Consider the following 71,552-nt stretch of genomic DNA (forward strand, 5'->3'; position numbering starts at 1 on the left):
CCGGGTGGAAACCCATCTCTAGTTACAACATTACAAAGACAAAATAGGACTAAGTCCACTGTTGCTTGTGTGTGGTCCGAATCAATTATTTGATGCTATAAAAAACAACAGTATTTTTAATGAAAAATAACGTTTTTGACTTAATTAACCATTGCATTTGCAATTCGCAGTCGAAGATTCTAATCTCTCATTACTTGATTTACTAGCTTTTGCCAGCGGCTTCACCCGCGTGGTATTTAGTTTGTCACAGATCGTCATAAATTATAGCCTATGTTATTCTGGGTTATAAACAATGATACTGTAGTTTCATCGAAATCCGTTCAGTAGTTTTTGCGTGAAAGAGTAACAAACATGTTGACATCCAGACATCCATACAAACTTTCGCAATTTTATAATATTAGTAAGAAGTAAGATATACAGTAATGTAATACAGCCAAGTCACAAAAACAACACTTATTGAATATCCCTTTTATTCAATGCATATTATAAGATTTGACTATTCAAAATACTTCAACTACCTATCTTAAAAATTACAAAAGTCCTTGACGTTTTAAATCTTCGTACGTCTTCCGATTCACTACATTTCCTTGAGAATCCTCAAACTCTTCATCATTCTCGGCGACAAACCGCTCATTTTCTTTTTGGTGCTTGATTTTCTCCCATACTGAAAACAAAAAAAAAGTTTGGATCATCTTCATAAAAATGGAAAAAGTTTACTTGTTTTTTTCATTTTTTTTATACTTACAAGCAAGGGCATCCTCAATTTGAGTAACATTCGCAAAATGTGCGGTGTTGGGTATGCCGAGGCATCGCATGCCGTGGGCGTGTCTCCATTCGGCGAAGTGGCGCTGGAAAGCTTTAGGGCCCTTGTACGTGTAGTTACCGCAAATCTCACAGGTGTAGCTGATGTTCAGGCCGTGGAGTTTGTACAGCCAGTACGGTATAGGCTGGAAAAAGAAATAAATTGTAAGGATTTCCCGAAAATTATCATTTAACTTATTCTGCTAGGTAAGGTGCGATTATTGAATTGAAATATGTATTATTATCATTCGTTTCGGTCGCCAATGTCTATGTGTCTTTATTATCATCATTTTATCCAATGGCAATCTACTTTTGACCGCAAGTATTAAATTGGAGCGCCATAAATAGATCTTCCGATTGTTTCATTAGGCCAGTGCCAGCTATAACCTTAGTGAGTCGATCAACCGAGCAGGGAATCATCTAAAACTAAGTTTGACGTTTACTATGGTCACTGACCTTGCCGTCCCAGCCCAGCGGCAGGTTCTTAGGGTTATAGGGGACCTCGTCGTCGTCAGAGTCTATATCGGGAGCAGCAGACGCGTCGCTCTCGTCGCCGCTGTCGTCACGCCTCTCGCCCGCCGCACGCGCAGCCCGACGGGTTACGTTCTCTATGGTCGATGAGCGCGTGCCGCTTACTACTCCCGCGAATCTGAATAGAGACTTAATTTTATTATAGGTACTGTTTCTCATTGCTTTCCAGTTTTGAGCAATGTATTCTGATACAGACCGGACTCTGAGATCGTCAGAAACAATATTAAAGTCATCTCACTTAACACCATAAAAAGTAACCGAAAAATAAAACAGTTTTTAATGATATTTTTTTTTGTAACAAGTTCATAAATTAAAATTCTTCTGTAAATATAATGTTGCAGTGAAATTGTAGCTTAAACTTACCTATACACTTGAGCTTCAATAGCAGCAATATCTTTGTGCCTCTGCTGAGTTGAAGCCTTAGCTTTGTTCCCTCCCTTCTTAGCAACCAATGACTTATCCAGGGCAGTTTGTCCCTTTGTACTGAATAACCTTAAATGAAGAAAATGCAGCACTTGAAATATTTGTAAAAATAAAATTCAGTCAGTTTAATATTTAAAGTTAGTTAGTTACCTTTGCGCTCTTTCTTCCAAAGTGCCTCCACATTTAAGCCCAAGGGCCATCAAGGCAGATTTCAATCTGTCCAACCCCAAGGAAGCCAATTCCTCCCACGAAGAAAAGGCTGAGAGGTCCAAATGGGCACCAACATTGGTCAAAGCACCGCCAGTTTCTTTCTGAAAAATAATAATATTACATAAGATTCACCAGATCTTTAAAAAATCAAGGGTTTTAAGGGAATATAATATCTATAGCATCTACCAAGATACATATTCGTCTATACTTACTGGCCAGCCGGGGAATGAGCCAGCCTCCCATTGCTTGACAAACTCCTGATGAGCAGTCGCCATCTCTTGAGCTTGATCCAACAAAGGCTTCACTCGACTGACAAAATCCTTCAGATATGTCAATAATGCTCGAATGTAGTTTCTATATTCACTGTTTTTGCGTTCACGGGGAATGTCAAAGAGGTGGTCAAATATACTCAGGTATGTGATGTAATCCACTTTCTGAAAATAATAAAATCAAATCAAATCAAATCAAAAAATATTTATTCAGTTTAGACCACAAGTGGCACTTATGAACGTCAATAGAAAATAATAAAAAAAGAAAAGGTAGCCCTTATGGGGCACTTTACATGTCTCCTTATCTTTTGGGCCCTACCAGCGCTTCGAGACAAACATATGGCAAGTGCTGAGAAGAAACGCCGGAACAAACTCAGTCACCACTTATTGCCAGGAATTATCTAACGGTAAGAATAGTCAAATTTAAGTACATCAAATATGTGCAGACTGAACTGACCACGCATCCTTGTCATCAATATAGTCTCGAACCTTGTAGTACCCTTTGGACATAAGGGTATTTTTTATATGTATCTTAAATTTGTTTATTGGCAATTCGACAAGGTTGTGTGGTATTTTGTTAAATATGGTAATACATTTCCCCAAGAATGAATTACCTATCTTATGCAACCTAAATGATGGAACAGCAAGTTTATTCTTATGTCTCGTGTTAAATGAGTGGACGTCACTTTTCTTAGTAAATAAATGTATATGTTTACGGACATACATAATGTTATCAAATATGTATTGCGAAGCCACAGTCAATAATAAATATGTATAGATAAACCTAGATTATTTTAAAATATGACTATTAAAAAAGGATCTTACCTCAATGCCTTTCAAGTTTATGTATTTTTCATAGCACTCATGTAAATCAAGGTATTTACCATACCCTTCTTCATCTGTAAACTCTACAGGAGCTGAAAGCAGAATTGCAATTTGTTTAAATTTCTCTATTGTAGGAAAACAAGATAAGTAATCAAGAATCTGTAATAAGTAATGGCTTAAAATGACTATTATGATTTAATTATAGCAACTAATTGAAGAAAAACATTATTTGGTAATGAAATTAATTGAATAAAAGCACTATAACTGAACTAGTAAGACTATTAAATCAGAATTACACATACTTGTGAAATCTTCAGCAGGATTCTCCCTGATCTTTGCCAACTCTTCAAACTCTACAGACATTGGCACACAAATCTGAAATGCACACAAATTATTTAATAAAGTTTAAAAACATCAGTAAAGATTTTAAATAAATAAAAGTTCTCACCTCGTTGGGGTGTTTCCTATGAAATTCTTTGATTTGCTTGAGTCTGGCATAGAATTCTTGAAACTCATTAGGCCCAGATAATGCAGCAATTTCCTCTTTCCGTAAGCCATCCTTATCTTCGTACAGCTCTTTAAGCCTGATAGTTGATTCAATGTAACGCTGAAACATGAAGTTATAAGGACTTATTAAATAAAAAGTTAAACAGGAGTTTGCTAATCGTCAGGCTATGTCAGCGACTTAAGTTCGTTTACGATTTCCGTAATAATCCAATGTAATGCTACTAAGGATCAAAAGTACTCACATCATGCAAATTTTTCAGACGATGATCAGCATTAATTGTTTCTCGGTGCTGTAAACACAAGACACAAATTAAGACAAGCCCAACACATTGCACATGAGAATTATATACGGTTAACCAAATTATACTTTATTGTGACTTAACCTAAAAATACTGCAAAATATTTTAGCACTAAAAATATTGTTGAAACAAAGAATGAAGTGCTCGACTGTTTTCTACTTACTCCAGTTTTTTTATGCAGTATTTCCTTGACCATAGCATCCATAGTACGTTCTCTTTCTTCATGATAACTTCTTTGCTGCTCCAAAATTGTCTCCATTATGGAAGTTTTTGAGACCAAGCACTATCAAATTCACAAATAGGAAATAAGATTATTGTGCCTGTGAGCAAAGTATGTCTTATGAATCGAAAGGCATGGAATAAGTACCTAATAATATTGCAAATCAATCTTAACAAAGCAAAGCGTCGACGCAAAAAACAATACTGTTATTTTACCGTTTGTCTGTCATTGTCAAATTCGAATGTGTCAAATTGGAAAATTATCCCAAGATAATGTAATTTCGGTAAATTACACTAATCCATATCTGTGGGTCTAGACAAAACGCACTTTTTGATCGAATCGAAAATCGAATCCGTCAAAACTCCATACAAAAAAGGGGCTATTCGACCACTTTTCGACTGGTTTGCGATTATAATTTGCACTTTGTCTAGACCCACTGTGGTAAATTATATAAATCGAAACAATACGGAAGCTTCATGCATTGCAAATGTTCGTAATGACACACGCACACAGACAGACGCACGTTTTTTTTTTAAAAAGCGAACAGCTTGCATTGCAGTCATTCATGACTAGCTTCAGCTAAAGATAAAAATGGAGGGCAAAGTTGGAACAAAAACTTGAGTCAAATACCTACTTATATCTATCTCGCTCTCTGCGGCCCTACCTCTCTTTTTAGTGTGAACTGTAGTATTGCTATCTTCTGATTTAAATCTTCTTGTAAATTCTTCGAAATAGCCAATTCACTAACCAAATCAGAAGTTAAACAAATAAATAATTAATATTTGAAACTAAGATTACCTAGTTAAATAAAAAATCACAAAATTGTCGGCCATTTAGGCTTAATGTGTTGGCGAATCAGGGAATTACAATCCCAATTCCTGGGTAATCGGTACCATGTGGCAACATCGGCCCAATCCGGCCCATCATGGCGGTTGTTTACTATTTTGTTTATTAAGCAGTTAATTTCGTTTGAGATTGTTTATAGGAAATAATCATTGTTTTATCACAAGAATTGGTGCAAAATTTTGTAGTGCGTGGTTGCGGTAGTACGTGGTGTCCTGGAAGTGACATAAGATTCCACGCGTAAGTGTTTATTTCGTGATTTCCGACATTGGATCATTGTAAACATTTTTCACATTTTTTACAGTAATTTCTTCCTAAAACGTTTTACCAGTAATTACACTTATCATTTTTAATGATACCTATGTCAAGAAATAAAGATTTTACATTGGTTTCATTGAATTTGAGCAATTTTATATTTTTTGTTTGTTTAGAAAGAGCGAGTCTGCCCACAGAGAGCGAGATAGTGATACTTAGTTTGTGCTTCAAGTAGGTATTCGGAGTGTGGCCTCCATTTTTATCTGTAGCTTCATGATTGCAGTCAATAATTTTTTTTTTAATATTTATTAGTAGATTATTTATTATCTGTGATTGCAGTGCTGTCAGCTGTCAGCGTGTGAAAAAAATTGTATAGTTCCAAAATATAGATGACCCACGCTGAACTGTCCCACCAAACTCAATGACAGGGGGGCGCTACCATCGTTCAACTATATGATTTCCAACATGGCAAAAATCGAAACCAGCGATCCGGTATTGACGGTGGCGCCCCACTGTCAATGTCATGCATAGGACAGTTCAGTATTTTGGAACTATACTGGACTAACGGCCGAATACTGAAACACTACTCAAATCTGTCACTCAGCTGACGGGCTCCTAAATTTAAGTATCCTTCAATTTTAAATGGTATTCTCAAACGCTACTCAACGGATTTGAAGCCGTGATCACCTAAGCAGCTCTCAAATGTTTACATAATGGCAACATTTACCAAAAAAAGTATGTTTTCATTTACACAAATGATAACTTTACGTCTTTTATCCATTACACGCAGCATCGTTTGGTTATGTATTGTCTTTTATGGAAATATACTCAATCAACTTAACATAGAACAGTTTATTTTTAGTTTCTATTATATACAAATCTCGTTTTATCATATAAAAATAATAATGCTTGCATTTTTATTTAATTAAAAAAATAATTTTAAATATGATACTTTTTATTGTTGAAATCTATTATGTGGCGATCGTGGACCGAAACGTAACCACAATTGACATTTATCATCGTTGACTGACAGAGCATCAAATTGACAAATCAACAACTCTTGGAAATGCTGCTATGCGATGTCCCCTTAATCCTCAGAAATAGGCATGTTTATGTAAAGCGATTTCATAGCAGCTATTTTGGTTGTTACTTCGTGCACTATACGATGCACAGTTGGCTGTTAGATGTGGAAGATATCACCTAGTACACGTTCATAACTTCCCGTTGCGTAGAACAGTAGGGTTATAATAAGTATTTGGTCCATTGGTTGTATGGCATTTGGTGAGGGGTTTCAAAGAGCTTCCAAATTATGAATCCAGAAACAACACCGTTTCTTTAGAGACGCTGAACCTCGCTCGGAATTGCTTGTCATTATAATAATATTTTTCAATAGCGTTCAGCCTTATTGCGTTCCTGCGATTAGATCTAGGTATTTCCTCGAGGCTCGAAAGAAATGATAACGATGACACACATTATTTACCACTATTTAGGTCGATTTAGGTATAAGAATAGGATTTAAGATACCGCGCAAGCACTCTCAAATTTAACAGCTGCTTATGACGATTTGACAGTTGTTTGAGTAATGCTTAGCGTTGAATGGCGTTTCAGTATGCGAAAATTCATTTAAGTGGCGTTTGAGTGCAACTTAATTTGAGAGGTGCTTAAAAATTGAGAACTGCTCAGATATTGTTTTGAGTATGCGAAATGTAAGTTTAGGAGCTGCTTAACTATTTGAGAAGCCGTCAAATATTTAAATGGCGTTTCAGTATTCGGCCGTGAGCCCCGATTACGGTAACTTTTAACGTCTACAATCCAGACGCGTTTCTGATTCTGCAATACGATTGGTCAAAACAGCTGACGTACGCTGTTGAACGACCAATCGTATCGCAGAATCGAGAAGCGTGTCTGGATTGTTGACGTTAAAAAATACCGTAATCGGGGCTCTGTCCTGTCGATGACATTGACAGTGGGGCGCCACCGTCAATACCGGATCGCTGGTTCAGATTTTTGCCATGTTGGAAACCATATAGTTGAACGATGGTAGCGCCCCCCTGTCATTGAGTTTGGTGGGACAGTTCAGCGTGGTTCATCTATATATATGACCATGAAGCTAAAGGATTCCGTGGAGGGTAGTTGAACGGGAAGCATGGTCGATCTGTTTTAATGGTTTCAATTTATTATATAATGGACTTTAGTGTACAAATTTGGTGTTATTTTGTGTTCTAAAGTGCAGTGAAGTGATAAATTATAAAAAACATTGAAATACTTCGAATTTGAGCGCGCATCGAGTGTCGAGTGGGTTGTCGTATGAACAACCCGCTTTGGACCCGGTGGCGTCTCGAAACCTGCTTACGGGCATACTTAACTCCACGGAATCCATGAAAAATCAATAGAACTGAAACACCCACGTTCTATTGATAACTATGTCAATATTTTTCACTCGACATTGGCAGAAATAAACCTCCCAGAGAGGTTTGGTTGCCACAAATAAAAAAAAAAAAATGAAGCTAAAGATAAAAATGGAGGCTGGCAAGAAAGTATTCAAACTAAAGGAAAATGGTACCACCAGATTAACCATGGAATAGGAAAGCCCTGGTTTACAAAAGGAACCTATAAGAACAGAAAGTTTTATTCTTACATATCAAGATTAAGAATTGGACATGGCCGTTTTAATGAACATCTCCACCGGATGAACATGATCACCTCCCCATCATGCTCATTCTGCAATCAAGCTAATCAATCCCTCCATCACATATTCTTCGAGTGTTCTATATTTTCACTCCAAAGACTCATTTTGATAGAAGACTTATTACAAGTTTATAAAGAACCAGAAGTCATCCCGCGCTCTCTACCTGATCTTCTCAAAAATGAAAACTGTTTCGTAGCATTATACAAGTTCTTAGTTACCACTAAAGAAGAAATTTGAAGAAATTCAAAGCCGAAGTTGAAGGGAAAAAAATAATATTGAAGGGAAATTACTCAGTCGGCTTCAAAATGAAAATGTTTCCTCTCTCTCGCGCCGTCTCCGTGAATACAACTGAAGACTTGGCTGTATGGCGAATGCCTTTGCCTTTTCCTGCAAGAGGAAAGAACGAAACCAAAAAAAAAAAAAAAATGGAGGGCAGAGTTGGAACAAAAACTTGAGTCAAATACCTACTTATATAGCTATCTCGCTCTCTCTCTGCGGCCCTACCTCTCTTTTTAGTGTGAACTGTAGTATTGCTATCTTCTGATTTAAATCTCCTTGTAAATTCTTCGAAATAGCCAATTCACTAACCAAATCAGAAGTTAAACAAATAAATAATTAATATTTGAAACTAAGATTACCTAGTTAAATAAAAAATCACAAAATTGTCGGCCATTTAGGCTTAATGTGTTGGCGAATCAGGGAATTACAATCCCAATTCCTGGGTAATCGGTACCATGTGGCAACATCGGCCCAATCCGGCCCATCATGGCGGTTGTTTACTATTTTGTTTATTAAGCAGTTAATTTCGTTTGAGATTGTTTATAGGAAATAATCATTGTTTTATCACAAGAATTGGTGCAAAATTTTGTAGTGCGTGGTTGCGGTAGTACGTGGTGTCCTGGAAGTGACATAAGATTCCACGCGTAAGTGTTTATTTCGTGATTTCCGACATTGGATCATTGTAAACATTTTTCACATTTTTTACAGTAATTTCTTCCTAAAACGTTTTACCAGTAATTACACTTATCATTTTTAATGATACCTATGTCAAGAAATAAAGATTTTACATTGGTTTCATTGAATTTGAGCAATTTTATATTTTTTGTTTATTTAGAAAGAGCGAGTCTGCCCACAGAGAGCGAGATAGTGATACTTAGTTTGTGCTTCAAGTAGGTATTCGGAGTGTGGCCTCCATTTTTATCTGTAGCTTCATGTATATGACCCACGCTGAACTGTCCCACCAAACTCAATGACAGAGGGGCGCTACCATCGTTCAACTATATGGTTTCCAACATGGCAAAAATCGGAACCAGCGATCCGGTATGGACGGTGGCGCCCCACTGTCAATGTCATGCATAGGACAGTTCAGTATTTTGGAACCGAGCCGAATTATATGAAGCCGAGCGTGCCACTTTTTAAACGTCATTAGTGTCATTTTAGCGAATTTTAGTGATTTCCGCAACGTAAAAATAATCGTATCATCGTACTGCATTCGCAAAGTCATCGAAAGATATCGTGTGACTCGATTCGAAAATTAATTAATTCCGATAAAACTGATAATTTGTTAAATACAAAACCAAAAACATCTTTATTTACCTTTTTAAATAAAATAATTCTTACAAATCGTCAAATCTCGTTATTTTTTTTTACCCTACCAGCGTTTCAAGATAAAAATTTGTCAAGTGCATGAATACAGGGTGTTAGGTAAATGGGTATATGAGCCGACACTAGCCCATGTTAACATGGGCATATAAATGGTATGGTGAAGTCAGAAATTTGATATCATCATTTTAATTTTTTAAATTTTCATACAAAATAAATTTTATAAAATCTGATTTGTATGAAAATTAAAATAATTAAAATGGGGATAAATATCAATTTTCTGACTTCACCATACCATTTATATGCCCATGTTAACATGGGCTAGTGTCGGCTCATATTATTATACCCATTTACCTAACGCCCTGTATATGGATCAGTGTGTGTCTTATTGTTATGAGTAAGTACGGTTCCTTGGGATCGGTATGAGTGAGTGCACCACATACAGGGACCATGGTTTTAACTCTTAAGAGTACATCGCAGGATATGTATTAAAAACAATGCTACTTTATACTTCTTCTACTGCTACTTTATTCTAATTAATTATTTGTTACTTGTGCTGTTATTTACAATTCTCAATCCGTAAATAATTTCTTCTTTCTACCGTGTTCGTACTACTGTCCTCGTAAAATCATCGTAACCGATTGTTGTAATCGGATTACATGAACATCACTCGACCATGTATGTCCATTTGGACATATCGGAATGGCACGGAACATCACTCGACCATGTATGTCCATTTGGACATATCGGAATGGCACGCTTTGACGATCAACTTGCTGTTTCTACTCTAATCCATATCTGTGGAGTAAATAATTATATTCTTTGGCTGGCTGTCAGTCACAGGCTGTCAGTTGCGGTAGTCACGCATGGGTCTTGCATTGTCTCTTTGTTTTTAATTCTAATATTCAATGTTGTATTACTTGTATTGCAAGCGCTGTCCACTATCATAATAAACATGCCACGAATGTATTGCGTAGTATACGGCTGCTTGAACTCGTCAAATTCAAAACCAGAACTTTCATTTTTTAAACTTCCAGCTGATGCTGAAAGGTAAGAATGATTTATTATATCAAGGTTGAGTTGCACCACCAAACTTTAACAGTAACTTTATCGTTAACCAGTGTTTTTTGTATGGAGTTTGAGAGATTTTTGACGTTTGTTAAAGATAAAGTAAGGTGGTGCAACCCAGCCTTGTATTGTCGATGATAATTTTTGATACAGGTTGTCCTAAAACTAGCACCTCATACTGACACCGGAGCTGGAGGTAGCTAGGCCTCACATGCATCAAACAAACCTTGTCAAGCCATGTTCTTAAAAAGTTTGACGAGTTTTGCGATATTACCAATTTTAGTTATTTTGTAAAAATCACAGATTTGGGATAATGTATTATCACAGGTTTTTAGAGCTCATTATTTTCTTTTTTGCTTCTACCTTATCGAAAATAGTTACCATTTTAGGCCTTATGGTGCATTTTTAGGACATCCTCATCCGGTATAAATAAATCATTTCGCACCTTCGGTAGAACAAGGGCACAATTGTCAAAAATTGCAAAAATGAGTTAAGTATGCAGAAATACTTTAAAAATGTGTTTTCAACTGGAGAGACAAAGAAACCCGTTTAATTCCTTCAAAAAACTGCCAGGGGCAAAAAGCGGCTTTGTTTTATTGGCGCTTTTATTTTACTGTTCTGACGCGACAAAGTCTCATTGGTCAGTTGCGCCGTCGGCGGGGAATGAAGTACTTGTCATTTGGAGCGCTAACGCCGTAAATAAACCCTTTAATGTTTTTGGTTTCTGGAGTGACAAGGCCACATCTATCACACTTATGCCTAGTAAGTAATTCAAAAATTGGAGGGAAAAAGTCGTTCAGACAGTTATGCCCTTGTCTGTCCAATTTTTTTTATTCTTTGGTCTTAAAGTCGAGTGCAATTCCAAAAAATGTGCTTAGAAATTTAACAATTTAACTAAAACTCCATTATGAAAGGATTAAGTTATAATTAAAAACAGTGTAGGTACTGAATAAAACATAAAGAGACTATTTTTTTGTTAAGTTCAAGTTATTTTTATTAAAATTCTGTTATTTTATAAGTAATTACGAGCATATTTCCAGAGTTTTGCTAAGTAAATTTGTTTTGGAACAGTAGTTACAAAAGAGTGAAGGCTGATTAAAGAACTAACGGCCGCCCACGACTTCGTACGCGTGTACCCCGTCTAACCCCCTCAGGGTTGGAGTTTCGTAAAATCCTTTCTTAGCGGATGTCTACACCCTATAAGGAACCTACCTGCCAAATTTCAAGTTTGTAGGTGTTATAGTTTCTGACATTTTGTGATGAGTGAGTCAATCAGTGACCTTTCGCTTTTCTATAGATAGATACTAAAAAGTCATGTTATCTCTAAGTTTTATTCACTTTTTTGTGTGAAGTTACTACACACTTTTAAATTAATAAAAAAATACATTATTTATGCAAAAACACTGCTTATTTTTATTCTAACATCATCCTAAATTAAAGCTCAAATTGGTCATAACTACAAAATAATTTAGATATTGGTGGAACAAGGGCATAAATGAATCCCCTCCTTGAAATAAAAATTAATATAAAAAAAACTAAAGCTTTTTATTCTTGCAAGCAATGCGCGTAATAAGTATATAGTATATAGTTTATGTCATGCAAAGGTGGACCACTTTACAGGAATATTATCAGAGCTAGACCATATTAAATCCAATAAAAATCTTAAAATAGCTCTCCTGTAAAATTGCAAAAAGTGCAATTGTGCCCTTGTTCTACCGAAGGTGCGATTTGGTTAAGTGACATGACATTTGAGGAGTTTGTTGAGTTTGTCAAACCTAGCTGTCATCGAAAGCTCTTTATTATTTTACCGAAACAATCGATATCTGTGGTTTTCGACAACGAAACCAAAATTTAATGAAAAAAAAACTACTTTAAAAAAATGCATTTAAAAGTTGTCTGGAGTCGGTTTAGTTATTGAAGTCGGTTAAAAAGTAGTCTTGGACCGATTTTTAAAATCAATACCTGAGGGTACATTAACTAGTTTCATTACCTAGGTATTCTTGAATTAATAACAACTTAATAATCAAAACTTTGATTGGTTGTACTTACATTCTTCTTCTTTCTTAGAAAGATTGCTTGTACGTACATTTACACATATCTGCGCCCCAATTGCACTAAGTATTTTTAACTGTAAATAACGCGACAGGACGACGAACGAAAATCAGCTGTTTGGACAAATTCGTATCACGGTTCGCGGTGTTGTTGCTACAAATGAATTTGTAACGTAAACGGAACGCAACTGCAGTTTAGTGTAGAAGCTGACAGAAAGCTACTTTTTATCAATCGCTAGTCAAACGCTTCACGAACATTTTCTGTATTAGTGAATAAATAAGGTGTTCGGACTTTTAATAGAAAGTGCTTATATTCGTTGTTTCGTCTTTGTTTGCTTACTTTACCGCGATACCGAATTGCGCATCAGCTGGAATGAAAATGAAGTGTGTTTGGAGTGTGGACTAGTGATGAAATGCAATTTCATCTATCATCGTCTACAATTCATTGGCGCTTCTACTCCAGTTGCGCTCCGTTTTTCATTCCAGCTGAGGTGCAAATTCGGTATTACGGTAATGGACGTACCTTCCTAGTATTTTCATTGTCACATGAGATATTTAGCTAAAATCGACGGTCGATTTCGAAGTTCAAGTATTGGTTGCACTACTTTTGACAGAAAATAATGACGTTTACTTTATTTTGAAGAATTTTCTAATTTTACTGGAAGGCGCAGCTGCTCTCTGTTTACGTCTATGCTTCGTTTTAACTAGCTGTCAAAAAGACATCGCGTACGGATTTGTCAAAACAGCTGATATTCGTTCGTCGTCCGGGCACGTTGAAGATAAAAAAAATTTAGCGCAATCGGGGCACTGCTCTTGAAAATGAAAGTAAATAAATATTTTGTTTTCTTTTTTAGACGTTCCAAATGGCTATCTTTAATAGCTAGAGAAGATTTGATGAACAAGCCGCCACAAAATTATACAGTGTGTGAAGACCATTTTGATGCTGCAGATATTTTAAAAGGAACGCATCGGAAAAAACTAAAATCTTGTTCATTGCCATCTAACCAACTACCAAATATACAAAAAAAAGATGTAAAAATGACAAGCGAAACTCCGACGTTGGTCGAAATATGTACACAGACAGAAAATGTGACTGTGACACATTTAGCGAATGCCAGTATTCAAACTTCCAGATCTCTTTTATCGGACTCACCCCGGAAGAGAAAACTAAAATGCGATCTTTTAGAAGCAAGAAAAAAAAATAAGTTACATAAAATTGACAATAAAATGGGACTATGTCAAAGTAATGTTTTACATAAATTGTGTGACAGTTTTCTAACAAAACAGTTAGCAGAGTTGGTAAAAGCCCAGACTCTTATACAACTTCATTTTCCTGGAAATAGATATCACCAAAGTTACAAAATGTTTTGTTTGAATTTATATTACACCAGTCCGCAAGCTTATAGGTTATTACAATGTGCGATATGTCTTCCAAATCCCAGAGAATTAAGTAAACACGGAATACCAATAACATCTGAAATAAATGAGAGAGTTATGTCAATTCTAAAAACTAAAATTGATGCCATGACTGATATGGAAAAGAACTGCTCAGTTGTTATTAAAGCCATGACTTTAAAATCTAATTTGTTTTATAACTTAAGGCAAGATAATATTATTGGCTTTCATGAGATCGATGGAATACAGTCACCAGAACCTGCAAAAAATGCTTTGGTTGTAATGGTTCGTGGAATATTTATCAACTGGAAGCAACCTATTGGATTTGCACTGCTCTCCGAATGTAAAAATTCCGACGAAATAGCTAAATGGATTGACAAACTTTTGAAAAAGCTTTTTGAGATAGGACTTTATATTAGAACTTTTGTCTCCGACATGGGATCTGATCTATTCAACGCAGCAAAAAAGAGATCTGTTACTCTAGAACGGCCTTATTTTTTTGTCAATGACAAAAAAATTTACTATATTTTTGATGCACCCCATCTCATAAAACTGGTTCACAAAAATTTGATTTCTTACGACTTTCATTTCCATGATCGTGTAGCTAAATATGAGCACATCGTTAAATTTTACGATAATGATAAACAAAAGAGCATTAAACTTGCAAACAAATTAACGAACAGCCACATTCATCCGACAACTTTTGAAAGAACGAAAGTTCGCTATACTACACAACTCTTAAGTAATTCTGTTGCCGCTGGTATATCAACTTACGTAGACTTTAACATCATTCAAGAATCCGGAAGGGACACTGCTGAACTTGTAAAACTTATGAACAATTTATTCGATGCATTAAACTCATCAAATCTAAAGGATAATAACGAATACAGTAGAGCGTTTTGTGGAAAAGAATCGCAAATATATTTTTTTAATGAATTGTTAATTTTTTTTCAAAATCTGAAATTAATCAATCCGAAAACTGGAAAAGATGTTACGTCAAATGTTAAGTTTATACATGGTTTCCAAATAACAATTACCTCAATTTTGCTACTTTTTGAAGACTTAAAATCTGAAGGATGCACATTTTTACTTACAAGAAGGCTCAACCAGGATGTGCTTGAACATTTTTTTGGAGAAATAAGAACTAAAAATGGTCAGGCTACAGAACCCACAAGCAGGCAGTTTATATCAGCTTTTCAAGAAATTTTTTTTTCCAGCGTCATTAAACCTCCAAAAGCAGGTAATTGTGAAGATGATTTGGGAAAACTTCTTGTGAAGATCAGCACGTTAAGTCAACGAAATGACGAAACATTAGGAAAAGAGGAAAAAGAAAACCCCGTTACAAGCGATAATGAACCATATAGTAACGTTAAAATTATATGTTCTGAATATAATGAACTGGATATTCCCGAAAAAAATTCGCTTTTTTATGTTTGTGGGTATCTTCTAAAAAAATGCGCCGAACGCCATAACGATTGTCAAGTTACGAAATCATATTATATCAAACAAAATCAAGATATCCACAACTTTAGTGCAGAGAGTCACTACATGAGATACAAAGAATACAGCAAAAATACTAACCGAAGTTTACTAATTGTACCACCTGATGATTTTGTTCAATATGTCGAGAAAATGGATGAATGTTTTTGCTGTTGTTTTCAAAGAGAACACATACATTGTAAAGTTGCTAAATTAATTTACAAAGAAATAGACAAAATCAGTTTTATAGCACCGTGTCCGTGTTTTCCTATAATTTATTTAAAAAAGTTATTCATTAGAATGCGAATTTTTCACACCATAAAATTTAATAATAAAGCTTTTAGAACGTCTCGTAGCAGGCGAAAGTATTTTTCAGTGTGTAATCTACAATAACCACAGTATTTACAGCAGCAGCTTACCGCACCACAGTATTTTTCGCAGCTTACCGCTTTTTTTTTTATACGTGTCGAAAAACACGGATAAGGCGCTATAAAACTGAATGTTCTATAATTATTTCTAAATTAATACGCTTCTTAACAATTTTATGTGTTCTATTAAAAAAAAACAAAAGCGACGTAGCACAGTCTATATATTACTTTACTCTATGGTCTACTGCTTCGGTCACAGTACAGAAAATACTTACAGCCCTTTTATATGTGCGTTTGTATACGACGCCGTGACGTGCGTGTTTTAGAAATAAATACCTACTTACTTCTTAAAATGTTGTTTGTTTTATTACCTTTATTATTTACACACCTTTTTTTTTGTAAGCTATTTAAGTTTGCTATGGCCTGGTACCAGTCACCCTATACTTATAATACTTCATTAATACTGTTCCTTTGATCTGCACATAATTTTAAATTATAATGATAAAGACATCTTCTTCTTTTGTTGATGGCGATTGAACTAAAGACATAATAATATTCAATACTAGCTGACCCGCCGAACTCTGTTCCGCCTTAAAGGCAGTAAATAAGCAAATTTTGACCGTTTAGACCTACCCTGGACTACAACAAACATTTTAAAACCAAAATCAGCTCAATCGGCCCAGCCGTTCTCGAGTTTTAATCAGACTAACGAACAGCAATTCATTTTTATTTATACAGTGTGAGTCACGTTAAAGTGTACATATGAAAATAGATGAAACTAGACCTATTTTTATCGACAAAAAAGAGGTCAAAAATTTTCTGAGATTTTTTTTTAATTTTTTATAGAATTTTTATTCTTCCAATTACTTATTGTAAAGAAAACGTAATAAATTTTAAACTAAGCGGTATATTCTAATAAAATAAAAACAGTAATAATGCTAAATAACAGGCAATACTAAAAAAATACATAAAATACACAAAAAAGGCCAACAAATAATAAAAAATGATACTTTTTGAAAAAAATCTGCTTTTAAATTCGTGTTTTTTTTGGTTATTTGATAAATTTCTCCAAAAAATGCCCCTATAACCGGTGGTTTTTATTACTTTGTATTATTTTCTATCGTATTACCTTCGTAAAACCAAAAATCGCATGTCTCTATCCCTATCACAACGTTTGCAATGATCGTTTGAACAAAGGCCTGCCACAACATTATTCTCCGCTACAGGTAGAGACAATTTTAATTTTAACTAAAATGCTTATTTTACTTCGAAATCTTTTGTGTTTATTTGAAATCTAACTTGTCTTTATCAAAATTACAAATCTAGAGCCATTTTCAGTTTCGTTGTTAACGAAGCGTTGAATGGCGCGCCCGGAGAGGCTTAGTTCAAACGATCATAGCAAATGTTGTGATAGGGATAGAGACATGCGATTTTTGGTTTTACAAAGGCAATACGATAGAGAATAATACAAAGTAATAAAAACCACCTGTTATGGGGGCCTTTTTTGGAGAAATTTATCAAATAACCAAAAAAACACGAAATTAAAAGCAGATTTTTTTCAAAAAATATCATTTTTTATTATTTGTTGGCATTTTTTGTGTATTTTATGTATTTTTTTAGTATTGCCTGTTATTTAGCATTATTACTGTTTTTATTTTATCAGGATATACCGCTTAGTTTAAAAGTTATTACGTTTTCTTTACAATAAGTAATTGGAAGAAAAAAAATTCTATAAAAAATTAAAAAAAAATCTCAAAAAAATTTTGACCTCTTTTTTGTCGATAAAAATAGGTCTGGTTTCATCTATTTTCATATGTACACTTTAACGTGACTCACACTGTATAGATAGATAGATTAATAGATTAATATCAAATAAAAAAAAATCAGTTGAAGATACGCAAGAAAAAATTGAAGCAGTTGAAATTTCAAAAAAAGTACCTCACTTTGGGTCAAATGAACGAATTCGTATTCTTAATGACCTTAACTCACGAATGAAAAAACTTAATGACACGAAGTTTGTCTAGCCTTCCACCAAACACCCTGTATATAGATGACTCATGGACAAGGGGGCGCCACGATCGTTCAACTATAAAGTTTTCAACATGGCAAAAATCGGAACCAGCGATCCGGTATTGACGGTGGCGCCCCTCTGTCAATGTCACGGGTGGGGCAGTTCAGTATTTTGGAACTATATTAAGCAGGGGGGTGCCACTGGTAAAACGAAAATAGAAGTGGAAGTCAACATGTTAACATATTAATTCTCTATCTATAAATAATTACTATCTTTGGCATTAGCAGTGAGTGACATGCGGTAAAATAGTTAGAAACATCATTTAATCTGTGGTTCAAGGGTATTGGTAAACGTCAGCGCTGTCAAATAATTTGTCAAGTTGTCACTTTTATCTTCTACGACTACTACACGTTCTGTATTTTATCATTGCTCTAGTTTTGCCAGTGACCGGTGTTTAGAATAACGTTGTAAATCATGGTATATTCATCATGGATCATGAAGCTTCAATCGTTTACGTTAATACTTAGTTCCTTTGTTATAATAGCACAGTCTGATGTGCCGAGACCTCGAGGAGTTTCTTTATCTAAAGCGTCGCTATATTCACCGACAAAAGATTTCACTTGTTTCGATGGTACAGTTAAGATACCTTTCAGTTATGTTAACGATGATTACTGTGACTGTTTTGACGGCAGTGATGAACCGGGTACATCGGCGTGTCTAAACGGATTTTTCCATTGTACAAACGCCGGGTATATGTCCCAGAACATTCCAAGTTCTCGGGTCAACGATGGAGTCTGCGACTGTTGCGACGGCACCGACGAGTACGCCGAACCAGGCGCCTGCTCCAATACGTGCGAAGAACTTGGCAAAGAAGCCAGAGCAGAAGCCCAAAGGCTGGCAGAACTACATAAAGCAGGCAGCCAACTAAAAGTAGATCTAATAGAAAAAGGGAACCAAAAACGAAGTGAAATGGCAGAGCAATTGTCACAACTAGAAAAAGATAAAGCTGAAGCCGAGAAAATTAAAGCTGAGAAAGAGGCTCTCAAGAATGAGCTAGAAGCCAAAGAAAATGAGGCCCTCAAAGTATACAGAGAGGCAGATGAACAAGAGAGGCAAAAGAAAGCAGAACAAGAAAGAGTGGAAGTGATGAAAGAATCATCTGAATACTTTGATAGGTATGATTCTGACAGTGATGGTATGTTGACTGTGGATGAAATTAAAGTTGTTAATGCTTTTGATAAGAATAAGGATGGGGAAGTCGATGAAGATGAGGTGCAATACTTCTTTGGGGAAAATGAGAGTGTGGACAAGGATATATTTGTTGCCACTACATGGCCTTTACTTAAACCTTTGCTGATGATGGAACAAGGCATGTTCAAACCTGGTCAAGATGAGGATGATGCAGACCATGAATCAGATGCTGAAGATCTGACCAGGGAAGATGGTGAAGATTTAGGAACTGATGATGAAAACCTTGATTTAGACTTGCCTGAGGCAACCAATGACCAAGAATTGGCACAAGAACCCACTAGGATGTATGATGATGATACTCAAAAGTTAGTTGATGAGGCTACTGAAGCTCGTCGGCAGCTAACTGATGCTGAACGTACTGTTAGAGAAATAGAGTCAAATATCAGGAGCATCAAGGAGAATCTGGAGAAGGATTATGGTTTGCACCAGGAGTTTGCCACACTTGATGGTCAGTGCTTTGAGTATGATGACAAAGAATATGTCTACAGGCTTTGTATGTTCCAGAAAGTAACCCAGAAATCAAAGAATGGCGGTGGAGAAGTTGGTCTTGGCAACTGGGGAGAATGGGCCGGAGATGACAATAAATACTCAGTCATGAAGTACATAAACGGTGTGGGTTGCTGGAATGGTCCTAACAGAATGACTACAGTTAACGTACACTGTGGACTGGAGACCAAATTGTTATCAGTAACTGAACCCTACCGTTGTGAATATAAAATTGACCTTAGCACACCTGCTGCATGTGATGAATCAAATTCGGGACAGCACGATTCTCACGATGAACTATAATAATTCTGTGTCAAACAGTCACATGTCTATGTGATGAATTAACATGTAAGTTACAAGTAAATCAGTCACGAAAAACATTTGTCTCTATACACCCATTATTTAGAATAATGTATGTGAATTGAAAGTTTTATACTATCAGTTTTGTTGTAATGAAATTTTCACATAATAATAGAGTAAGTAGATGCTACTGTAGTGAAACAATTTTTGTCTGGTCTACAAGTTACTAAAAGTGGCAGTTTATTTTCCTATGTTTTTTTTTTAATTTAAAAGCAATATTTTGTATCTTATAATCACCAGTGTTTTTGGAGTTAAGAAGACTGAAGTATAAGCATTGTAATTTTAATTTTCACACATTCCTCAAACTATCGCAAGGCTGTTTATGTTCTGGTAGACAAGATATTAATTAATAGAAGTGAACAAAACATTGTGTGATAAATAAATAAAATGGTTTTGATTTCTGTTTTTTATTATTTAGAGAATCCCTTTATGAAAAAATCCAATAAGTTGGTAAGAATTTAAAAATGTTAACATCTCCGATAATGAAAGAAAGTCTAATTAAATTGTTTAGTTTTGAATTAATAGGAATTAATTAAACTGCTTCGCTTTGAGTTCATAATTTTATTTTGGTCGGGTCTCCTTCTCCTCTCAATCAAGAACCGGTCATTGACTTTTCGAAAAAAAATTTAAGATAGGTCATTGAACTTGTCCTCGTCCCAAAAATCGGCCGAAGAAGGAAACACCAACTTCCCGTGAAGTCAATTGTCATGCGTGAAGACTGAGGAGACTACATCAATAAAATCTAGAAAGCAAAAAAAGATGGTCTGAATTAATTTCAGTCATGATTTTTTTCGCTAAAACCACATTGGATAAAAAAAATTGCACCTAACGCCATGAATAACGTGGCCATGACAAGAAAAACTTGAAATGTCAAACCAAACGTCAAAAACACGTGTTTTTGTTTTGGTCACAGAGCACGGTTTTTGGTCGTGATTTCGACTGAAATTCTAAGTTTAAACAATGAATGTTGAAGAAATATTAACGAAATCCAGCTTTTCGATGCTGAAAAATAAAATTGATAATCGAATTTTGAGTGCATTAAAAAATATGGGTCTAGAAAAACCAACGCGAATTCAAGCCGAAACTCTGCCACATTTACTATCGAACGAAGATATCATTGGTGCTGCTAAAACTGGAAGTGGAAAAACTCTTGCTTTTCTTATCCCAGTCATCGATAAACTCGTAAAACTGGGATTTTCCAGGAAACACGGTAATAACCTTTCCCTGTTAAAATTCGTAAATTGTTAATGCTATTCCTATCAATCACTCTTGTAAACATTTATTGCTTACCTCATAGCATACTGCTTTTCATAGTTTGTATACCTACAGATACGCAACTTAAACATTCAAAGTCCAACCAAAAATACATCAGCAAGAAAAACAATGTTATTATCAACTGACTACTTAATAATTTGTTTGTAATTTTAGGTGTGGGATGTATAATTTTATCTCCGACAAGAGAGTTAGCGTTACAGACTCACCAAGTTCTGAAAAAAGTACTCACAAACATTGATTTGTCTTGTTGTTTGATTGTTGGTGGAGAGAAGAAAGCCAAAGATATCCTGTCTTTAAAGAAAGGTAAGAATTTATTTATTTATTTATTTATTTTATTGGGCTATCAACATGAGATACAGTATTATACACAATTAAAAAAATTAAGCCAAAGGTCTCTAGCTATTTGACACACATTCATTGACCGTCTGCATAAACAAAGAAAATAAAACACGCAACTACCCATCTTTGGTATGGATTAAGGCCGGGTAACAGAGAAAATGGCGAAAATGAGGTTTTCATTTTTGATTTTTGAGGTACTAAACAGTAAAATAAAAGGCTAAGATTTTTTTTGGGCATAGTTGAGGATATTTTCTAGGGCTATTAACGGATGGAAACACGATTTGATGAAGTTGACTCGATAGAATAAATTCCCAAAGTTACCTCTATTCGTTTTCTAATAATGGTTTTATTTTTAAAATAAGCGATTTGAGATTCTGAATCTTTCACTAAACTAAAGTTCAGAAATAACTTGAGGGCTTTTAACGGATGAAATTTTTATATTGCGTCTTATTTAGTTACTATGTTAAAAAATGTGGAAAAAATCGCCCATGACGGCTTGGACAATCTCAATCAGTCGCGCGGTGGCGCTTACGGAGGACGGACGCGTGCCAGTTTTTTGGCCGTGACAGTTCTCGATATGTCAATATTTTTGACAATGATGACTTTGATGAGTCACAGTATAATAATACCAGTGTTACTGGAGAAAGTTAAAATTTTTGATAATTAAGAATTCTGAATTTTGTCTACCTATTGAAATTTAAATCGTTGGCATCCTTTTAAACTAAGACTCTACTCATGATACATTCCTCAAATATGAGACAAAACCAATGACTTAAAATTACATTTTAATAGTACCTACATACAATCGTCTTCACTCTTTAGAAGAGCACACTGACACAAATAAATAATAAAAAATTAGGTCAGTGGGTCAAATATAGGGGCAGCTGCACGTCACTGAAAGACGATTCTGTTTACTCGGCATCTGGGCTGGAGAACATATCCTTGCTTACAGATGCAGATGTAAATAGAGTTATAATTGGACAAATTTTACATGAAATGTTTAACAGAACTCAGTTAAAAGGCACATACATGGAATACCAATAAGGTTGCGGAGGGAAAGCTACCTATTATAAACTAGCGGCCGCCTGCGACTTCGTTCGCGTGGACCTCGTTTTACCCCCGTTAGATATGATGTTTTACCTCATTTTACCCATGTTGATAGATGGCGTTTCACGGTTTCCCCCGAATGAATATTTACGAACGTCATACCGTAGTTTGTCCAGTGCTGTAGATTTTAACCAATGACGATAGATGGCGCTTTTAGACACGTCTTATTTATTTATTGAAATTTATTTGCCACATATCGTCATAATGTTAATCTGGGTTATAAACAATAATACTGTAAAGTTTCAACAAAATCCGTTCAGTAGTTTTTGCGTGAAAGAGTAACAAACATCCAGACATCATGACATCCAGACATCCAAACTTTCGCCTTTATAATATTAGTAGGATATTTCACAATCCAAACTAATATTTAGCATTTACTTACAGTAAATATTAGTTTGGATCGTGAAATATTTAAAATAAAAAAAAGAATAAAACAAAATAGGGTTTCAAATTACCTATCTATAATCTAATATTATAAAGAGGTAAAGTTTGTGTGTTTGTATATTTGTTAAATTGTAAGGGGTAATCTCGGGATCTACTGAACTGATTTTAAAAAATCTTTCACCAATAGAAAGCCACATTATATCTGAGTGTAATAAGTTATTTATAAAAACCAAAAAATTCCACGCGGGCGAAGCGGCGGGCGGAAAGCTAGTTTATTTATAATTATGTAAGAGCATAATTATTAAAGTCGAAGTCAAACATTCTTTATTTGTGTGGACCTATATTAACGAGAGATTACAAGGCGTCAAATATTTCAAGAAAAAAATTAAAAACTATTATAAAGCTAAATTTTGCTCTCATGGAGCCTTTACCTACTCTGACAAATTAAGACTTAGAGAAGAAACTAATAATAAAACTATTTAACTGTCCTGCAATGAAAAGCTTGATCGGGTACAACACCTCAAGTTATTTCAGAACTTGATTTCATTAAAAGACTCCGAATATCAAATCGCTTAGGTATCTAAAGTCAAACGATTCTGAAATGTCAAGTGGACTAATGAATAACCCATTAAGATAGTAGCGCCCTCCTGTCAATGACATACCTGGAACGATAGAGTTTTGAACAACTAATAAAAATGCTTTGTCCTAAATGACTGACGGATATCGTAGAGACCTGAAAGTTGGAAGGTTTGTTCTTTTTATGACGTAGGCATCTCATAAGAAAAGATTTTCCGAAATGGGGTCATGAAATGAAGGGGGTGAAAAAAGGGGGCAAAGTTTGTATGGGACAAAGTGATTCCTTGGTTCAATCTACTTGAAATTTAGTTTAACAATACCTTAATATAATTCATGAAAGACGTGTGGAACGGGTAGAAATTAATTTTGGCAGTCATTTTCTTCGAAGTTGATACTACTTAGTGCCTTTGATTTGGGTCATTCTACGATGAGGCCGTTTTTTTGTTCAGCTGAAATTACTCATAAAATAAGTGGTCTTTGTTTAGTTTAGAACTTCTATAAGCAAAAGTGTACTTAGTAGCTTCAAAAAATATGTGAAGAAACATAAAATACATTTATTTTATTAGATTTTTTCAGCCGACAGTATGTGACATATCACGCTCTGTCGACTGTTATGAACACGGTTTTTCATGTTTGCGTACCTGCAAAAAAAAACCCGTTCATTAAAATGGGATAACAAGTCGTGATTAATAACTCAGACATACTCAAGACTATATCTATTCAATATCAATAAATTTCGATCTGAATATAAGAAATAACCGACGATTCTACAACTGTTATAAGATTTTTGACACACCTGTCGACTGTTGAAGTTTCTACTAAAAAATGAAGAAAATGTAATGGTGGGAACATTAATTTATATTTTGTGACAACATCTCAACCCACTTGTTATTGTACAGAAACATTTTTTTCTGAAAAGAGAATATTGCACCAGTTAATTATATTTTAAGAGTGGTTCTACATCATCTCAAAGTTGGAGTGTCACTTCTAAAAGACATAATAATTAAGGTATGTTACTTATTAGAGATGTTTTTATCACATGCCCTTGTTCAAATGTGGAATTATTTACTGTGCCTAGATTATTTACAATCTAACTGCAAAATTAAAACCACAATTTACAAATTACTTCAAATTGTCATTTCTGTCTATGTCACACTTGTCTATAGTTTTGTCGACAGAAATGATATATTCATGCTTTTAATATTGTTTTCAATTCCTGACTCAAACAGAAGGGTGTTTTATTGTGTGTGTGATATGTACGTATCTGTCTGTGACATCGTGGCACTACAATTTATCAATACTTCCGTCTAAATTATTAAAGAATTTTAAAATAGCGCTGTCAGACAGAAACATGATTGTTTAACTTTTTTCTGCCAGTTATGCATATTAATTACGACTTTAGGGCTCGATATTTGGTCAATTCTATCAAGAGCGTTTCGTTCTTTGAAAATTATTCAATAAAAATATGATTGTTAGCAATGAGGAATTGCAAATGCAATTACTTTTATGATATTTACAATTACATGAAACATTAGTGATTTCAAAATAAAAAACAGTAGTTTGTGATTTTTTTGTGCTATATTTTTACATTTTTATAAATTTTATCACAAAATTGGTAGAACGAAACGTATTTGTTGTGATCGCTCTGTTAATATTGCCATGTATGAAGTATTGCATGCAATATTTTTTTTTATTTATACAAAACATTTCTGAGACTCAGTTAGAAGAATTTGACGATCTTCCTAATTCCCCAAAACGAAAACGCATTCATTTAATGTCATCGTCTAGTGATGAGGCTATTTTTTGATACGTCGACAGAAATGATTTATTTTCTGACGACATCTTTTCTAATTTTTTTAATTCTAAACTTTTGATTACCTTGAATTATTTGAAACTGAGAATTAGTTTTTAACGTTAAAGGCTATAATATTACGGTTTGATTTTGTTTTAATTTTTATAATTCTTAGGACCTACAACACAAAGTGTCACATTTGTCGATTTTAAGGTCACTTCTGTCTATCGCATTATTTAAAAAAAGTTCATTTTAAAATTGAATAATTAAGTTTGATCTCTGTCGTTATTTTTTATAAGATTCTTTACGTTAGACAAATATTTTTGATACCATAAATAATTAAAAAAGTGGATTTTACTTTTTTTTTCTTTTCACCTACCCTATCGTAGAATGACCCATTTAATAACTTTTTATTTTTACAAGTGTTTGAAAACTCCATTTCAGATTGTGTTCAATGTCAAGTGAAATCTCAAATTGAAATGTCTCAATCTCAACGAGGAGACTCTGTATTTATTCCTAGAATTCCCCAAACACCGTCAAATTACCCTTTCGAATTCAAGACAGTGCAGTTTCCCATCAGTCTGCTTCGTAATGACTATAAACAAAGCTCAAAGTCAAACTCTAGGGACCTCTGCTTAAACTCCCATGAGTGCACAGAGGTACGCAGGTAACCACGTGTGATGATTATAGCAATTTTCGATAGGTACAGAACCCCGTACATACGTCATACATATTATAGAAAGAAAACACCCAGACCAATACAAACAAATATGTTTCTGCAATTTTAGTATGATATTTTTATTTATTAATAAACAAAGAGACTGAACAAAATTGATGCGTACCTATACTGATTAATGTTATTAACCACATGCAAAGCTTCGTGAATTGCAACAACTATAATTAAATTTATTATCCAAGCTCTAAATAATCGCTACTAAGAGTAACTTATCATAAAAAAAAATTCCAATCGCTCAAGCTCCCAAGGGCCTACCGATAGGTCGGGTGACGTAATCTTGAAATTCTTTAAGCCGGCGCAGAACTTCCAGAAGGTCGGGCGACGCCACGGCCACTTTGAAAAGTGTTTACTTCTGCAGTTATATTTTATATTTATTCGATTCTAGAATATATTCCCAAAAAGTCTGAAAGGTGTTTTAATTTGTATAACTTGGATATGATTTCTATTAGAAAGTGTTGTGAGTGTGACGCTTGAAGGGAAGGAAGTCAACCTAACCTAACCAACTGCGTATTTCTATACTGTGTAGCTGGAAATTGTGGCGGGAGCTCTTTGACGCGCTGTTTTCGGCGAAGAATTGCGCGCGCAGATTTTGACAGCGCGAAATACCTACTTTAGAAGAAATACCAAGCCTTAATGCGTATTCCCCAATACATAATTGGTATGTCCAATCACATGAAAAAAAATAGAAAGAGATAGATAGAGGAAAACAAAGTAGGTATAGAATTTATGTGCCAGTTTATCTTGACACTGAATAGTGCTAAAATTTTGTATCTAACAAACATTTTAGATGTTTTTATTATTTAATTTCAAATACTTTTGGGCCTGTCAGTATGTTTACAAAACTTACAATGTAAGTTCTGTGTACAACCAAATACTTCTACTCTGTTTGAGGATTGGTGGATTGAGATGACCTATGCACAAAGCAAAATTATATCACTGACCTATGTTTATTTTTAATGATAACATTGTAATGTGCAGCAAAATACCTATTTTAAAAGTTGATGTTTTAATCTTACTTTAGTTAGTGTGTGTAAAGATATGAATGTTGTAATCTTATAGGTGTAAATAATTGTAGGTGTCAACATTATAGTGAGTACTCCAGGAAGATTACTGGATCATTTACAGAATACTGAAAACTTTAACTGCAACAATCTAAAATGCCTAGTTGTTGATGAAGCTGACAAGTTGTTAGAGGCTGGTTTTGAAAAAGAAATTACAGGAATAATAAAGTTGCTTCCAAGTAAGTTTAATACATCACTTCTTAAAATTACATTAAGTATCTAATATTTCAACAACTTTACACCTACTATGTGTAACTTTCATAAATAATTTTCAAATACTTATTCTACTATAAAAATGTTTTAGGTAAAAGACAAACAATATTATTTAGTGCCACAATAGATAGTAATGTGAAAAACCTAGCAAGGTTGGCTATGAAGAATGATCCAATAATTGTTTCTACCAATGATGAAAAACAATCCACAGTGGCTGGTCTTCAACAAGGGTATGTTTTAGATCCATCTCTCTACAGACTTACATGAAACTTAAATCTCACACATAAACCCATGACATGATCTCATTATAGGATAGAGTATCAAAAGAAAAATACATTGTATTATTCATCAAAATAAATGTAAACACATTTTTTGCAGTCTTAAAGTAGGTATAAACATATTTACCTACTACCTATCTATGTTATCATAATATTATGTAGTAAACAAACTATAACTTTATCTAAGTCTGCATGAAAGTGTATCTTACGCTTACGTTTTGTGTTCCAAGAAAGTTACGTCATGATTGCGAAAGTAATGCCCTTTTTATCAGGGTAATTCTCAGAAGTTTTGAGGCAGTGAATGAATTACTGGAGTGGTAAAATCCGCTTCTCTCTCAATTCTTGAATTTAAGAAACGTTTCATCATGTATTTTTGCTTACAGATATTGTGTTTGTCCAGTAGAAAGCCGAATACCCTGGCTGTATAAGATGCTCAAGAAGGGACGGAAACTGAAAACAATGGTTTTTTTTTCATCGTGCAAATCAGTTGATTTCCATTACGAATTTTTCAACCTGCATTGCAAGGCGTCGGTGTTAAGTATACATGTATGAACACCTAATTATACAGCCTCTAGTCTTCCTATAACAGCTAAAATGTTTTTGAACATTATCAATAATAAATGTCTAATCAAATCTATCATTGAATCTGGGACTTTTATAAATATTTTATTTTAACTTGCATGTTTAAACACATACATACTCGTACATAATACATATACGATAGGATGCACTACAAGTATTTTGCATTTATCTGGTACACACACCAATTAATGACATTATTTATTACCTCCAGAAATCTTATGATTTTTTAAAATTATGAGAATCCATGTATCTCCTCTTTAGGCGGCCAGCCGGTTGTCGGTGTCTTATGGTTTACTAGCTTTCCGCCCGCGGCTTCGCCCGCGTGGAATTTTGTCTGTCACAGAAAAACTTTATCGCGCGCGTCCCTGTTTCAAAAACCGGGATAAAAACTATCCTATGTTCTTTCCCGGGACTCAAACTATCTCTATGCCAAATTTCATCAAAATCGGTTGCGAGGTTTAAGCGGGAAAGCGTAACAGACAGACAGACAGACAGACAGACAGACAGAGTTACTTTCGCATTTATAATATTAGTTGGATTAGTTGGGATGTCTGTACATACAGCCCTGTGGCTGCTATGCCTCATGCCACGAGTTCGATCCCTGCACCTTGCTAGCCCATCAATTCCAAAGTGGTCGCACATGACCGCGTAATAATTTAATATCTATTGGCTTGATTTGTGGCTTGAGAGGCTACTCCAGGCTTTGCATAATAAAATTAGGACTTGGTGTCGCTGTATAAAATATTAATTTTTTTTTTTATTCAGGGGAGACAAAGCCAGGCGCGAAGAAAAGAAGCATACCAAAGTTTTGTGGATGCCCAAAATGGCGCACTGTTTTGCACGGACGTGGCCGCAAGAGGGCTGGACATTCCTAGCGTAGACTGGATAGTTCAGTACGATCCTCCTACAGATCCTAAGGTATGTGTGAATAGCTACTTAAGTTTCATTCGTATTTACTAATTTGATTTAATTTTTGCTCTGACTGCTCTATGGTTTCGTGGTTAGAGTTGACTCGCAACTGGGTCCTGTTCGATTCCCAGGATAGACATAAAATGACGTTCTTTAGCAGTTAGGGCTTTCTAATCTGGAATCAATAATTTCATTTCATTTTTTTTTTAATTACGAACTTAATCAGCTTTTCTGATATCCGTATCGTTAGCCAATACGACAATCACCATAGGGGGTCTACTTCGCAAAATCGATGTATTTAGCCTCCCCAATCTATCAGGAGTTTTGGTCAAATATACATATATAGGTGATGACGATAACGTCTAATAGCTTTTCTCTTCTTTCTAGAGTGCGACTTTTGGGCTTCCTTTCACATACGGAACTTCCAAAATATCTCTTTATTATTTTATTTATTTATTTCCTTTTTTAGGAATACATCCACAGAGTTGGGAGGACCGCTAGAGGACTAAACAATAAAGGAAACGCAGTTATACTCCTGAGACCAGAAGAGGAAGATTTTGTAAATTACCTAAAAGAGGAGAAAGTGTATTTGGACAAATACAGTTTTGGCGATCCCCCGGGAGATGTTCAAGAAATGGTAGTATTTATTTATTACTATTCTACACAGTACTTATTATTATTCTGTGGTAACACTTAGAAAAACTTGCCAAAAATTAATAATTTCTTTTTAAAATTACATAGGCTAACTTAAGCGACTTTTTCCATAGTTCATAGACGGCCTTTAATCTGCATCCACTCATATGTTTTGGAATAGTTTTCTTAACCACTTGGAACACAAAATTTCAATAAACTTCCTGCTAGATAAGGGGACAATTTATCACTAAAACGATCTATGTTATCTATACTTATAATAAATCTGTAGAGAGGTCAATTCTGTACATGAAATATATTTTCAAAATAACTATCAGGGGGTGATTAGTGATCGATACTGATGCCAAAAATGCAATCAGTAAAATTTTTGTCTGTCTGTCTGTCTGTCTGTCTGTCTGTATGTTCCTTATAGAAACAAAAACTACTCGACGGATTTTAACGAAACTTGGTACAATTATTCTTCATACTCCTGGGCAGGTTATAGGATACTTAGGAATTCCCAGGGGAACGGGAATTAGCGGGAAAATCCTTTTGTATGAAAAATCTAAACCGCTTAAGTTAGACGCTTGAAATTTGGCATGCAGGTACCTTAGTAAACTTAAAGCTTAGTTACAACAGGATATTGCAAAATTCCCACGGGAACGGGAGTTATCGGGAAAAAACATTTGTATGAAAAAATCTAAACCGCGTAAGATAGACGCTTGAAATTTGGCATGCAGGTACCTTAGTAAACTTAAAGCTTAGTTACAACAGGATATTGCAAAATTCCCACGGGAACGGGAGTTAGCGGGAAAGAAAATTGTATGAAAAAATCTGAACCGCGTAAGATAGATGAAGGGGGGGTAAAACGAGATCCACGCGTACGAAGTCGCGGGCGGCCGCTAGTTATTAATATAATTAGTTGAAGCGTGCACGCTCTGTTTTATTATTGGGGTAATTAGTTATGCCTAGTCTTTCATAAATCTTTAATGACTAAAGCTACCTATCTGCTTTAGGTTTACTCATACTGAAAAAAGGTATTAATTAATTGATAAATTTTATTTTAGCTTGAAGATTTAGTGTCAACAAACGGAGTGGTAAAAACATTAGCAAGAAAAGCTTACTTATCCTTCTTGCGGTGTTACAAAACGCATCCAATGAAGAATATATTCAATATCAAGACACTGGACTTGAAACTAGCTGCCAAAGCATTTGGGTTTCTGGAGCAACCGCACGTCGATTTTCGTATCCTTTCTTAGTGGAATCTTTTTCAGGAACAGTCACAGGTAATAATTAGAAGTATGAAAAGACGGCTTTTGAGGCTCGTATTATAAAATGAGTTTCAATTGCAATTACATTAAAATCATAATTATTCAGTCACGACTTTTGAATGTGTCTCATGACTGTGACCGTGAAACATACTTTTAGGTCTATTACGTTATGAAGGAATAAAATATTTTATTATTTACGCAAATGTAAGCTAAAGCGGTAGTATTCGAAAGTATGATTTAGCAAAATATTTCCTAACTATTACGTACAGTTAAATCATCAAAGAAACATCAAAAGCTAGATAAACCAGATCCACTTTGAAGCGGCGTCTGGGAGTGTCAACGAATTGGTTATCTGCAAAATGAGTTTTTCTAGATAATGTCAATAAGATGATAAATCACTGTGATACAATGCCGTTGCGATAATAATATTTGATTGTAACATTGTAAGCGCATTTGATAATTAATTTTAATTCATTGCGGTTTGATACACACCGCGAAGTATGTTAATTATTTTAAGTGCTAAATTATAAATAAAACATTTTGTTATTTAAAATACATTTTATTTATAAATAAAATCAGCTCCTACTTTTATTGTTGCCGCCTTTTTGTCTATAGATTTTTGTTTTTTCGTTTGCTTTCTTTAGGCCACCTGGAGCGTTGAGCGATTTGAAGTAGCCGTAACCGCCGCCTCCTTTCCTTTTGGTTGGAGGGCCTTTATTGGTCACTTTGAGTTCAACAGCAGGAGGGACAGTGAAGCCGAAAGACTTGGAGACCCTCGCGAGATCTATCGTGTCGATGTCGAAGATTGTCTTCAGATGATGCGAGTCGTACGCCCGCAGATAACTCTTGAACGCTTCTTTCGCGGATTGATTCAGGAAGTAATTTCGTGAAATCAATTTTTCGAGCTGTAACAAATAATAAAGAATTTAAGTAAAGAAATTGATTAATTCATCTGTTCGTGCAGTCTGTGAATGCATAAACTGCATGAATGTTTGTTATTGACCTTTTTGGGTTAGTAGGTAGTCAACATTATCAACTGCAGAATAATAATAGACATACGATTCGGTAGGCTCACGCACGTTATGCTAAGATCGAAGATAAACCGTATTTCTTCCCAAAAAGTGAACATTTTTAAATTTTATTCGAAACTTCGTTTTTAGCAACTACAAAACTCAAGAATAGGCCAATGGGGTACAAACAAATATAAACTAGAAATCAAATTGAGGAAAAAACAAATAACAAGAGAATGAGTCATATTTTAAACGGGTATGGTATCGGGGAATTCTTTATGCACACGACGTCGACCCGTGAAATCACTTCAATAAAAATAAACAAAAATGCGTAGTTGTTATGATTTAAAACAGGTATGTAATTGGTCAAGACAATCGATTCGGTACGCTCGCTTTATCTTAACTGGTAATACATTATATTTTTTCTCTGATTTTTTTAAGAATGTTCATTCTTCTTTTGCTTTTTAGGAGCACTTGATTGTACAATAATAAAAAAACTAAATTAAATAACAAACAGAATTCAGAGGCATTATGATAGCCAAATGCTTATTAAAAATTCGATATCGCAATTTTGTTATTTTGGTACAGGTTATCTATTCAGTTCGACTTTGACACGAAGGTCGAAGTTCGACACATTGAAATGTTTTTATAATGTAGTTTGGGTGCATATTTATCGTGATTAGAAATGTCAAATTCAGGAAATGGCGTATCAGTATGCTTCATCCAAACACTATAAATCAGTACATTTAGAAGTTTTGTATGATTCAGTATACAAAAACTTTTTAATCTACAAAGTAGCCCATCAGACGGCTCTTATTAATTGAAGACGCAGTTTATACAAGATTGTAAAACGAGCATGTAATTATACTATATTCTAGCAAATAAATTATTGAATTAAAATTTACATATAAAGTACATTTTTTAAATACGATAGAATCTACATAATATTAGCCTAGGCGCAGACCACCGATTTTTTGTTGGCAGATAGTTTAGTCGGGCAGTTAATCAGTATGGGCATGTATGGAAGTGCGCACATTACACCGATTGATTCTTTATACAAATTGGAATCGAGCCCAACTATCGGCCGACTAAAAAGCGGTGGTCTGCACATAGGCTTAATAAGATAAAATATAACAAACCTGCAACTGTATATCGGCGACCTTGTTCCAAGAAAACTCGAACTCGTTCAGAGTAACCTTGGACTGCTTCAAGTATCTTAGAAACCCAAGCTCCTCGGGCCGCAGGAAGAGCAGTGCGTGACCGCTGGTGCCAAGGCCTCTTGCCGTTCTGCCCACTCTATGGATGTATTCCTGAAAGAATATTAGCATATCAATAACAGTTTTTGCATGACTATGTGGTTATTGACTTTGCGATTATGTGGAATCGCAAATCTTCGCAATCTTTCTTGAACTAGTGTCCAGAAATTAACGTGTACCATCGAAATAGAGCACTATTAAATAACACCAAATACAAATGTGCTAGCAATAAAGGCGCAAACATACAGGAAGAACACATAATGTTGTTTTTTTTATATTAGAATGAACTTCAATTCCTAATAGCAATTTCTCAGCATGTAAATATGTATGTATTTCATTCAAGCAAGAGTATCCCTGACCTTGGAACGTGATTGTTCTCAATCCGTTAATGGGATTATCGTTACGTGTAGAATGCGTGGTCGCTAGTAGAAAACGGCACATATCGCGCATTTTTAGTAAGATTTTGTCATACTACTTTCCATTAAAAATGACGAGCGAAAAAGCAAACGCGTGTAAAATTCTTTAAAATATTTTATTTCCGTGATTTCACTCTTGATTTGCGCTCCCTCCCTCGTTTTTAATTTTTTTTTAAACAGCTTGTCTAGTTGTGCACTTTAGATAGCTTTACTTCAAAATGCATATCTAGCCTAGATTGATTGAGCTACAAAATTCTACTTTAAGTCATTAAAATCTTGTATGAAAATTATTAGGGCCGAAAAACGCGCCGTTGGGGCAGAAAAAAATTCTCGAGTGGCGACCAAGGGCTGGAAGACGTAGCGTGGGCAGGCCTCCTACTACGTGGACCCACGATCTGGTAAAGGTCGCGGGAAGAACCTGGATGCGGGCCGCGCAGGACCGTTCATTGTGGATAACCTTTGGGGAGGCCTTTGTCCAGCAGTGGACGTCATTTGACTGAGATGATACGATACGATGATAATATGTTCAATGTTCTACCTTCGGGTCATCTGGGGGGTCGTACTGGACAATCCAATCAACAGCAGGAATGTCGAGTCCTCTAGCCGCGACATCGGTACATAACAGTATCCCAGACTCGGCGTTACAGAACTGGAAGAACGTTGTGGTCCGTTTTGTTTGCTGCTGTTTTCCCTGAGAAGTAAAAACAATATTTCAGACCATGGACAGTTACTACATAAGAAAGTTATCAATTTACCAAACGGTAATAATAAGAATGTGCTCATTTGGCTTCGACAAACAAAACAAAACAGATATGTACTTGTACAATTTTTAAGAATTCAAACCAACATTTCACATCAAGTCAAAAGTAACTAAGCATACACATTAAATAGCTTATTAATTTTGTTTTGTAACATGTCTGCCATGCCATAACAAAACCAAATTAGAAGTTTTTTACTTGGATTACTAATGTTTGGCCAAAAAACGTTTCCCAAATTATCACATCGCAAACAACGTTTCGCAAATTTTCATTTGGCAAATTCTCATTTGGCAAAGCAACTTATTGCAAACTTTTAATTCGCAAATGTTTTTCTTGGCATATTATTTTTTAGCAAATTATTGTTTGGCAAAGTATGGTTTGCCAAATGTTTCATTAGGCAAAAATATTTCACGATAAACTATTTACAAAATAATTTGATTGGTGCATAGAATGGTATACAAATTAGCTTGTGGTTATTATTTTGTTTAGTGGGGAGTTAATATAAAATTTGTTCTACATTAATTTCCTTATTTCATTCTTTGTATCGAAATTTCCAAATGATTCATTAACAATAGAGGTGATTCTAGCGCTCGGCGGCCGCTGCCGCCGCACGCTTCGCTCGCCTTCGCGCATTAAGGGTCACTGTTCTAACCTAACCTAACCTAACCTACTATTTTCTGCAATACCTACTTTTTGCAACCATCCTATTTTCTGCAATGTTTTACATAAAATTATTGTGAAAACCATGATCATGTGCCTTATGCTTTGATTTGTGGGTAACGGTGGGTAAGTATGTGAAGTGTCAATTTGACCAAACAAATTATTTGGGATATAATATTTGGCAACATAAAACATTTGCTATATAAACATTTGCCAAGTAAAATTTGGCCAAATGATAATTTGACCAAATGAATTAGTTGCGAAAAGTACAGTTGCTAAAAGTTCATTTGGGAAATGAAACTTTGGCGATAAGTTGTTTGCGAAGTGAAATTTGGCGAAAAGTAATTTGGCCAAACGGAAGGATACCTTTTTACTTACATGTATTGACATGACTGGTAGATCAATGTAGTTGAAAAGCTCATGGTGGTATTTGACTGACATACACGTGGAGAAAAATACCATCACCTTCTTCTTTCTATTCTTCTTCAAGAATGTAAACAACACCATCATACGCTTTTCGGAAGGGCATACGATGTACCTGTAATAAAATTATGTTGATAAATAACAGCACTTCACCAACAAGTATTCAAGGTGACTTTTTATCAGGTTTGTAAGAAAATTTTCTAAAAGGTAAGTTGTAAAGGTGGTCACGAGAACTTCAACAAACCACAATAAATAGATTAATAATTTATTCAGTTGATTACCTTCTTCAAATGAAATAGACCTCAAAATCCAATAGAAAAAATTCGCCAATATTGCTTTAGAAATTTTGTTAGTAGTTTTTTATTTATTTTTAAGTTGTTGGTGGCTATAGTTTGACATTTACCCTTGTTCCAAAGACTCCACTGTAGCTTGCTCTTTGTGATCATCAACGCCAACGTAGATAGGCTCTTGTTTGACCGCCAAAGCTGTGAGTGCTTCGATTTTTTTCGTTTGCGTAGCACTGAACATCATTGTTTGACGCCGCTCTAAAGAAAAATAAAAGATATGACGTCATAGTAAGTTCACCATCCTAGGCCCATGGCGCAAATTTTTGCATGGGGCCATTGGCTAAAAAAATAACCCTAGATACGGGTTATTTTCAGGGGGCGATAGTCAGGGGCCCGTGGCATTTTGCCAGACCTGCCTGTCGCCCTACGCCACTGGCTACCACAGCCAACAGCAATCTGTCTAGTGTACTGGGTCGCTAGCAAGTAGTCTACTGTGTTACGTCATGCAGTTCCATACAATACTTTTTTCGGATTTTGGACCACAAAAGAGCTAGCAAAAAAGACTAACAAGTCAGACAACTTAATCAAGTGTTTCTTCTTCTGCTCAATATTATTTTAAGCATTTATTTGAACATATAAAATTAATACTTACTGGGCAACAATTTGATAATTTGTTTCACTTCCTCTTCAAAACCAATCTCTAGTATTCTGTCAGCTTCATCAATGACCAAACATTGAAGATTTTTGTACAAAAAGTCTGGAGTATTTTGCAGGTGATCCAACAGACGTCCAGGTGTTGCTACCAGTATATTTATACCTGTAAAAAAAACGAAAGTTTATAGGTTCTAGTCCATTAGAGGCATATCTTTTATCATAAAAATATCATCATCTATAATGTTTTCAGCAATTTGAATATCTACAGTTCATAAATAGTTACCTTTAGATAGCTTCTGTGCTTCTGTACTTCTATTAGCACCCCCCATGACCAAACCGTAAGTGTGATGGTGGTACTTCATTAATTCCATCAAAACTCCAAAGGTCTGCATTGACAACTCACGAGTGGGTGATAGAACAATGACACCCGTCCCTGAAAACAGCTTATATAATAGCTATATAATCTTGTCATGACAAGAGAGACATTGAACTAAAACTAACAATATCAGATATCCATTCTGTGTTCATAAAGCGACTCTTGACATAACCCAGTGAATATTCGGAATCAACAACTGAAGTGCCTCAACAGCAAACGCCAGAGACTCGGCCAGTTGTTGATTCCGAACAGACTTGGATGTATGGAGTTCAGCTTTCACATTCGCCTTTTGTCATCATAATATAGGATGTTTATATTCATATTCTGGTATCCATTCCATTTTACAAACTTTGTTAATTGTGAACTTAGGTAATTTAAAAAAATCAAATTAAGACATGTAGATTTTAACTAATTGCTAGCAGACTATAGTGGCTTTAATTTATTAAATTGTTTTGAAGAACCAGATGAATCAGAAAAAGAACAAAAAAAAACCAAAAGTACAAAAATCAAGATCTTAAAAATAAACTTAGCTATCTTTAAAATATTATTCTTTTAAATTTAATTTTATTGAAAAGAGAGTAAATTCATCTAAATACCATTCCTTGGTTTGAACTTCAATTTGTAGATGAGTTCAATGGCCGGTATAAGAAATGCCAAGGTCTTTCCTGACCCCGTCTTGGCGGCTCCCACCAGATCTCGGCCTTCTAGCAGGGGAGGTATGGCTTTAGCTTGGATTTCCGTCATGGTTGTGAATCCCATATCCTTTATGCCCATGAGGGTTGCTTCACACACTTTTCCATCCAGCGCTGAGAATTTTTGATCGGAGAGAATTCCAAGACACAAACTGGAGCCAGGTACTGTAAAAAAATTTTGCTTTTATTTAACTAGCTACATTGCGGTCAAATATCTGCGCTATTCTGCATAATAATAATCAGAAAAAAGTAATCTGACCTGTTTAACTGTCTTTGAGATCATACAAATAAGTTATTTGCTTGAAATAGGTTAAAAATAAGGTTAGAATGTTTCATTTAAAATATTTTGCCAGCAAAACTTACATTGATCACTGGTTTCTGTTTCATTCCGTGTGTTGTTTTCTTCATTGTCCGAGACGTTAGTTTCTTCAGCTTCTGACGCTTCTTCTTTTATTTCCACTGGTTCTTCTTTCACCTTTGGCTTCTTCTTCTTTTTTTCTAGAAAACAATGTACTCAGTTGTTATTATTGCTAAAAAGGTTAATTAACCATGAATGTCCCAAATATGTATGTAAATAACTCACTTTTAGTTACCGTCTCACTATTTTCATTTTCTAAAGGCCTCTTTTTCGCTTCAGGCTTGTGTTCTGAAAGTAAATAAACCATACCTACATAGATTTTGTATTTATTTCATGTACCAAAAACAATGATACCTTTGTTGACTGCATATATTGATCCATTGTATTATAATTATTATATTCACCATAACTTTATAAAAAATAAAACGTGGTAATTTTGCTAACACCAGAGTTGGGAGGTTAGAAAAGGTAGTAGCTCACCTGACGTATTGTTAGTTTCTTCACTGGATTTATTAATCAGTAGGAGTTTCTTTTTCTCACGTTTCTTAATTTTTCGCATTAGTATTTTATCTGGAGTAGGCATTTCTATTTTGTATGAATTACACAAAAAACAAACGGAAAATCCGCACAACACGTGTTGAGTGGAGCTTGTCACTGTCACAGACAGTCACAGATGGTGAGATGGTCACTGTCAGTGAACTTTTTTTTTGGCACGTACGTACGGATTGTGCATTTGCCACAATTTACACAGACACGATTCTCATGCATGTAATCGATTTTTTTTGAGTATATCTCCTGTCTTATTTTGTGGTTTCAATGTAAGCGGCTACACAAGCCATATTATGTCATTAAATGTATATTTAATATTACTCTTAATTAGAGATGGGTAGTGGGTAAAAACCCATTTCACCCGATTGGGTTTAAACTGGGTGATTTGGGTAAAAACCCGGTTTTTACCCATTATCACCCATTCTGGTGGGTGAAAACAAAAATAGCGTTTTTTTAAAGTGAGAAGTGGTATTTGTTGCTAAGGGGGCGTTCTAGTGTTACGTAATGCAATCTGGGGGGAGAGGAGGTCTTGAAAAACGTTACAATGCGTTACAGTGGCGGAAGGGCGGTTCGATTTCAAGTTTTTAAGCAGAAGTACTTTGTAGTTGGTGTTGTTATTTGTAACTTTATACCGTAATGTCATCAAAGAGAGAGTTTGGCATCTTTGGCATCCCCCCCTCCATGTCCTTACCATGATCACAAATTATTGTGTTCCTACTAAATTTCTTCTAAATCGGTTCAACGATTCTTGAAATAACACCATTTTATAAAATAATTGGTCACATCATCATAACGTGATCAATTTTACGATTTGGCCACGATATAAATGCATATTAGTGTTAAATTTGACTTATTACTTATTAATCAATAAACTTAAATGAGAAAAATTCAATAAAAATAAAGAAAAGATACCAATTAAAATAATTATAAAATTATTTGTTTTCACCCGGTGTAAACACCCACGGGTGGAATGAAACGGGTTTTTATTGGGTTTTTACCCTCATGTGGGTTTTTACCCGGGTGGAAACCCATCTCTACTCTTAATACACGTCGAGGCCGATATGATTTGTGCCATTTTCAAGTTTTAAGTGTTTTAAGTGAGACGAGTTACAAAATGGGACCAAGTGGGATGGGACTTGGGTTAAATAAAGAAGGTTTCAAAAATGTCAAAAGATAAAGACTAACATTTTAACACAAAGTGATAACAACTCAAATTGCCAACATCAGAAAAAAAGAAGAAGAATAAACAACCTTCTCTAATAAAATTTATCGATATTTTAGAGGTTTGTATACATCTCTACTTATGTCATAAATGACAATTATGACATTTGTTAAATTTTTCTCCTCAATTTTTCTGTTGTGCTTTGCGCTCACATGTGATTGAATGTAAAAATTCTTAAAAACAAGTTCTATTTTCAGAATGTGAACATTAATTGTGTGCCTTTGTCTGCTGATTTAATAATATTACTATAATAATTTGTACATAATCATGGAGGGTCAAGAAAGAGATCCAAAACTTAAGTTCAAAAGTCTGAAAGAAAAATGTTCACCGCCAAGTATGAAAGCAATTAAAAACATGGGATTCAAATACATGACTGAAATTCAATCTGCTGTTTTGCCTAGAGCTTTAGATGGAGACGATATAGTTGCCACAGCAAAGACTGGATCAGGAAAAACATTAGCTTTCTTGATACCTGTTGTTGAAACAGTGGTTAAATCTGAGCCAAATGAGTCAACTGGTAATGTTCATACTTATTGCTTAAAAGTAGTTTTTAATCCCTATTGTTTATACTAATGATTTCATTTGAATTTCCAGGTACTTTATGTATTATCATATCACCTACCAGAGAGTTGGCAATACAGACATACACAGTTTTGCAAGATATTATTTCCTTTCATGGGTGTATAACATCTAGCTTAGTCATTGGTGGAGAAAATAAAAAGAAACAGAGCATGGAGCTTTCAAAAGGTATAATTTAGTTTTATTCAGTACAAATATCACACACACTGGGTTTATGTTAATGTAAGATAATTAAATTAGAAATGCTTAGCTATCCAATTATTGTAGAATCGAATATATTATTGGTTTCGCATAGTGAAAGACGAGTGATCTTTAGGTGTGTGTGCGAGTACATGCACATAATGATGGTGTAATAATGTCTATCAAAACTTGAAAAACGAACAGTTGAGCCACCACACATGTAAAGCTCACTCGCCTTCATGAATTGCAACAACTGTACTTGTTACCTATCTAATTATTAATTTTGTTTTCCAGGTGTGCATATAGTAGTAGCTACACCAGGCAGACTATTTGACCACATGAGAACTAAAGAGTTTGATTATAGAAATGTAAACTGCCTGGTGTTAGATGAAGCTGATAAAATATTTCAATACGGGTTTGAAGAAGACCTAAAACAAATAGTTAACCGTCTTCCAAGTAAGTATGGATGAAAAAGAAGTCAATGTTTAACTTGCACATATGTTACTGTAAAGTTTATACTAAATCCAACTTTTTTATATAGAAAACAGGCAAACAATGTTGTTCAGTGCCACCTTATCAGAGAGGACAGAGGCTTTGATCAAATCTGCAATGAAAGATGATTTTCGGGAGATAAACACTAGTGAAGATAACATCAAAGCTACGGTGGATGGATTGAAACAAGGGTAAGAATAAAGGGTACAATCAATATTGAGTTTGGTACCGAAAACATCTTTGACTTTCTGCAAACTCTTGTTTTATGTTTATAGGTAAAATAAACTAATATTATCTTATCTTTTTAGGTACATGGTATGTGAAACTGAGTACAGAATGTGGTGGTTGCACAAAATGTTGAAGAAAACCCAGAACCAAAAAGTAATGGTATTCTTTTCAAGTTGCAAATCTGTTGTATTTCATTATGAATTCTTTACCAGACATTGCAATGCTTCAGTGCTATGCATTCATGTAAGTACCTATTAAAACCCTGCTGCATTTCCCTTTTATTATTTTGTAAATTACAGAAATTCTCAAATGTTACTAAATTAATTTTCATAGGGGAAAATGAGTCAGATAGATAGATCAGCCACTATGAGGAATTTTTATAATGCTGAAAAAATAGCATTGTTTTGCACAGATTTGGCAGCTAGAGGATTGGATATACCGGCTGTGGATTGGATAGTACAGTTTGATCCACCTTCTGACACCAATGTAAGTTTAATTTGCAAAAACAACTCTTTTTCTTCAGAGCATAAATCAATATTGGACTATGGTTTATAAATCATATTTTTTATACTAGGTATACCTGTTATTTTTCAGGAGTACATACATAGAGTAGGCAGAACAGCCAGAGGTTTAGGGACAGTGGGAAATGCTGTATTACTACTGAGGTCAGAAGAAAATGGATTTATAGATCATCTAAAAGAGGCCAAGATTTATTTAGACAAATACGAAAGTTGGGATAAATATCACAATTTACAACCCAAGGTAATACTTGTATACTTAAGAAAATAATTCTTTAAGGCGTAGGCATTACGAGCTTGAGCGATGTTTATGAGAAGGCCACAGTGCTAACGCTGTCTATATCTTTTATTTGCAACATATTATAAAGTGTTAACAAAATATTAATTTACAGTTAGAAGCAGCAATGCAAGATCCAGAACTTCGTAAAATGGCAGAGGAAGCTTTCGAGGGCTATATCAGAGCACTAGAAGTCAGAAAGTTGAAGCACATCTTCAACGTTATTTCAATGGACATGAATAAAGTAGCCAAATCGTTTGGTTTAGAAAAGGCACCAGAAGTTGACATCCGTAAGTAATTTCAATGAGCACTAATCATCGCCTATTCTATCAAAGGGTACGGTGCTAACTACGGTATGACTCGCGCGGGCGCACGCACCGACACACGCGTCTCTTTCGATCAATATTTTAACTGACGTTCAGAGATTTTAGCGAAGGCTCTAAAAATATAATGCAAAAATAGGCGGTTATCACACTGCGCCGCGATTCGTGTGATTTCATATAAAAATTCCCGCGCGCAGACGCGTTGTCAGTGTGTTGTGCCGCGCGTTTTCTATACAAACTGAGGTACTTGCATACAATGATTAAATCTGTCATCCCGCGTACCGCGGCGCAGTGTGATAACCGCCTTAGTCTTCAAGCTCAAAACACTTTTTTTTTTCAGATACTGGGTTTAGCAAAAAGCATCGACCTAGAAAAAGGATTGCTGCAATATTAGCTGCAAAAACTGAAGACAGTAATAAACGCATAAAATCATGAATATAATTTTATTTTTATAATATTGGTAAATTAAATTGTAAATATACTACAAAATAATACAAATCAGATTGTTTTATTGTTGATTACAGCATATAGTTTTTAGTATAATAATAACGCGCAATAATAAAACTAGAAGTTAATATAAATAAAATATCTTCTGACTAGATGAATTTTATAGGATTATTTTCATAGGAATTTATACTGTACACCTACACTAAATCTGTTCTCAGAATTAATTATAATCAAATGAGAGCAACCTTATTCAAAATAAATATAGGAACTTTACAATTTGTTGTATGTATAATCTAGTTTAAAATAATACTTCATTACTTAGGGGAAACATTCATTTCATAAATGTTGTTTCTAACGAGTTTCTCGTAACAATCTTCGTGATTGTGTTGGTGATTCACGGCGTATATCATTGCATCAATGGTTTCCACAGTGGCGGGACATCGGTTGAGCGAAAAGTACTGAACACATCTCCAAGATGTTTTCCCGTGAGTGGTAGAGTGTTTGGTGTACACAAAGTTCATATGGACCAATTGTTTGTGCCCTTTCCTACTGTAAATATATTTGTAACGCACTGGCAACTGCTGGTTTTCGCACGACCCATTCATAACTAGGGAGAGTGCACCTGGAAACAAAAGTATGAATGAGCTTATAAAAAACAAAGTTACAAGAACTTAACAATAGAAATATTGCACCTATTACAATCCAAGGATAAATAAAGTAGACAAGCTGTAAATTTCATGTTATTTTATTCAATAATACAAGTATAAAAATACATTCACGTAAAATAGATCAAAGCCACACTAAATTCACACAAGTATAAAATACAAAGCCAAAAAAGTGACTATAAAAGTTTCATATAAAATACACAATACAAGTTATAAAAATGTCTCTTTTTTAGCAAAAAATAGCTTTAGTTATGAATAAATGTCTTTAATAAGAGTCATTCCGATTTTGTTAATTTTCAAAATACACTAGGTAATCTCATAGTTGGCTGTTAATGCATTTTTTTTCTTTTATTCAACTAAAATGTTATAACTTTCTTGTTTTAAAGCTTTTTTCTTTTTTGTAAGTTTTAATATAATTTAGATGCCTAATGAGCTACACTATGCGCATTATCATAGAAATATTTCCCAATAAAGACCAAATGATATGCTATAATTATCGGAATGCAATCTCTCACTGTATACTTAATCTTAAAATATAGTACTTATTCTACAGTCACTCAGAGATCATTAAAATTTAAGAAATCATTTATAATGAAAATGTCTCACAATTTTACATAGATTAGAAAAATATTTCTCTGCAATTCCATCCATGAGCATGTTGGACACGCATATTATTATAGTATTATAAAGTTTAATTTTAAGTCATTGCAGTTTTTTTTTGCATATACCAAAAATGTAAGTGATCCTATAAAATCAAATCTAATACTAATACAATAAATAGACTAGAATATGAGCAACAAGTCTTGATTTTTATGGTATAGTTTGATGGCACAGACCGAAAGTGATATACTTCTACTATAATTTGTTCGACTTTTAATTGGCACTTGAGAGCAGATTACCGCTATCACAGTAGTTTACTTAACTTATTGTGCTTTATGATTTCATACAGAACAGCCTTATCTAACAATATAGAGTATTTAAAAGGTTATTATTAACAATAGATAGCATTTTGCAATATACAGGAATTTGGTCCCCATGTTCTCTGGAATCTATGATCCTTTTAGTTTTTACAGCTCAAAACTGCTGGCTTTGCTAAGCTAAAGAGATACTTTTTGATAAAAATATGAATATTATATTAAATCTTAACTATAAAGTTCCTTAGTGAATATGAATTATATGTATTTTGATTTAGTTTGATATTATGTTGCATAGTAGTCACCCTGGAGTTGAGATACTTTTAGTACATCATTGAAGTGTATTTCAAAACATGGAGATTTGCAAAAGGGCATTTCACAAGCGTTACACATAAATCTTGTGTCCCTTCTCTTCCCTATTTTCCAGCAGAGTCTGCATGACCGTTGTGGATATTTCTTTTTTCCGTCTTCTTTTTGTGGAATCGTCACAAGTCGATGCTCCATTGTAGTCCGTGGGTGTTCTTCATTTGTGTTATTTCTCAACGTGGTGTTAGTCACTTTACCGTTCACTAAGTTTTTTAGGTCGTTAAACAATGAGTTTAAGCTGGTACAATCTGAAATCACGATGGGCATTTTCAGTATAGGTGAAGTTACAAACAACAGTTTTTTTTATAAGATCGATGATGTTGAAAATGCCATCGTGTTTTCACAATGAAGGCTTTGCAAAAGAAAATAAATATTGATGATATAAATGATTGCATTTTCAACACAATATACAATCTTATTGTGTAAATGGTAAATGAATAAGCATTGACAAGCAAAGTAACAAAGAAGACTAGAAAGTTAAAAAGTATACTTTATAGAGAAATAAATATTAAGAAAAATAAACTTACTATCTTGAGGTGAGTGGTAATCCAAAGGTATTGACAAGTCTTTCTTTCCATCTCTAGACCCATCATAAGACTTCGGAGTGGTGCAAACTGCAGGATCTGTTACTATTATGTCCATATCATCACTTTCCGTTTTCAATTCTATATTATTTTCAAATGGAATCTGATCTTTAGCTTTGTCATTCAAATCTTTCTCTGCATTATTACAAGCATTTTGAATGTGAGAATTATATGCATTTGAAACATCTAATGCCTTTTCTTCATATAAACTTTTTAAATTCTCGTAGCTCTGAGCCATATGGTTGTTCTGTTTAGAATACGGTTTGTCTTTGGTCTTAGACCTTTTTTCAGGGTTTATTAAGTCAGCATAGTAGCTCTTTTGGAGGAATTCTTCAGATTTTCTTTTTAGATTACTAAGTCTTTGCAACTTTTCAATGAATTGCCTTTGTTTTAAAAGATCTAGTTCATTATTAGGTGTGACATCATCAATGGTGGTATCAACTATGTCTGACACACTTGAATTCCCATCAGGAGAGCCATTGTGGTTTTCTATGTTGTGTTTGGAAAAATCTTGTTCTTTCTCAGGATCATCTTCAGTCTGAAAGTATAACATGTTAATTATTATTTGATGGCAAATAGAATTTAATTATGACAGTCCTAAGATATGTAAACTTTTAGCTGATCATCGTTTCAGCTACTTGACGTCCACTTCTGGCAAAGGCCTCCCCCATGGTCTTGCTTTGGCTGATTTATCAAATAAGCAGTAGTTTTTGATTCTTACCTCTTTGTTAGTCAGCCCCTTGATTTGCAATACCTCAGCTGTGCCTATAAAACTAGTAAGATCCTCTCTCTTAACACTGACTTCCCCATGGTACATGAATTGAAGGAGGTCTCGCATGGCTTTATGTGTCACATCCCTCAACACCACTGTAATAAAACAAAAGAGTTAGGTATTGACTCAAAAGTCACGATAATTAAAACTATTATAATCATCTCAGAATGAATGGAGTATAAAAAAACTAAAATGAGCTAAGTAAAATAAATGGATTGACTCAAAATTAACGAGGTAGTCAATCCTACAAAAACGACTACTTTCTAAAATAAATGAACAATTTAGAGAAAATAATTACACCCAACTTTAGAAGAAAGGTATAAGGTTTCCAATGAATGATCGTTATTTAATGACGGCATTAAATTTTAATTGTCTCTTCATGCAGCTGACCGTAAATAAACGTACCAATAGGATGTTGACACGGATTCATTTGGAACATCTTCTTGAAATATGGGGAGCATATTGAAAGTATTACTTTGTGCGCTTGTAACAGGTGTCCTTCTACGGCAATAGTCACGTCGACGAATTCACCATTACCCAGTAAACCGGCGAATCCCTTCGTGAGGTTTCCATGGAAGTTATTCCAAGACAATGAAAATTGTTGGTCCATTTCTAACCACTTTTCGATCGCATCTGAAGAGCTATTTTAGACTTACTGTTAACTACACTATTTTTCACTAAATAAACACAAAAATAAAGTTTGCGTTGTATTATTTTGATGAAATATTTTATCAAAATATGCGATAGAAACGTGACAGCTGCTGTGCGCGGCAGCGCGTCGTAGCCTGTGTTGCCACTCACTTTCCAAATGCCAAAATAATTATCGTTGCCAACACTACAACAAAATTTACGCGTTTTGCCGTCTCCATTATAGCTCGAAGTTCAAATGTTAAAGCTTAACAAAAAATTAGTAAATGGGTACAGTGAAAATCGCAAGTGAATCTTAATGCCAATCTTATTTTATTAACCATACAACCACAAATAAACAGATCAGACCATAATGTGTACAATAGTAAAGTTTTGGCAATAGATGGCGACTGAATCGATTTCTGGAACGTGTCTTTCTACTGCGACAAAGACGTAGGTACCTATATCCTATGCCTCTTAAAAAGGTCAGTTTATTTCAAATACTCTGTGTGGCCTATTTATCGAACTTAACTCTCCTGAAAATTTCCTTTTAAACGACAAGTTAATAGGATTTCTGAAATTAAGCAGTGGGAACGAAATTAATCCTTATATTAATTTAGGTGTATAGGTACTACATAACTATTGCATCGATGCATCATCATAACCATGACTGAGCAGTTTTTAAGCCTTTTTTTTTAATCAAACATACGAACGAGACCTTTGAGCCAAAGGTGGTGGTACAGACAGCCATCGAAATTGAAATTAGGGCGGGCCGGATTATTAAGCTTCCTGACGTTCTTTTCTTCCCATCCTTTGGACCACTTCATAGTTGAACTATTAGGTAAATCTAGGAGTCTCTACGTAACTCGCTCGATTAACTAAGAACTCTTTACCGCATAAAACTACCCTAAATAAAGTAATCATTATTATCAATGGAGATACACTTACAATTTTACCCCCGAAACGTAACAAAGCATTTAAAATGAAAACAGAAGAAGAATTTGTTTTGCTGTTTATTTTAGGGCACATTGTTGACGCGCCGCATTACAATGAAATATTCGGAGATTCAGCGTGGATCCTTGGGATGCGCTTGGGTGCCTCGTTGAAATAAAATATGCACATGTGTTTGGTCAGGAATGCGGGAATTTACAAATAAATGATACAAATATGTTTAAAGTAATGGATGTGTTTAATTTTATGTTACGTAACATATAAAATAGAAATAGAATCAGCTTAGCCGAAAGGCCCGCAAATAAATGAATAAAATCATGCATCTCTCGGGATAGTGTCATCATCATCATTATCATTTCAGCCATAGGACGCTGCTGAACATAGGCCTCCCCCAATTTTCTTCATCGATGTTGATCGATTAGTAGCGGCCTGCATCCAGCGCTTCCCTGCTACCTTTATGATGTCGTCTCTCGTCTATCCACTTTATTGGTGGACGTCCCACGCTGCGTTTTCCGGTACGCGGCCTCCATTCAGGACCTTGCTGCCCCATCGGCCGTCAGTACTGCGTACTATGCGGGATAGTATCCCAGGAGGAAAATCCAAACATTGAGACCTAACCTGGGACTGATAACATTCATTTCAGTCCTGTAACTATTTATAGCTTCTTTATCGCCATTACCTCTCGATAGCAACTTGTGAAATCTAGCTTTACACACTTTGATTACAATAGTTAATACCTACTCACATACAAATATTTTTAATACTCTTTAGTTACTCAGTCCCGTGGTGCTAGGTACCTACGAGCCGGCTAAACTTCGCATCGCGGTCGAGGAACGGTCCGGCTAAATTAAGTTTCAGCAGAACTTTTAGTTGGTCGACGCAGTGGAATCCAAACCAAGATGTTAGGAGCTAGTATCTCAAAGTTCTGTTTAACCTAGTCGGATTCAACCATATTTTAAGATTAATTTATTGACATTTCATTGATGAAAAAGGTTCACATATCTACCTGATGTAAAACTGTAGTTTTAACGGGAATTAAAACTTAGTAAACACTTCCATTGGTAATTTTATGGCAACCGTTAAGTTCTTTTCTTAGTTTAATTATAGTTTCCTGAAAGCATTAAACCTAACTTATTTAATCCGTTCATTACGTAGTCTATGAAACAAATTTTTTTTTTAATATTTTAATGCAAGAGGTAGAGCTGTTTTACGCCTTAATTAAGCACCTGACATTACAGATTTAGTCGTTGTATTTCAGTTTATTTACTTAGCACTTAATTGGTGATATTATCTCGATGTTTGTAGCACAAGTCGGGGTATCGATTATGTGTCAGCCGCAGGGATGGGTGGGCGCAGCTCATACTTTCACATCAATAAGCCTGTCTTCAGATACGTTACAGCGTTACTAGTTATTAAATCAGCTATATCTAATTAAGAAATTAGTAACAAAGCATTAATAAGTACAAAGGATTACATAATTAATTATTTTACAAATTAGTCCAGCAATATTTTGATTTCATAAAGAATATAAAGATCTGTTTACTTACTAGGTTACCATCTTACAAACTCTACAAGTAGTTAGTAATAACATTTTAATATGTTACACCGTTTGCAGTCTTCTACTCGTATTGGATAGAGTTTAGAAAACTACTGTTGTTATTCCTCTTCACGAGAAAAAAAGTTACACAATAAACTGTTTAGAACTTGACTAGTTTTTCACTGTCACGTACACACTGTCCGGTAAAGATGCCAAACTTAAACTCCGCTGGTCTTCCAATATAGTTGGACATGTCCACGGGTAAATCGCCAATTAATTAAGTTCCCAAGAGCCAGTCACCCTACTCGCAGATAGCCCCACCATGACAGCGCACTTTTAATTTTCTGGTGTCACGGGTTAGCGATAAGCCTCTAAGGAAAGTATGCGATGAATGAGGTTCTTATTAAAACTGTTGAAAAGTTTCATCAAGACCAAGTTCCGTCTGCGTGCTGTTAACGTCGTAGCAATGAAATTGTTAAGCGGTTTTTGTGCGTCCAAACGTAATTGGATGAAATGTAAACCGACGTTGTGGTAAAATAAAGTTTTGTTTTTTGTTTCGCTTTGATCAGAGTTGTTCTAGTTTTTTCTGTGACTGGAGTTAGTTGACGGATTTAACTCGGTCGAAATCGTAAAACATTTTTTAACCAGCTTTGGGATATGCGAGTAGTTAAATAAATAATTCTAACTACAAATAATGGAGTCTTAATTTGGATAGGGAATTTTTAAATATTTTGTAGCCCTTTTTCCACAGCATTCTCTAATACAAATATACATATGCCTACCCGTATTTTAACAATAATTTATTTAAAAGGCTAACTTAAAGCTGTAGAGATCGATCGATTGATCTTCTAATCTCAAAAACAATTAAGACTTTTTACGCTTTTATTTCAGTACCTGGGTCATTCCACAAAAATATGTCAACTCTTAGTCCGCGCCACATTTCACATGAAATATTTGTTAATATTTTATTCCAAAATTGTTAAATAACAGCTCGCAATGTGCTTTATTCATCACCCATTTATATTTTTTGAAACTATTTTTAAAACATCTTAAATTCCTTTTGAATGACCCAAAACGTCATTCCCTAGGCATGTCCGTACTCCAAAAGTTTGTGTTTTGGGACCCACATTTATAAAAACATCAACTTTATCCTTGCTTTTAATTAACGAATAATCTATTTAAATGTATATTACACCAAATTCTATTAATATTTTGCGGTTTCAATAAACAATAATTTGATTTTCTTTAGTTGAAAAAGAGTCTACAGCTTTTAGCGTCATTCCCTCGCCACGCACTGATTTTATAATTTTGCGCTTTAATATGTATTTAGAGTGAATGCCATTTAGTTGAGTTTAAAGTACGATACGAAGTTATCCTCAGACCATACTGGCTTTGCGGTAGCCGTTTTTTGAATTAGTGCAAACGTGCCAGTTGTTGCGGAAACATGTGTTTATCCAGTCACTTCGTCAGTCCCTAGTCGAGTAGCTTTATTGATTACAATAAGAAATTGTATATAATTTAATTAGTATTTACGTGTGGTTTTTTGGCTATTTTCGGCACATCGTATTAAGCATCTTATAATATAAAGTTAATCTGCATTTGTGTTAAGTTTTACTCCAAATCGTCAGTCCCTAGAGCGTCAGGCCCTAGCTTTAAACGGCACTTGGGACTAAATTACTAGTTAGGGAATGATGTTTTTTATATGATGATAATAACAAAACAACTACATTATGTATATTAACTTATCTATAAATGTTAAGGTTATAAGTTTTATACTTTATTAGAAGTCATATAGGAGTAATGTAGTATGAAAAAATTTAAAATTATAATTTCTCCTAAAATAAAGCATAAAGTGACTGGCCCTTTTAGACATAACATAATTAATTAATAAACTATAATTTCCACTAATAAAGTATTCAAAAGCATCTTAAAAAAGTTACGGACAAAATGACGTCGAAAATATACAGATTTTTATGGAATGACCCACCTATACTTATTATTTTAAAATAATGTATGTTTTTCTTAATCTTATTGCACAGACATAAAGTTGAAGCGTGACCAACTGTTTTACCGATTGCGGGTTGCATAGTTCGATTACTAAGGTCAAAACCAGGATTAATCCCCGAGATCCGCGGGTATTGGGAATCACTCGTAATACCGGTTAATTAATCAATCTACTGGCGAAGATTAATTTGGCACAATTTTGTGGTAGACAGTATCCACAGATTTTACTATAACGCCGAGTAAATCGTTCAGTTACAATTTTAGGATAGGTAATTTATATTGTTAATTACAAACAGCACTTTGGAGCGCTCTTTTTGGTAATGCCTTTTAATTATTTGTTAATTAATTTGTTTAATCTCGGTTAGGTAAGCTCCAAGGGGTTATTACTCCAGTTACATGCAAAACAAGAGTTGTCAAATTAATTCTTTTATTGCTTTAATTTAAATGTTATCTACTTATTATTATTTATTTTTTACGAAATGAAATGAAAATGCTTTATTTCTTAAATAAACTAGGTTTACAGCATATTTTGGACAACATTCCTTATAAGTATGGAAATACCTGTATCAGGATCTTGTTACCTCTCTTCCATACTTATTAATATCCATACGGTGTGTGTGTGTGTGCATAGCTGCATTATTTACCCTAAAACATTCTCTTTTCTGCAGTCGTGCCTATAGACAAAGTTTTTAAATAACGAAGCAGAAAGAGAAACAAAGGAGCATCGCTTAGAATTAAACGAATGACAAAATCGTGTAAACGTATCGCTCGGACGTGGCGCGGTCTTGGGCGGGCGGTCACTCGGGGCGGGCTGGCTGCCACTGACAGGTAATCGATGCGGTTTGCTAGTTTATTTGGCTATCGGTTCCGCTCCGACATGTGTATCTACTCGATATAATCGATACTGGACCCCGGCATAATATGATTATGAATCGGAGCGGACTCGATTACAGATTCCGATACGGTACGTTAGGGTAGAGTCGGATGCATTCTTGTTTGCGGTTCAGTTTTGAAGTGTCTTTTTAGTACGAAAGTCTGTAAACTTTTTGTGTTCCTTTATTAATATTCCTTTTAAATCGCGATCGTCGTTAACTTACCCTCATACTTACCATACGCTAGAAACGTGGAAAAAAACGTACAAGTGGGTGCCATGAAACGGTTCAGTTGGCTCAAGATGGACTATTGAGCCTCACAATGGGGCCAATCACGCGCGCTAACTTCCAAGACCTTTGAGCACGTCCCTTCGCTTCCGAGTTGGGGATACTTCGGCTCCAAACTCCAAGAAAAATTACGACCAATCGACTTTGCGGCATCGAGTATTGGGATTTATACGTCAATGTATTCATGGGACTGGGAAACCGTGTTAATATAAATGAAAAGAAATAGATAAGTAATTTTCTTTATTAATCAAATATGCATGTGTTTTAACTGAAAACGAATTTGACGGTTGCATTTACTCAAATGCGTCAATAAGTATTATTTTTCCTAAGTTGATTTGCGATAGTTAAGAGTTAAAAGTTTCTAAACTCTAATATTCAGTGCAATATCATCTCGTACTCGTTTATACCTACAATATTTTTGCATCACCACGGACTGCAAATTTAAGAGATCGTAAAAAGTACAGCATGAAGTTTATCTAAGAAGAAAAATTGCTGCTGAAAAACAAATGACCCCTCATTTGTTTCCGCGTAGGAATTTTTCATAATCTACACTGGAGAATTTTTCCAATTCAATTTTTAAAACAAATTGTGAAGGTCTGATCTTGTTTCAATATTAAATTAGTTTGCTTTGATCATTAGTGAAAAATGTATTAGTAAAGTAAATTGTCTTTTGGTTCTAGGTCATATTTCAAGTTACTTTTCAATTCTCAATTAAGTATTAGAAACAGCGATTGTTAGTGCGTATACGAGTAATCTATACATAATGTTGACACCGATATAATTAATTTGCTATATTTCTGGTTATTATCAGAACGAAAAGAGTTCAATCATACCCGAGTGACTCTTCGTCGATATCGATACCCAAATTGAATAGAGCTCAATTAAAGTTCGCTGCCTAACCTAGAAAAAATCTTCCGCGTTTAAAATGCTGCTTTAGAATCGAGGATGACAATCGAAATGTAGATTACATCCTCCCTGGGATGGATTTTTGCGAGTTATTTCTATAATCCAATCTGCGCCACTTCGAGTCACGTTTGTGGCTTTCGATTGAGTTGTGGGCTTTACTGAATCTATTTACCACGGTTATATGCGTAAGTAAACTGTAATACCTTTTCCTTTTGCATATGTAATGTTGTTCTTCAAACTCTATCAATGTTATTTTTTAAAATAGTGTCACAAATACGCTACGTATATTTGTAGGGGAAAAATGTAGAATATAACAAGTCTTTTGACTTAAAAAAAGCTCGTCCATCTACGATAGTAATTTTTAGACAACAATACGCACATTGTGTGGCTTCGTTCGTTAAAAAAAATCCGCTGTATCGATATGTCCACTTTTTTCTATGCCGGTTGTGTAAATGTTTGGGTAAGATCCAGAGACAATGGTGACCACTCTCGGAAATAACAATCGTTTATTTTGCACTGGCCATCTCGCGGTGATACTGGAAGAGAGCACTCCAACGGGAACCTTTATTTAAATATTTTTCAATCTTTGGAAATATCTCGCATGCGTTGGATTCTTCCTTTGTGATATTTGCCATTCTTTGTTTTCAGTTCTTTCTGTATCGAAATCGGAAGCATAGTGCTGTTGTAACATTTGAATCTGAGAGATTAAAAATAAACAATAAACACATTACCACTCCTTTGTGTGGCGCAGTCGGGTAAATAAATAGGTCCTACCTAGTTATTGAATTCATGTAATTTTCTTGAATAATTTATTACATTCTGACTGTAGAGTTACTACACATTTTAAGTTTTTATTATAATTTTAAAACAAAAGTAAATTAATGTATTTCGTTTAGGTAAACTTATCGAGTGCCGCATTACATCTACGGGCGCTCCATTTTCCAAGTCCAAAGTTCCTTAAGATCTTGTCTGATTCCTCCATCAACACGTCTGCTGTGGACGTTTCCAAAGAGGTTTTAGGTAAAAAGCTCTTGCCGGAAAACCTTCAGCTACTCGTAAAGGCACCGGAGGCAATGGGCGTGAAAGAGATGACATTAGTCGCGTACTCGAAATATTTTCATAAAACCCTATCTACCCATCTTTATTGACAAATATTATTTATAGAGTCGAGTGATGTGTGATTTAGACATGTTTGGATTTAGGAACAAATATTGTTTTTCTTCAATCGTAAAATTCACATAGTTACAAGATCTTCTTCGTGTTAAAAATAACCTGCTATTCTGTAAAAATTACAGCGTAATTCTCCTTTGAACCTAATCCTACATGGACTTGATTTTGAATGGGCTGCAGTTATTGTTTATAATATCAAACAGTCACTGAAAGCGTCAGATGTCAGCCGGCCGTGGTCGCGGCGGAATATCCCTCTAGAGCGGATTATGTTATAAAGCGATTCAGCTTATCTTCCTTCTACCTTCCTTCTCTTGTGCATTTCAGTTGAAGTTATTACTTCACGGAATTAGTTTTTAATAATTTGTTTCATAATTTCCCCGTTTCCCGCGGCAAACGTCAGATGGCGTGGTCGCGCGGTGTGATAATGCTGGATCTTCAGCGGATTATGCAACAGAAGGATTCCGCTTATCGTCACTTTTTTACTCTTTGAAGATTAACTAAAACACTCAACGAGGAGCTTAAATTTTAATACGGTGAGTGCTGGTTAGTTTTCTTTCAGCTTTCGTTGGAAATACCTTTACGGGGTGTAAGAGACGGTTGACAGTTAACTTAAACCACTATCCTTAATTTATTTGATTTCATAATGTCTTTTTCTTGTGACGTAACTGTAACTGAGATACTTATGGGTTGAGCTTTAAAAATGCATTTTATACCTTAAGATAATGCAATTTACTGAAAAAAAAACTCACACTAAAAATCTGCGGGAGACCGTAAATTTTCCAGATAGAAAGTAGATTGGTTTTCAAATTAGAAGCATGACCTGAATTCAAGGTTTATAGTTTATACATAGTTTACATGTTACACAGATTTTTACAGACGACTTCATTTCTGGCGCGTGGACAAGGTGCTAATTAAAATATGAATTTGCCTAAATTTTTAAATTAATTTAAAAAGTACCTATTCCCTCCTCATTCTTAATTTTTATGATTTTAAAGTTAATTTTTCTGTCACTGGATCAAAAAGTACTCTACCATCAACAGCAAGCAGCAAAGTGAGTAAAGCTACCGTTATTATGTACGACCACGTCTATGACAGTCTCGATTCGACGTCATCTGTAAAACTATAAGCAGCTGAAGCCTTTGCAAACAATCCTTCGAGGGCCGGCGTCACAATAAGAGCGCGACAGTGCACCGCTAATGCCCGCGTGGATTACGCGGGGTGTGCAAAAATAGTGTTTACTGGTAATTAAATAAGTTATATTTTTAATAATTTATTTTTTCGTGTGAAATAAGCTTAGTGTCTGTGACATTCTCGATTCAATGTCATCTGTAAACTATAAGCAGCTGAAGCCTTCGCAAACAATCCTTCGAGGGCCGGCGTCACAATAAGAGCGCGACAGTGCACCGCTAATGCCCCCGTGGATTACGCGTGGTGCAAAAAGGGTAGTTACTGGTAATTAAATAAGTTCTATTTCTTATAATTTGTATAATTTATAATGTATACTGGGCTGTAATATAAAATAGTACATTACATACTTAATACTTATAGTTCTGCTCAGAATTTGCGGAGCATGCAGAGATTGTCTCACATTTATGCCATACGGAATATCATTTTGTTTTGCACTTCGCTAGCGTTAACTAACTGTGACTGGATCAAGATGTGACGCAGAAAGGTTATTTCATGTACAGTAGCAGTTCAATCGACCTAAATAGCATTGAAGGAGTAGAAATAATGGAGTCGTCAGCAAACACAATAAGAGTGCGACAATGCACCGCTAATGCCCCTCCCGCGGATTACGCGGTGGCGAAGCGGCGCTCTCGGCGAAAGCCTGGCGATCTGTTTGCCGTCTACACCCGAGTGGCAGATGAGCCGTCGATGAGCTGAGTGCCACTCAAGAACGTAACGAAAATAACTTAAAACCAGATATCAAGGGCGATCTTATATAATTTTGGTCATTTTAGGCTGAGTTGCACCATCTAACTTTGACCGTAACTAAAATATAACGATAACCGGTGTTTTTTGTATGGAGTTTGACATATTTTTGACGTTTGTCGAAGTTTTAAGTAAGATGGTGCCCAGGACCATGGATGGACCCAGCCCTAGTGTCTTTTCGTTTAAGAGTAATTAAAATGAGCAAGACATCAGAGGCCGTGGACGTCATTTGGCTGAAGAGAACGAACGAAAATGATAGGGATGCAAATGTGCAGTGTTCTACACCCAAGTGGCAGATGAGTGATGAGGCGTCAATGAGCTGAGTGTAACTCAAGAACGTAACGAAAAAAACATAACCTTCCTTCTGCCGCAGTCAAGTTTTAACTCTTATCTGTATTCGATTTGGTGCGGTTACGACCCATTTAATCCAAAAACCATGTTCTGGAAATAATAAAAACAAAACCGATGACGCTTCATTAGATTGTGATTGTCTGGCATAAAAATAATTTATTTTCTGTAATTTTACTTCAAAGAGTTGTTTAGCACAATTGGATGTGTTCATTTTTACCTCACTTTTACCTATAATCGTGATTTTTGTTTTTTATTAGTTGTAGAATTTCAGAAATACGTCCGTATTCCTATATTTTAGATGACCTACTATAAAAATGTGGGTCTCCATCTCATTTTTTCATGAGTTATATTTTCGCTACCCACTTCTTTTGAACGAGGATTGAACTCCAGTTGACAGTTCAGACAAAGTTGCGAATCAACTTTTTATTTTTGCCGCGTCTATTGGCTTACTTCGGCGGAACTTCGTCGGGTGCCAATGGAACCAACTGTTATTGATTTAAAACAAACTCGGCTTCATGACATGTCACTTTTATTTAAAAAGTTCTTGAGGAATTTATGCGAGAACGTTTGAATTGTTTCATTAGCTAATTTAAATTACTCGTATAATCCTACATTTAAACTGACTGTCAGTCTTGATTTAATACACAAAAACCAATAAGCGTAATATCCGTACAATGAAATTACACACATTTTTCTGATTTCGATGTAGTAATGTCTGGAGATACGGGATATTATTGAAGCGTGTGTGCTTGGTGAAAGTAACTACATACACGTACCCATATGAGGGTTAGTCCCAACGGCCCCGGTGGATCTGCCCCGTCAACGGGGCGGATGGGAAAAAGTGTTTCAACGACCCCGGTAGTCATAGTCTTAGCGTTCAACGGGGTGGATGGAACACATCAAGTGTCAACCACCCCGGTATATCGTTTAACGGGGCGGATGGATCAAATCAAGTTTCAACCACCCCGGTATTTAACTATACGTGAAGGATGACACAGATCTAAAAGGTTCCACCTCGGTATTACATACCGAAAATAAAACCTGTTAATAAAATAAAATAAATAATGTAAATAATAATCAGTTTTATTTAACAGTCACCGTTTAAAAAATCTTCAGCATAAAAGTAAGTTTGATTGTCACAAAATATTATGGTCATAAACCTATAGATTACGTTTAGAATCACAGATGCGCAATTGCATTAATCAGTCAATATTAATAACACTCTAATAGTCTAATTTGATAAAAAGTAACTCTAAAACTCCTCACTAACAAAATATAATAACAAGGAAATCTAAAATTGTTACAAAATATAATTATTATTTAAGAATCACAGATACGTAGTTACATTAATCAGGTGTTGATTAACAATAGAACTTAAACTACTACTTAAATAAATAATTAATAAAGCTTAATAAAACTATTAAAAAAAGCAACTGAATATCATAGAGTTGTTAAACATACTGCTCAGCGACGCATATGAAAATAGATGAAACTATTACTACTATAATTATACGATTTCATCTATTTTCATATGTACACTTTAACGTGACTCACACTGTATAAAGAGGGATTCGAGATCAAACAGAATGTATTTTCACGAGCTTAAGTTTTCTAAGAGACAGGTCAAAAATTAAGAACAAAAATGACAATAACACAGAGAAATTAGTTTTTACAAATTACGAAAGCCGAAAGAGTGTAAAGGTGGAAGGAAGATCGTTCGCAACATCACATGTTGGTTGCTCTTATAGACAATATTAATTTATGACTTTAAATGTTATAAATAATTACATTATGTTTATCGTATTTTATTAAAAATAAACTTTAGGAATATAAAAATTATGTTTTTTACATTTATGATTATTTAAAATATGGTATTGAAAATTAGAGAAAGTTATTATTATGCCTAAGAAACAATTATGCATTTAGAAAACTATGCATATCAAAGTTTATGCGAAAAAACTGTATGCAAATACTGTTATGCCAAACTAAATTATGATGAAAAATGTTATGCGTCTGAGAGGGCACCCCATTTGGCCATTCAAAAATTCCTTTGTTTTTTCTATAATAAAGTCGTCCCAAAGTAAAGATTACACTGCTGAGATGCTGACAGATTTTCTACTTTTTTTGAAATCTCTTCATAATAGGAGGCGTCGCTGAGCAGTATATTTAACAACTCTATGATATTCGGTTGCTTTTTTTAATAGTTTTATTAAGCTTTATTAATGATTTATTTAAGTAGTAGTTTAAGTTCTATTGTTAATCAACACCTGATTAATGTAACTATAGCCTGACCAGGAACATAAAAACCCTGGCATAGAGGCGCGTCAATTGCATTTGATAGTGCAACACTGAGTACAGTCGTACCTGTGTTAAATTAATAGGCTAACTTTATGTATCAGGATTCAGGATTACGGGCTAATTTGATATTTTCATAAATTAACGAAAAAATATTATTATAGGTAACCTGGTTTAAATAAATTAAATGAAACCATCAATCGAGCTAGTAGGATTTATTTTATTATTCATCAATAATCAAATTCAGAACTTGAATATTCAACTGCAATGTTTGCTAATGAACGCTTCAAACTCGGTGCTTCTTTCCCAATTCCATAAAATTCAACACTTAGAAAGTGACAAAAATTTTTAAAATAGGTAGTTGAAACAAACCACAGCTAATTTTCATAGTGGACTGTACTATGCGATAAACATGTCAGTCAATTTGACAACCTTTGTCGGAAACATTATTCAATGAAAATATTGTCCGAACCCTTAGTATTTCTCTTCGACAAATACTTTAACACATTGTAAACCACTTTTCTTTCACGACTATAAAAAGATTTTAGCAATTTAATTCACAAAATCAATTGCGTACATTTAAAATAAAGTTTGTTTACACTTTGACAGCAATAGACTGACATGCAAGGTGACATGACAATGAAGTTTTCAGTTACTGTTGCCATTAAAAGAAATTAGTACCATTAGTTTTCCGCAACATTGCGAGGGTTTTTATGTTCCTGGTCAGGCTATACATATCTGTGATTCTTAAATAATAATTATATTTTGTAACAATTTTAGATTTCCTTGTTATTATATTTTGTTAGTGAGGAGTTTTAGAGTTACTTTTTATCAAATTAGACTATTAGAGTGTTATTAATATTGACTGATTAATGCAATTGCGCATCTGTGATTCTAAACGCAATCTATAGGTTTATGACCATAATATTTTGTGACAATCAAACTTACTTTTATGCTGAAGATTTTTTAAACGGTGACTGTTAAATAAAACTGATTATTATTTACATTATTTATTTTATTTTATTAACAGGTTTTATTTTCGGTATGTAATACCGAGGTGGAACCTTTTAGATCTGTGTCATCCTTCACATATAGTTAAATACCGGGGTGGTTGAAACTTGATTTGATCCATCCGCCCCGTTAAACGATATACCGGGGTGGTTGACACTTGATGTGTTCCATCCACCCCGTTGAGCGCTAAGACTATGACTACCGGGGTCGTTGAAACACTTTTTCCCATCCGCCCCGTTGACGGGGCAGATCCACCGGGGCCGTTGGGACTAACCCCTATATGAAAAGGTGAAAATTTCTAAAATTGGTGCCTCGTAATATCCTTAAAAGCTAAATATTATTTTGCTGATGATCTTTTGAAAACTTTTGTGTTTATTTCCTGCCAGCACTAATTATATTTCAATCAAGAAATCTAATCCTGTATTAGAAATTCCTTAAAGAGTTTTAAAAAACTTGCAATGAAATTAACGAAATAAGAATTTTTAAAGGTTTTATAAACTGTAATACCTACCAATATTTTGTCAATAATATTTCAGATTCATCCTTTTCATTCGATGTATCGAACGAAAATGCCTTTCACCACTGGATTACACAAGCATCAATTGCTTCGCGTGAAATATATTTTTACTCACACGTAAAATCGCCGAAGACTTTTGCTTGCAGAGGCTTACTTATTCATCTAGCCCCTGGGTGGCTGGGGTGGCAGCGAAGCCTGGATTTAGTCATGCAATTACCTTTTGTTTCCAAAGGATTTTCTCACCCGGTATGAAATATAAAACAATATCTAGTGGTTTTTCAGTAATACAGTTATTACGCGTCTGTAACAGTTTATTCGAGAGTTCTCCAACAATCACGCTCGATGTGAAGTGGATTGTTGGTTGTAATATTACTTTGACCTTCGATTCCAGGAATAATAAACTCTGGTTTGCAAAATAAGTTTATTATATTGGAATAGTATCAGTTGCTTAGAAATAGGAGGCTAGTTTATTTGATTAAGCTTCGTGGTATCAATAGATACCTGCCACGATAATCAATCGCATTAGGCATCACAGGTAAGTTTGAATACGATACAAGATGTTATTAAGTTTGTCTCGTACCGTAGCATATTAGATATTAGATACCTAACTTTTTAATATTTGTCTGTAAAAAATATATTCTTTACTCTTTTGTTATTTCATAACTAAAGCTTCCAAATCACATCCAGTTTCAAATTCATTTGTTTCGAACTCTACAATAGACATTTCAGGCTCAAGTTAATTTGTTTCTTTCCAACACCTGCACCTAAAACTTGTAGCACATTGTCGGAAAATGACTGGGCTGCACAACGTTATCAAGGTGAGGGAACGATTCCTGTGATCACCCGTAAGCCGGATTAGGCGGGATTGGGCGCTCCTATATTGAGAACATGTGGAGTGTCTGAACGCGGCCTAATGCCTATTAACTTGTGGGCCGTTATGTAATAGGCATTTCGCGTTCACATGAATACGAGTGGAAATTACTTACGTTGTTAAAGAAAAGCGTGTAGGTGCGACGAACTGCCGAAGCCTATGTTGTGATATGCTGCGTATAGTTGGCGACAATAGGGTAGGTACTTGACACGACAAATCAACTGACGCATTATTTATGAATTGTTAAAATGTGACTTTCCCGTAGATTTTATATGGCGATACAAACTAATAACGTATTATTATATATTTTACCATATTAATTGACTTAATTTTTACAATATTTTGGGGTTTTTTAAACAGTTGCCCATATATTTATTGGTAAAGATATCCAATTTGCACTCTACACAAAAAAGTTTAATTAACGTTGAGTACAAAACATTTCGCGGAGAACTTTTCTATGATATGCTACACAATCGTAATTTAAGTGTGAAACTAAGTAGGCTAAGCCTTCTTTGCCGCGTAAACTATGTAACTGCCTACATGTAACTAACGCAAACTAAATAAAGTAACACACTACCGAACACAATGTACGGTAGTACACAGACACTGTATCTGAGTAAAGGAATAGCGAGATAAGTGCGAGTCACAGTTGTAAGCCCGTCGTTCGTCTCGAAACTTGAACCGCGGATCAAAGTTTCCTCGCGAGACATGAAACTTGACTCGAATGATAAGATTAAAATATTACATCGGCTCAGAAACTCGCTCAGACATTATATAACACCGGTTTGATTTCATCATTATCTACATAATATCAAGGTTTTAAAGAGTAAAGATTCGTGAAGCAATTTGTTGAAATGTTGCCGCATTGCAACTCTACTGGCAGGGAAGGATTATAATATCAACTTTGGTCTTTTATGGGAAGCTTTCGTGAAAAATACCTACAAGCTGAAAATCGTATGACAGACAAAGAATTTTTAGCTTATAAGGTCTGATATGAAATATGGCTATTAAATTGTTAAATTCGAAGAACAGAAGAATTTCCAAATATACGCTCTGATGAATTGAAAATACTTAGTTGCTCCAAGTTTTACGTCAAATCATTATAATATTCTTACATTCAATAACTTTAGATTCCTATTTAATAAATGTATATTTTTCTTGCTGGCTTAGTAGTAATACCTACCTATAAGTTTTTTATCCGCAAACTTCGAGACACTTCCCGTTGGAGCAAAAAGAGTAGACATCTGAGCTTTGAAGCTGCAAAGTAGGTGCAAGGTGGATATTTCAAAGGTATAATAAAACTAATTTGGATATGAGAGTGCAGGCGGGGCGCCGTGGGCCCGGGGCGCCACCTAATGAGCATCCTGCCCCTCACAATGTACCGAGATGACACAGTAAAAGAATAGTAGATATATTTTGTATTAATAGGTGAGATACAGGTCAAGAGCTTCCTCGTTGTGGATAAAAAAAATGATAAAATTGCTACGTTACTTATTGCTAAGTAGATACTTTGTGCATGAAAATTTTTGAGACATGGGCTGGTGCAACTTCTCAGTGGCCTGATACAGGACAAATCAATAAATGCATTATAGGTAGTTAAAAAGCTGTGGCGTTTGGAAATCCGAACACATCAAGATTAAGAATAGATACACGTTATTGACATAAATTGTCATATAAGCAAATGTCACTATTCGTTAGTCGTTGCACTCGTTTTCTTCGTAAGTATTTTGTGACTCTGTATAAGTATTCGTATTTAGTTCAGCTGCTACATGCAGCCACTGCACTTGCCTCTACTTTCAGCAGCTCGCTTCTGAATAGCACTTTCGGGTCACGAAATAGTTCATGTCTTGCATAAACCGAGTATTACTAGCTAGTAGTTTATGAAATAATGTATATTTCAACCAGGAATCGAATCTGGAATACTCGTATTTCTAATAAATCACCACTACACCATGAAGTTGTTTTACCGTTTCCTTTGACTGTGGAGGCAGCATTCGCGGTGGCTCCGCGACCATTATTATATTCCGACGGCGCCGCGGGCGCGCCGAGCAAGCCGGAACAAAATGACTGTGTCCCGCCATTGCACCTAAACACTAATGCAAGATGACGAAATGTAAATAAATCAGAATATAAATCTATTTCAATAATTTGGCTTCCAAATAAGCGTCTGACTTTTCACATTATAACGACCGCTATCGGATTCAGAATCAAAATGTTTACTGAGAATTTGATTCATAGGTTATAAATGAGTTTATTCAACCCATTTATTCAATTTCTTTTTTATGTGGAATCCATTAAGGCGCAACGTGAATGGTTTTTATAAAGAAATAGCAGAAATAGATTAAATAATTTCGAATTCATGATAACTACTTATTGGAGTGAAAATCTTATTTGCTGTATTGACGGTCATCCGATTTTGACGAAATAATTTAATACGGCTCATAATGTGTATACACATTATAAATTAATATGAAAGCATTGAATAAATAATCATCACACGACACTAACACATTTTGCATAATTTCAATTAGCTTTTTTTTTTTTTTTTTTTTTTTTTTTTTTTTTTTTTTATTTTTAGTATGGATCAATTTATCACGTATTTCATAACAATCAATTGTTTAATAACAGGCGTGGTAGTTTGCCCGGTTTAGCAGCCGGATAATCAATTAACCGTTGACCGGAGGCACCCGGCTGCAGCGGAACTATGACGAGGAACCGGACAAATGAATCGGACATCTGGGTCTTCACTTACGCTGCTTTGGTAATAAACCGGGTAACAAATCCGGTTATTAATTTAAACAACAGTACATTAATTTATTACTTATTTGTAGTCGACAGGTATGGCCTGGCCTGGCCATTTTGGTCGGTTTAACTGCCGGGTAATAAATAACCGCTGATTGAATGAATATACCTAACCGGTTGTAGCGGAAAACTATGACGAGGCACCGGAAAATTGAGCATATTTCGTACACAATTAATTTAAAGTAAAGAAGCCAATATTTTTTTACAATTTTTTCATGCATATGCTTGTGATGTTTCATTTCATCATCCATCAATGCAATGCTTCATAGTACGCAATTCTCTTTCACGGGCTTTTAACGAAGCCTAAAATGGAGTCACAATTTTATATCATAAAATGACTACTAAAATGTTGATACTGTCCCCCATGTCAGTTTGTAGCAGTCGAAAACAAAAGTAATTTGAAAACTTTCTCTTTTGAGGGGTCAAACAAACGTATGCTGAACTTTTTGGCGAGTTTTCTACGAACTCCTTTGCGGTCATTATGAACTAAAACGAGTCACCCCTTTATATGTCATTTCTTATCAAGACAAGTCGCAAACTGCGTCAGATGCCAAGTCAACTTGTGTTTCGTATACACTTGCAGGGTCACGCCTTGCTTTAGAAGTAATACCTTTTGTTCTGGCAAGAGGGAGCTAAGCACCCTCCCAACTCAAGTTAAGAAGCCTTGTTTGGCGCTTCCGATATTTGTTAAGCCCGTGTCGGTTTTACAAGATGCCAGCCAGAGATAATTAATGTGTAGAGCCTCTCCCGAACTCCTCTTAGTAATTTAACAAACTTATAATAGAATAAAACTAAACGCCCATGTTTGAACAGATTAAATGGAACGGTAGTACCGATAAGAGGTGGATTTGTACCTGTGGATCCTTTATGAGTTTACTCCATAATTTATGTTAAAATAAAAAAGCCTCTGCAAATGTCTTGGTGAATGAAAAATGCTTTTCGATAAGTAATGTGGTTTGTATAAAATAATATAAGCAAGAAATCAATAAGAGCGTGACGCTATTACAATTTACTCGATTATATTTAGGTATTTCGGTTTCAATTTATCAAATAGGTAATTGAGAAAAATATGGAAAATTATTTTCTTTTCGGCCATTATTTGGCATTGACTGATGTTCACATTAAAAACGTAGCTCCTTTTTTATCGCACGAAATAATCAACTTGATTTATCACTTGCAATATTCAATAAAGTGAATAGTTTCAAAGTTCCATGCACCAACGTTTTGTTGACCTTTCAAAATTAACCAAGTTTTGTTTACAAATTCAGCTCTAGCTACCAAGTTCGGCGTCAAAGTCGTTGAAAGAATTAGTGGAAGTTGTTAATAAGCTGTTAATTAGACTGTGAGACCTGTCAAACGAGCAGGGTTATCAATTTGGGAGTATTTTCCTTGAATTTAGAGTGTAATTTTTGGGATTATTTTTTGATGAGAATCATGCTTGAGTGTAACAATCCAGCGCTTTAAAATGTATGATGAGCTTCATGAGTTCTTTACGGTTAGTTTTACGGCAAACGAGAAACATTTTAAATGAATGCAAAGCGCTTCTTAAAGCCAATATTTAAAGCTAAGCGAAACAATGATCAAAGGGAGAAATAGGTACTTTTGGATTGTGTAACAGTGACTTAGATGCGTTTACACTTTTTTGTTCTGGCATCCCTGAACTGATGTTCCCGTCCCGATCAAGATGACGTAATAAATGGAGGTTGGCAGCAAAATTAATTGCAGCTAAGGAATGCGCCCAGCTGCATCGTGCAGTGATAACGTACGTGCAAGATAAATAGTCTGCAGCTTACTGTTTACTATATTAGCTTCACGCCAAGCTGAATGGCTCAAATTAATGGTGTATTACGAGGCGATGTGTTTCCTATCAACTCACAAGTTGTCGTTTCAAACTGGTCGCGTTAGTTTGATGGATTTAAGATATATTTTACTCGTATTTATTAACACTTTACTGTAATGGATACTAATGGCGAACATAAGTTTTTTTTTTAAATTATTCTGCTGTAAATGTACAGTTTAATTTAGAATATTAAGACTCAGAATTGTAACTGTCGCGAAACTTATCTAAGCCCCAAAATTTGACTAAATAAAAGGTGCCAATCGAAATGGATGCGAAGAGTAACTTTCATAATAAAATTGTAGACGATTGTACTCACACAAAGCTTTGTGCTTTGTGCACTCAAACATAGCTATGTTAGGTATGAGTATAGTTAAACATAAGGATGAATGTCCGATCTTCAAAGACTTATTACTTCCAACAATTCGAAGAATTAAGTTAACAAACGGGAATCTCAAATTCAATTTAACGAAACAGCAACAAAACAACCCTAGCAATCACTAGTTTGCATTCTGCTCAGTAATAGAAGGTCTCGCGTCGAATCTAGCCAGAACGCCACTTTAGCCTGAACCGTTTGAGGTAACGAGACAATAACTTCGTCTTGCCTAGACGGCGAATAATCCCGCTCACGAAACTCTGATCTGGATACAGAATAGAAACCCCATTAGGAAGGTCTGTTTAGTTTGATTGGAGCCGGCTAAGCCAGCATTAAGGGTAGATAGCACGATTTCTTCGAGTCCGCGGTTGATAACTCCAATTCTGGGTTACAGCGGTACTGTAGTAGTTAATCTCTAAGCCTGGATTCACACGATACAGATCTAAGTAAGATGTTGTCTATCTTGCTTAGGATGGGTGGGAGTGGGTTAATGACTCGGAAATTATTCGGGTTAAGTTCGTTCGGGCTCGGATTGAAAGATAAGGGGTAACAGATTTGTTGGTGTCATGTCTCCGATCCTTTATCGGGCCTGGAGAGTCTCGTAAAAGAGCAGCCAGACAAATTTGAACAGTGAATAGTACTTTAAGCACTTTAGTTTTGACGACAGTTTGGGCGACCGTTCGACAACTTTTCAGTTTTATAAAATGTAGTTAAATACAACTTGTATCTTTTGGGTTGGGTCTAAGTCAAAATCTTAAACACTTTATTTGTAAGGAGTATTTGAAAAGTGTCGCTTTTAATGTAAATAGTAAACGATATTATAATAGTGGGACTAGTACACAAGAAGGGGTACAAAATAGTTAACTATTCTACTATATCTTCTAAATAGACTCAGACGTTTATTTTACAGCACCTAATCTTAAATTTACGAAGGTAACTCAAAGATTGATATACAAAGAGAGTATTAAACATCAATTACGATCTCAGCAATAAAGATTTTTTATGCTTTATCTTTTTTAATTAATTACATTTTCTGCGTAGGTACCTCATTATGAATGATTAATCGTTGCTCATAAAAATCCAATATAAATAATAAACTTGAAATATTTTCAAATTATGGAAAGTTAAGATGAGATCCTTGGGGTAGGCTTTTCAACATTAAAATAAGTTTTATTACAGTCATAAACGTTATGCTAGTTGAAAACCATTTTATTTTTTAAATGCTTAACTCTGATATTAAAATGCGTGTTACGATTTATAGCGTAGTTTGTTCTTCGTGAATTTCATCCCGAAATAAATATTTTTAACATTAGTATATTTTCTTAAATGTCATTACTTTTAGTAAGCTGTATTGTATTAATGAATGTAATTTTAAGAACGATAAATCTCCACGTAAATGTTAAAAAGATAATTTTAATGTTTTTGTTTTTTAATCTTTTATGTCTTTAGTTTCTTAAAATCTGACCATATTGCCTTAAATTATCTTTATGTCTTTAGTTTCTTAAATCTGACCATATTTCATTGTGATTTGACATTTAAACCAGATGGGCCAAGATTAATTCGCAAGATTATCAAATTAAAGAGTCTTGAAAAATATTTATACCTTCTTTAGGTACGTACTATTAGTATTTTTATGACTTTGTCAACTGGTAAAAGTAAAGATAAAGGAAAGTGTTAAGGTTAGATATTTGTAACAAAATTAGGAATACGTGTAAGTACTCAGAATATTCCTAGTGAATGTAATAAGGTGTATTATAAAGCGTCTTGACTACCCTCGACCGCGAGGCGGTGATAATTGACGCGCGGGAAATTACACGTCGGCCTGCAGACAGTTGGTGATGACGTCACGACACTTGATTATAAACGATTTATTTCGCAAATGACGTAACGGGTACACTTCCGACATGTTTGTACTTCACGCGTTCAAGTTCACCGTTAATTAGGTACTTTATGTAATTGAGTTATCGATAGAGAAAGGAATATAAATCAATACAGTTTTTAAGAAGACGACAATAATAACATTTTCAAAACACATAGGAAGGTAATTTCTTAATATCCAAAAGCCATGAATGTAGAGTTATGAAAAACTTCCTAAGAATCCCACATTTACCGTAGACACGCTATAATTCGATGTGTATGTCAAATCAGCCTCATTTATTTGCCAGATTTAAACTGACGTTAAAATAAATAGAGCTCGTATCGACCTTTTTATTTGGTAGAAACTAATATTTCCTTTAAAGCAAAAACCTTGAAGAACAAAATATTAAAATAAAGAAATTCTAAAAGTAAGTATTTAATTTCTTGTGTTAAACCAGTAACTTCTAGGTGTGCGAACATCAATGTCTTAAACAAAGCACTCTATAAAGTTTGAATCAAAAGGATATTGCTTGAAGTAGCGCTGAGTTTCACAATGAAGTTTCTAAGAATTCATAATTTCACGCAAAAGAATTTCAAACGATTGTATTTTGATATTTCTGTTTTCCGTAGAAAGCATGTCAGATTGTACAATTTTGTTGAAAATTCGCCTCTATGAGAACTGCATAAGATGGCACAGTTTTAAGCTTGATGTTCCACTGTCGGCACATTACAAAGTTCTTGATACTATTTAATATTATTTCGAGGAAACATTTCTATTAGTTAGTTTGGAAATTGCTTTACTAACATAATTGTACTAGAAACACGAGTCGTGTAATGTATAAAAGTGTTTCCTCTCTTAAGTATTATGTTTTTGAAACTACAAAATCTATTCGAGGCACTATTCTATACTTAAGTATTATGAACATTTATCTAAGTAATCTCTATATTTCTCTTTCAGCTACTTGTGTGGGAGAAGGTACCATTGAAATATTCAGATGAGCGCCCATTAACTTGGCATGGTATCACGCTACGACATCGATTATACGAGGAATCGATTTTATAGGTCAATAAAATAGATTTGATAATCGATGTTGAACAATGGGTACAGGAGAGTAAACTGCGACGTGAAACTTAATTAGAAAAATATAGCGTATTATAAGAATATTTAGGTACCTACCTACATTTTGGTGTTTTAAAATAATATTTATATTCTTAATCGCATTGACGGCGCCGCGATTAAAGCTCTTGTTGTACCAGTGTATCCAGTAGGAAACGTAGCCTCTCACTATTGACCTTATCGATTAATCGATTGTGAGAAATCGCGTCAGACCATTTTTTCTGAATAAATTAACATTTAACCCTTTTCAGACGTAACTAAATTTAAATCGTCCCTAATTCCACCCGTAAATGTGAATAGGACGCTTCATTACATAACCGGCGATACATCGGGTAAGTGTGCGCGTAATGAATGTCGCGCGGCCGCTGCGCTTTTATGACGCGCGTCGTTTTTATGGCGGCAACTTATTGGCGGCGAATATTTTATGTTTATTACTACACTTTCGAGCAGATGAAAATTTAAATTATTACTTTATCGGAAATTATAATGGCCGTAATGGTTTTTTATTCTATATTATTTTATTTATGGAAAATGAGCAGTAGAATTTATTTCAAAGTCATAAAACTTTAGAAAGAAAGAAAACTAATTTCATCATCTTCTTCATTTCAGCTACAGGACATCCACTGCTGAACATAGGCCTCCCCCTATGACTTCCACATCACCCGGTTGGTAGCAGCCTGCATCCAGCGCCTTCCTGTTACCTTTATGAGATCTTCAGTCCACCTTGGTTGGACGTCCCATGCTGCGTTTTCCGGTACGTGGCCTCCACTCCAGAACCTTGCTGCTCCATCGGCTAAAACTAATTTATTTGGTTCAAAATACACATTTTATCATAATGTACAGCAATACAGATATTTATTGAACCAAAATGGCACCCACTCTGTGTTTCGTGCTTTAGGGAATCCAGAACATTCACATTCTGTGGTAGTTTTTAATTTTTGACTATTTCACTATTCGTTATCTATAAATAAACTATTTGTTATGCTGCATCACGTTAGGTGGCGAATGTAAACAATAAAAGTACGCACGTCATGTAAACTGTGCTCTATGTGTGAAAGCGGTCTGTGTATGGAAGCCCATGTTTTTGCTTACTAAATGTTAACCGCGTACTATTCTCATAAATCGAGCGCACATGACAAGTTAGGCGTCGTATACAATATGATGGGTTTGTGTTATGTTATAATAAAATGGAGGATAATATGTTGTTGGATTTAAAAGTAGTGTTTATGACTTAGTAGACGAAGTAACCTTCAATTTCCATCAGAGAGGATTATAGTAAGGAAGATTAAATGTCACATCATTGTCTAGTCGTATAGGTGTCGACCAAAGTAAAAGTGAACGTACAAAATCGTTGAAACAAGCGCGCTGGCGAAAGTTGGTGTGCCGCATTCTTTTCTATCAAGCCCATGCGGAAGTGGTGCGGAATTCAATACCAGTGTGAGTAATAAAACCCGGCCTGTTGACACCAACCCGTCGCAGTGTAGTCGCGACTTCATTCCAGTTGGTAAATTTGTCGAGCGTCCGACCGAAACTGCGAGCTTATTGCGTCCACGGCTTGTTTGTATGCTCGGTCAAAGCTTTGTAACGGCAAGGTGTACCGACAATCAAATAAATGTCACGATATAATGACATTTCGCGCGACGCGCTGCGGCCACGCTGCAGCGGATGCTGCAAACTGTTTGCATTGAATTCGTCGAAAAAGAGCAAATATTGCTGTAAATGCGCGTTGGAATAGAGCGAAAGTGCTACGAACCGTGGATTTCGTAGCTACGATTATTCGTAGTTTGTGAAACACAGCTACAGTGCTACGGCATAGAGATTCTGACTACATCGTAGCAACGAACGTAGAAATAAAATTTTTACTAATTTTGTTTTTGGATTTGCTTTTATATCTTTTAATTTGTCGAGCGTCCGACCGAAACTGCGAGCTTATTGCATCCACGGCTTGTTTGTATGCTTGGTCAAAGCTTTGTAACGGCAAGGTGTACCGACAATCAAATAAATGTCACTATATAATGACATATCGCGCGACGCGCTGCGGCCACGCTGCAGCGGATGCTGCAAACTGTTTGCATTGAATTCGTCGAAAAAGAGCAAATATTGCTGTAAATGCGCGTTGGAATAGAGCG

The 71,552-nt window shown here is 35.0% G+C and overlaps 6 protein-coding genes and 1 long non-coding RNA gene across 8 annotated transcripts; 4 read left to right on the forward strand and 3 right to left on the reverse strand.

Annotated features, from left to right (window-relative positions):
- Window positions 1-453: 453 nt before the first annotated feature.
- Window positions 454-4,274, reverse strand: LOC135076898 (splicing factor 3A subunit 3). Its single transcript, XM_063971409.1, has 12 exons — window positions 4,233-4,274; window positions 4,029-4,148; window positions 3,809-3,856; window positions 3,508-3,666; window positions 3,362-3,434; window positions 3,060-3,151; window positions 2,178-2,399; window positions 1,906-2,066; window positions 1,696-1,824; window positions 1,258-1,450; window positions 746-947; window positions 454-664 (listed from the first exon to the last, which is right to left on the reverse strand). The coding sequence occupies exons 2-12, from the start codon at window positions 4,122-4,124 to the stop codon at window positions 531-533; spliced, it is 1,509 nt and encodes a 502-aa protein (XP_063827479.1). The 5' UTR covers window positions 4,125-4,148; window positions 4,233-4,274; the 3' UTR covers window positions 454-530.
- Window positions 4,275-10,324: 6,050 nt separating this feature from the next.
- Window positions 10,325-15,929, forward strand: LOC135076897 (uncharacterized). Its single transcript, XR_010258347.1, has 2 exons — window positions 10,325-10,524; window positions 13,448-15,929. It is a non-coding gene; the product is annotated as an uncharacterized LOC135076897 (long non-coding RNA).
- A 2,283-nt stretch (window positions 15,930-18,212) lies between these two features.
- Window positions 18,213-20,340, forward strand: LOC135076899 (glucosidase 2 subunit beta). Its single transcript, XM_063971410.1, has one exon. The coding sequence runs from the start codon at window positions 18,321-18,323 to the stop codon at window positions 19,884-19,886; it is 1,566 nt and encodes a 521-aa protein (XP_063827480.1). The 5' UTR covers window positions 18,213-18,320; the 3' UTR covers window positions 19,887-20,340.
- A 469-nt stretch (window positions 20,341-20,809) lies between these two features.
- LOC135076901 (ATP-dependent RNA helicase DDX18-like) lies at window positions 20,810-31,568 on the forward strand. Its single transcript, XM_063971412.1, has 9 exons — window positions 20,810-21,153; window positions 21,372-21,521; window positions 27,228-27,392; window positions 27,518-27,656; window positions 28,088-28,250; window positions 29,052-29,204; window positions 29,665-29,832; window positions 30,893-31,070; window positions 31,366-31,568. The coding sequence occupies exons 1-9, from the start codon at window positions 20,904-20,906 to the stop codon at window positions 31,413-31,415; spliced, it is 1,416 nt and encodes a 471-aa protein (XP_063827482.1). The 5' UTR covers window positions 20,810-20,903; the 3' UTR covers window positions 31,416-31,568.
- Window positions 31,569-31,640: 72 nt separating this feature from the next.
- On the reverse strand, window positions 31,641-38,640 carry LOC135076900 (probable ATP-dependent RNA helicase pitchoune). The gene is made up of 11 exons (XM_063971411.1): window positions 38,467-38,640; window positions 38,212-38,274; window positions 37,992-38,126; window positions 37,533-37,793; window positions 36,844-36,993; window positions 36,559-36,723; window positions 36,023-36,164; window positions 35,575-35,734; window positions 34,317-34,469; window positions 33,246-33,416; window positions 31,641-32,001 (listed from the first exon to the last, which is right to left on the reverse strand). The coding sequence occupies exons 1-11, from the start codon at window positions 38,567-38,569 to the stop codon at window positions 31,672-31,674; spliced, it is 1,833 nt and encodes a 610-aa protein (XP_063827481.1). The 5' UTR covers window positions 38,570-38,640; the 3' UTR covers window positions 31,641-31,671.
- Window positions 38,641-39,891: 1,251 nt separating this feature from the next.
- LOC135076902 (probable ATP-dependent RNA helicase pitchoune) lies at window positions 39,892-42,852 on the forward strand. Its single transcript, XM_063971413.1, has 9 exons — window positions 39,892-40,274; window positions 40,352-40,504; window positions 40,811-40,972; window positions 41,058-41,199; window positions 41,317-41,479; window positions 41,570-41,722; window positions 41,831-41,998; window positions 42,147-42,321; window positions 42,695-42,852. Exons 1-9 carry the CDS (start codon window positions 40,025-40,027, stop codon window positions 42,787-42,789), a joined length of 1,461 nt encoding a protein of 486 aa, XP_063827483.1. The 5' UTR covers window positions 39,892-40,024; the 3' UTR covers window positions 42,790-42,852.
- A 60-nt stretch (window positions 42,853-42,912) lies between these two features.
- LOC135076904 (kelch-like protein 12) lies at window positions 42,913-46,877 on the reverse strand. 2 transcript variants are annotated; one of them, XM_063971415.1, is made up of 4 exons: window positions 46,508-46,877; window positions 46,052-46,197; window positions 45,274-45,868; window positions 42,913-43,423 (listed from the first exon to the last, which is right to left on the reverse strand). In XM_063971415.1, exons 1-4 carry the CDS (start codon window positions 46,710-46,712, stop codon window positions 43,116-43,118), a joined length of 1,254 nt encoding a protein of 417 aa, XP_063827485.1. In that variant the 5' UTR covers window positions 46,713-46,877; the 3' UTR covers window positions 42,913-43,115. The 2 variants fall into 2 exon arrangements, with proteins under 2 accessions (XP_063827485.1, XP_063827484.1); XM_063971414.1 differs by lacking the exon at window positions 42,913-43,423 and adding an exon at window positions 43,463-44,994.
- Window positions 46,878-71,552: the final 24,675 nt, after the last annotated feature.

Source organism: Ostrinia nubilalis, chromosome 12, assembly GCF_963855985.1.
Source record: "Ostrinia nubilalis chromosome 12, ilOstNubi1.1, whole genome shotgun sequence".
Taxonomy (NCBI): domain Eukaryota; kingdom Metazoa; phylum Arthropoda; class Insecta; order Lepidoptera; family Crambidae; genus Ostrinia; species Ostrinia nubilalis.

Excerpts from the sequence above, each read along its gene's own strand:
- LOC135076900 (XM_063971411.1), bottom strand. The coding sequence starts at position 38,569 with ATGCCTACTCCAGATAAAATACTAATGCGAAAAATTAAGAAACGTGAG. Across the intron at positions 35,735-36,022 it reads GTGGAGTCTTTGGAACAAGG|GTACATCGTATGCCCTTCCG; the intron begins GTAAATGTCAAA and ends ATTTTATTACAG. Across the intron at positions 32,002-33,245 it reads TCGCCGATATACAGTTGCAG|CTCGAAAAATTGATTTCACG; the intron begins GTTTGTTATATT and ends TATTTGTTACAG.
- LOC135076901 (XM_063971412.1), top strand. The coding sequence starts at position 20,904 with ATGAATGTTGAAGAAATATTAACGAAATCCAGCTTTTCGATGCTGAAA. Across the intron at positions 21,154-21,371 it reads GGGATTTTCCAGGAAACACG|GTGTGGGATGTATAATTTTA; the intron begins GTAATAACCTTT and ends TTGTAATTTTAG. Across the intron at positions 31,071-31,365 it reads GCAACCGCACGTCGATTTTC|TTAAATCATCAAAGAAACAT; the intron begins GTATCCTTTCTT and ends TATTACGTACAG.
- LOC135076899 (XM_063971410.1), top strand. The coding sequence starts at position 18,321 with ATGGTATATTCATCATGGATCATGAAGCTTCAATCGTTTACGTTAATA.
- LOC135076902 (XM_063971413.1), top strand. The coding sequence starts at position 40,025 with ATGGAGGGTCAAGAAAGAGATCCAAAACTTAAGTTCAAAAGTCTGAAA. Across the intron at positions 41,723-41,830 it reads ATCCACCTTCTGACACCAAT|GAGTACATACATAGAGTAGG; the intron begins GTAAGTTTAATT and ends GTTATTTTTCAG. Across the intron at positions 41,999-42,146 it reads ATCACAATTTACAACCCAAG|TTAGAAGCAGCAATGCAAGA; the intron begins GTAATACTTGTA and ends ATTAATTTACAG.
- LOC135076898 (XM_063971409.1), bottom strand. The coding sequence starts at position 4,124 with ATGGAGACAATTTTGGAGCAGCAAAGAAGTTATCATGAAGAAAGAGAA. Across the intron at positions 1,451-1,695 it reads ATTGAAGCTCAAGTGTATAG|ATTCGCGGGAGTAGTAAGCG; the intron begins GTAAGTTTAAGC and ends GTCTCTATTCAG. Across the intron at positions 665-745 it reads AATTGAGGATGCCCTTGCTT|TATGGGAGAAAATCAAGCAC; the intron begins GTAAGTATAAAA and ends TTTTGTTTTCAG.
- LOC135076904 (XM_063971414.1), bottom strand. The coding sequence starts at position 46,712 with ATGGACCAACAATTTTCATTGTCTTGGAATAACTTCCATGGAAACCTC. Across the intron at positions 45,869-46,051 it reads AGGGGCTGACTAACAAAGAG|ACTGAAGATGATCCTGAGAA; the intron begins GTAAGAATCAAA and ends TTATACTTTCAG. Across the intron at positions 44,995-45,273 it reads TTACCACTCACCTCAAGATA|ATTGTACCAGCTTAAACTCA; the intron begins GTAAGTTTATTT and ends TCGTGATTTCAG.